This window comes from Lactuca virosa, chromosome 5 (genome assembly GCF_052849685.1).
Source record: "Lactuca virosa cultivar CGN04683 chromosome 5, Lactuca_virosa_CGN04683_v6, whole genome shotgun sequence".
NCBI classification, from domain to species: Eukaryota; Viridiplantae; Streptophyta; class Magnoliopsida; order Asterales; family Asteraceae; genus Lactuca; species Lactuca virosa.
The window spans coordinates 307,363,260-307,435,348 of record NC_136430.1 but is presented as its reverse complement, the minus strand read 5'-3'; the positions used below and the strand labels follow the sequence as shown (position 1 = coordinate 307,435,348).

The 72,089-nt window shown below is 40.9% G+C and overlaps 2 protein-coding genes and 1 pseudogene across 2 annotated transcripts; 2 read left to right on the top strand and 1 right to left on the bottom strand.

The window, feature by feature from the left end:
• Window positions 1–22,807: 22,807 nt before the first annotated feature.
• LOC145114985 (Leucine-rich repeat protein kinase family protein) lies at window positions 22,808–28,689 on the top strand. The gene is made up of 11 exons (XM_079051117.1): window positions 22,808–23,549; window positions 24,413–24,677; window positions 25,148–25,307; window positions 25,387–26,062; window positions 26,143–26,569; window positions 26,664–26,845; window positions 26,926–27,070; window positions 27,175–27,411; window positions 27,483–27,827; window positions 27,921–28,022; window positions 28,130–28,689. Exons 1-11 carry the CDS (start codon window positions 23,032–23,034, stop codon window positions 28,367–28,369), a joined length of 3,297 nt encoding a protein of 1,098 aa, XP_078907243.1. The 5' UTR covers window positions 22,808–23,031; the 3' UTR covers window positions 28,370–28,689.
• Window positions 28,690–32,137: 3,448 nt separating this feature from the next.
• On the top strand, window positions 32,138–36,053 carry LOC145115730 (PPR repeat protein). Its single transcript, XM_079052086.1, has 3 exons — window positions 32,138–35,306; window positions 35,422–35,549; window positions 35,837–36,053. The coding sequence occupies exon 1, from the start codon at window positions 32,196–32,198 to the stop codon at window positions 35,187–35,189; it is 2,994 nt and encodes a 997-aa protein (XP_078908212.1). The 5' UTR covers window positions 32,138–32,195; the 3' UTR covers window positions 35,190–35,306; window positions 35,422–35,549; window positions 35,837–36,053.
• A 302-nt stretch (window positions 36,054–36,355) lies between these two features.
• On the bottom strand, window positions 36,356–66,656 carry LOC145113040 (disease resistance protein RPV1-like; annotated as a pseudogene).
• Window positions 66,657–72,089: the final 5,433 nt, after the last annotated feature.

Here is a 72,089-nt window from a genome sequence, read left to right as displayed (position 1 = left end):
CCGATCCTGTTTATATATATATATATATATATATATATATATATATATATATATATATATATATATATATATATATATATATATATATATATATGAAACATCACAAATATACAGTCCAAAATTTTTGTTTTAAAATCATTAATAAAGGAAACATGAATACTAATCATCGTATAAAAACCATAAGTCGTGTAACTCAAAATAACATAACATCTGTTAATGTATCAAAATCATATCAAATATCAGAGTCTAAAAAATCCCAGGCTGAAAAACTATGGTGTGTGCCATGTAGTCATCCCGAGCTCTTCCCCTTGCTACCGGAAGTACCTGAAACCAAAACTGAAAACTGTAACCACGAAGCTTAGTGAGTCTCCCCAAACCACCACATACCATACACATAACATGCAACTAGGAGATACGGGCCCCACCCACTCTCATGGAGATTCGGGTCCCGCCCACACTCCGTTGTCTAGGAGATTCGGGCCCCGCCCACACTCCGTTGTCAAGGAGATTCGGGCCTCGCCCACACTCCGCTACAAACATGTATACAAGTATCACACAGACAACAAGTATATCTATTCCTATCAGACAGTCACATAACTATACTCAAATAATACTACGAGATTCGAGCCCCGCCTACACTCAGATATTGTGAGATTCGGGCCCCGCCCATACTCAGCTACTAACATATCACATATACGGGCCGACCTTGGTGCCTTAGACCCATTCCTACTGAAGGAAAACTCACCTCTCAAGCTGGCTGCTGAAAACTCAAGTGAGGAATCTCTGATGGCTACTCCAACGACTCCCTGACTATAAATCCACAAGGAACACTTAGTCAAAAACTGAAAATCCTTCTAAGGGTAAAATGACCGTTTTACCCCTGGTCAAAGCCAACGCTCTGGTTAAGGTCAAAGTCAAGGTCAACTCCCAGTCTGACCCAACTCGTCAAGTTACCTCCTAACTCGTTGAGTTCCTATGCTATTCAGACTCTTGATAAACCGAGTCAAGTCGTCGCGTCCCTTTTCAGGCTCGTCGAGTTCCACCTGGCACGGAATCGGGACAAATCGACTTAACTCGTCGAGTCCCCCTTCTGGACTCGCCGAGTCCCCTTGTCTGTTTGGATATCTTGATGGATTCAGTCTCTACACTTCAGATCCAATCTTAATACTTCACATAAACCCTAAAAATGTCCTTTTTAAGGGTAAAGTTTCCAACTTTACCCGTTAATACCTCTCCTTAATGGGTTTAGCTCAAACCCTAACTCCTTGGGACCTAAAGCTTGGTCCTTAAGCCATCCATGCACTAAACTAAAGCTTACAACCACGGATCTAACCTCTATCATTACTTGGACACGTAAAGCTCCCACCTTTCTCTTCATGCATTGCCTTTTTGGTCTAAAAAGGCCAAAATAAAACTCTATGGCTTGCATGGGGACTCTAATGGCATAAAGTTTGCACCTTTATGCCTTAACAACCCTTAGTGATCCCAGAACTGAAAGGACCCTTGCTTGGGACATCCAAATCCCAATGGTCAAGCTCTTTGAACCAAAACCCTCAAACGTGGAAGATAAGTAGATCTAATGAATAAAAGATCAAGTTATAGACTTGATTACCCGGAAAGAAAGGGAATGAAACGTTGCTTCTGGATCTACAATCTTCTATTGGAGTCCTCAAGCTTCTTCCTCCTCTTCAAGCTTCAAAACACACAAAAACACTATGTCATTTAGTTGAATACTCAATAATCAATAAATATTTTATATTTAAATGACAAGTTTATTTAGAATGACATTTAAACGAAAAGTGTTTGATGCAAACAAAAACAAACTACAAATTATACACCTCAAATACAAAATGATATTGTTTCTGCACCAAATAATCATTTTGATAAATCCATAAAAACCGAGTCGTAATGTCACGCCCTAAGCCGGCGGCGGAAACACCGGGCTGTGGGACGTTAGGATGTTGGATCACAGATAAAGATTATACATATAACATAAATGTCACCTCCATTTATCAATTATTCAATTACATAAGGACTTCAAATTGATTACATTGTGTTTTAGAAATTATGCTTCTCGGTAGACTGCTAGTCACTTCTTCGGTCATTGCTGTAGGATCTTTTATTTCCATTGGCGACATAAGAATACATGTGATTTTGAAAGGTCGACATAATGTTAGTGAGTTCACAGGTTTTTTATACTTACAAAAAAAAATACTTCGTAGTTTTTTGTTATGTCAGCGTTTATTGGATTTCTAGACTTGTGTTGGCGGTTTCGGGAATGCCAAACTATTTCCTCTTGGGGTTATCCTAGTAATGGTTTGGATGGTTTAACACCAATATTTGAGATCTGGATCTTTGTTTATGAATAGAAAATTTTATATTATGATTTCCCTATGTTTATCTTGATAGATTCTCTAGTATCCGATATGGTTTGTTTTCTTACAGTCGCCAGGGATATACTATCCTAGTATGCTTTTACGGTTTTTATTTTTACAAGTGCTACTTACTCCTTTCAAGGCGTCCCTTAAGGATTAGTAGTTCGAGTTTAACAATGTTAGAGTGAGTTCCTATAATCGAGCTATGACTGTTGTTGTCGTCCGCCCGATATATCGACGCTTCATCATACATTGCCGATGTTTAGAAAGTTATGTCTGATTTGACTTACCGTCATGTTGTAGCTAGAAACCACATGTAGATGTGTCAACTCCTTATAGATCTATACATATATTTCATGCTCAATTAAGATTTAACGATTATAGGTCTAGGAATTTACAACTAAAGGCTATTTAACTAGGTGATGAATCAGTCTCATCTAACACTTGTTCGTGGGGGCCTCCCCTGGTCGATCGTGTTGTTGTTCTTCGTTGTATTTATACAAGATACTTATTATATATTTATTATCTTATACATATATATAACTAAGTTAAAGTGTTTTACGTAGTCTGGGTATTTGGGCAGTGTAACCACTAGGTACTAAGCTTATCCAAAGGTTGACTATAGTAACGACTAAAGAAATGACGTTTCCTGGTAACTGGCCAGCGTAACAACTAGGTATGATGTTTTCTATCGGTATGAGTCAATATAAGAACTAGACATAATATTATCCTTAAAAGTTGGGTATAGTATCTACCGGCATAATATCATCCTAATGTTTTAAGCACAATCATATTACTAAGTTAATATAGTTAGAAATATTTAGGAAAACGATAGTTTATAACATGTATTCCCCCCTCCCCCCCCCCCCCCCCCCGAAAAGGTTTAAAAACAGTAAAGTTAGACCGTGAACTCACCCTTGATGTGTGAAACCACTGATGTAGGGTAGAATTCGGGAGTCCGAAACTTTGGAGGCGCTCAAAAATCGGTGACACAAAAATCGAAAGGGATTGGAATGTCGGAATTTGCTATTTATAGGGGATTTTGGGGTGCGCGCTGCACAAGTTACGCGTGAACCGCCCTGGGGGCAGACACATGTCCCCCTCCTATGGTGCCACGTCATCTGTATCCTGACGAATCGAGGTGTCAGAATGCACTCCGCGCGTTGCGCACGGGTGCTCGCGTGGGTGATTTTCAATTTTTGAAAATTCGTATCTCTCGCATGCAGACTCCATTTTCAACGTCTCTTATATATCCGTGTTGGTCTTGATGTATACTACAACTTTCCTTTTGGTCGTTTTGGCTAATTCTAACTTTTGGTTTTAGCTTATATTTTATAACTGTTATGATTTTATAAAAAATCATAACTCTCTTATGAGGGTTCTAATTTATGCGTTCTTTGTCTCTAAATTCTTACTTTAAGTAGTACTACATTTCTCCTCTTGGTGACTTCTGCTAAAATTCAACCCATCTCTTTGTAGTTTTTGACGTTGTAACTTTTAGTATGCTGTAGATTTTTATTTCTTATATAAATCATATCACTTTCGTATTAAGTTGTATTTTTACGAAGTTTATAGTTTTGGGCTTGCAGTAATGAGTACACTCTTAAAATGTTGACCTGCTCGTATGATGACATGAATTTTCATGCACTAAACTTTTTAGCCTAAATGTTGACGTGATTAAGGACAAAAATCGAATATATTTATTCCTACACCGAATGGTTACAGAGTGGTTCAATTACGTGTTGCTGACATCGTTAGATCCTAATGATGGTTGATGATGTATTTTTTGGGTTGTCATACATAAATTTTTAATAATCACGACTTTAATTTTGTGAATATCACTTTAAATTATACATATGTAATTTTTTTTGGGAACGACAGACTAATCCACTCTTAAATTATCACTTATATTTCTAACGAGACTCGAACCCATGACATCTCAACTAAGAGAGTCACATATGTAATTACCTATTATTTTGCTTAAACTTATTTATAATAATTAATTTCACAACAAATTCAAAAAGTACTACAAAAAGGTATATATTTTAACATTTTAAAAATGCAATTTTGGTCCAAAAAATTTTAAGTCTATACTATCATTCAAAAAGTCCAAAACTTTCATTATGTTTCAAGTTTGGTAGGTTTTGGAAGTATGTGAAATGTCCTTTTTGCACTTTTTATTTGGTTTTCTATTTTATTTTTATTTACTTTATTATTTATCCAATTAAAATAAAACAAAAAACAAAATATAAACCTACCCTAATACTAAGGGTGTAAAAAAATATCTGTATGCGAAAATCCTATCTAAATCATTGGAAATTTTGGATATCCGGATTTTTAAAAATCCAACATTTGGATTTTCGGTTTTTCGGATTTGGATACAAATACTCATTTTCTAAAATTTCGGATATTTTGGATATCCGATATCCGAAATTTTGAATTATATATATTTTTTTATATTTTATTTATTATTCCAAGGAAACTAAATGTCTTTATAAGATAAATTGGTTTACTTCTAACGTCGAATATATGATTTTTTTTTAAATGGATATCAATGTTCCGAAGAAGCAAACTTGTTCAGATACAAATATATTAAATATGTAGCATGTGTCAATATTAATAACTTGAAACACAAAAACATAGCTAAAGGAATACACAGGACTGCCAAGTGTGAATAAATGAGTTTGAATTTAAAAGCAAGATCACTTTACTATTAAAACTAAAATTATAGTTTATTTAGATTTTTAGATGTGGTTATGTTTTATTTATATGGATGTGAAGAATTAAATGTTTTTGTCTTTTTAGGACTACTGGATCAACGATAGTTTAATGTTTAATACGTGATGACTCAACGTTTTGTTTGTTTTGAATGTGTAATTGGTAGAGTTGAAATGTTATCTTATAAACAATCAACAAGTTAATACAAGTTAGAATTGGTAGTTCCGCCTCGTGTTTCCAGCACCACCAGTGAAGCGAGAGTGAAGCGAGAGTGAAGCGAGAGTGAAGCGAGAGTGAAGCGAGAACGACACTGGAAGGGTGAAACACGAAACGATGAAGTATGTTCGTCTCCAACGGGAAGGGTTTTGCGAGAACCACACTCAAAGGGTGAAGTTTGTGGCTCGAGAGAGATAGGGAGGGGATGGATAAAGTTGGGCGCGTTATTATATTTTTGTCATTCGTTTTAATTACTGATGACGCGCCTCCTAGCACAGGCCAGGAGTGGGATCCCCAGGTCGAAGGATCCTCCAGCTAGCCCAGCCAGGCCCGACCTGGATGCCTCAGCAAGGGCTCTAGCGCCCGGGGGTTCCCCAGGGCGGAACGCCCGCGCGAGAAGTTCAGTCTCGCCAAGAGCATCCCTGGACAAATACAACGGCTCCATGTGATAACGTCTATTTTATGCATATATTTATGACGTTTTCTTATTATTTTATACTATGTTTTTATATTATTCAGAACTAAAAGATACTTAATATACTTTGAAATGTTCAATTACAGTTAAAATGAGAACTGGAATGCAAAAGGAGGAGAAATGAGCTGAAAAGATGCAAAAAAGATATTGCTGGCAGATTGACCCCTCTTCACTGTTTCGGGTATATCTGATGACTCATAAGTCCGATTGCCGAGATTCAAAATGTTCTAAAAACTAGACGAAATTTCCTACGACTTATGTGAGAGGGGCTTTTTGCTAATTCGGGATTTATCTTATCCAAAATCGGCCTTGAAGATGAAGCATAAAAGCTAGACGAAAATTCCCTCCAAGTTACTTATTCCCTAAGCACCACTTGCCTTATTTTTATTTGCTTAATCCCTAAGCCAACATGAGTTTCCTTATTCCTATCCAACTCTAATATTCCATAATAATTCCATCTCCATTCAACTATAAATACCTCATATCATTCGCCCATTTTCATAATCTATGATATTCCACTTCGACTTGTGCGACAAGAAAACTTCATAACTGCCGTGTTGAGGGTCTAGAAGGCGGTCGGAAGGCCGTTAAGCTGACAGGAGCGGAGATCTAAAGGATTAGAGAGCGGATTCGTGTCGGTAATCATGCGGTTTGTTATCGTGACCATGTTTAGCATTCCACTGTGATACTATTATGTTTTTACTTTCTGATTTTGGTGTCAAAACCATTTGCTTTGAGTTTATGATTAGATGAAACCTTGATTATTGGATTAATTGATATATTTGATTGTTTTATTCATGTTTAATTTATCTTGTTAAGCTTGTTAAAAGATCCTTATGTGTTAATGACAATTATTTTCTGTTAATTATTAAGTATATTGAGTTGTATGAACATCTGCTTGATTGCTTGTCTCTTATGATTTTGATGACCATCAAGATTATATGCCTAGGAATAGCGAACGTGAAGCTAGGGTTAACTAGGAAATAAGTAAGTTAATGTGTGAGCCTTGTGTGACGAACCATTAACAAGAGGTTAATTGAACGACCAATTTAATTAACTATTATTACAAGTCTTGCTTGATACGAACTGAACACTAGGAAACCTGTTAGTTTAATCAACTGATCACTGCTTGAATTGACTTGTTTGCTAAAGGATTAGTAATAGTGAACATGAACCTAATCATTTTAGAAATCGGTGAACATGAATAAATAAATATGTGTGTGCAATTATCTATGATTTTAAGATATAATCTGTCCAAACCAAAGTACCTAAAGAGATTTGTCTTCCTGTCAGTTTATCGAGATTAGCTATTTAGTTGTTCGTTTGAGATGTAATAAACCATTTCTTTACTGCTTTTGTGTGTTTTGTGTAACCTATAATCAAACATTTTAAATTAATTCACTACCGTTCCCCTTGAGTTCGACACCCTTGCTTATCAAAGCTATACTATACTCGATCGGGTTCACTGCCTGTAAGGTGTGGTTTAGATGCGATAAAATAGGAATTATAAATAAAAAACTAGTGCATTAAAATACACATCACCATGCAACACCCAAAAATTCAAACCAATTTAAACTTTTTAAAAAACATTTCAAACCATTAAAAATCATTACAACTTTGTTTTCAAAATGTATAATATCAGAGTTTTCCCAGAAACATAGACAAAACATGAGGAGCTGTACGATCACGCCTTCGCCTTGCCGCGATCCCCTGATGTAACTGAAACAATAAACTGAAACTATAAGCCCGAGAGCTTAGTGAGTTCCCCCAAAATACCGATACACATACAATCCATATAAACATATTGACGACGCACAATTTATATGACTAAGTCCAGTCCGATGTCATTGGTCGCGTACCAATAACATCAGACTGGGGGGACTTGATGATATATGGTCCATCAGCCTGGCCTGGCGCGCTCCTTCCAGCCCTGCCTGGCGTTCCCTTGCCAGCCTTGCTGGGGACTCCCTTGCCAGCCTTGCTGGAGACTCTCCTGCCGGCCCTGCCTAGCGTTCCCTTGCCAGCCCTGCTGGGGACTCTCCTGCCAGCCCGGCCTGGCGCTCCCTTACCATCCTTTCCTGGTGCGCGCCCGCCAGCCTTGCCTGGTGCGCGCTCGCCAGCCCCGCCCGACGCCTTCAGGCGGCCTTGCCCAGCTCCTTGCTAATTGGGCCTGAATTGGGCTGACCCAAGGCCTGACCCAATTCCCTTTGACCTAATTGTCCACTATAAATAGAATAGTGCCTCCTCCATGAAAGGGGATTCCTTCCCAAGTGGTTTAGCCACCACTAAGACCTTTCCCCTAGATCTTCCCCATGGCTCAGCCACCACACTATACTCCGGCCGGGTGGTTCAGCCGCCACCCGCCGCCGTCAACCACCATACACCACTACTAGCACCAAGATGGTTCTCTCCAGCTATGGAGGACCATCTCAGATCTTCTAGCTGATCTAACTTGACCGTCGGAGTCCGCTCCCGGGGCTAAGTCCTTGGGGCGGCTCTAACGACTTTGCACTGTGATGTCCAGATCTCCGCCGCAACAGAAGACCAGAAGCATCGCTGGAGGTCGATGTCGCATCATTTGGCACCATCCCGGATTCGAGCAAGTAGCAAAAGCCTCAGTTGGCCTCCAGCTCGATTTTGACCAGATTTGTTCAGATCTGATGTGTTTTCCTCTAAGATTTGTTCAGATCTGTTCACTTCTACCCACCATTTGGTTCAGATCCATTTGGTTCTACCAAGATCTGTTCAGATTGATTTGGTTTCGCGAAGATCTTTCAGACCTGTTTAGTTTTTTGCTCAGGTCTTTAGATCTGTTGAGTTTTTTGCTCAGATCGTTCGATCTACCTTGTTTTTGCTCAGATATCGAAATATGCCTTGTTTTAGTTTATTTGAGCAATTCTCAAGTTAAAAGATTTTATCAGATCCATCTTTGTTGGATTATTCAGAAAGTTGGGGAGAAAAGAGACTTCTATGAGTTTTTCCCCATCTTTGTTCATATTTTCGAATTTATTCAGCAAGTTGAAGAACAAACAATATTTTACAAGTCTTTACCTCTTTTGCCTGCTCATTTTCAAGAAAATCGGTTTTGGTTCCTGATTTCTCATGTGCAACTTCATTCAAGTTGTTTATCTGATGCTTCCTCTAGAAGCTTAGAGATGGAAAACAAAAGATTTTCAGATCTGTTGAGCAAGCTAAAGAGTAAAGAAGGTTTAGTGAGGATAATACTTTGTTAGATCCATTTCGTGTTTAGTTTAGATCTATGGATCTACATGATTTTCTTCACTCAAATACTCCCCAAATATGCAAAAACTTTCTTAGATATGTTTTTTGTTTATATCTTGGGGGTTTGTTTCAGAAGAAAAGAAGTTTTATGAGTTGTCACTCATATTTTTCAGTTCATAAAATCAGGAGAAAACTCGAATTTTTACACCACTTTTTATATTTTTGGTGTTTTTTCTTTAGAAGTTTAGAGGAGAAAAACGATTTTTGTAAAGAACTTCAATTCCTGAAGCATTTATTTGTACATACAGCTGTGTAGCTTGTACATTTGACAAAACTCTTCAGAAAAAGAAAAGAGAGAAGAAGAGGTTCTTTATGGGTTCTATCCCACTTTCAGTTTATATGTTTCCAGAAAATCTCATTTAGTTCATGATTTTCTGTATATAAGTTTACTCAAATTATTTAAAAGCTTGAAGAAAGAAATAAGTTATGTATGAGTTTTCTCAAGTTGTTTGTATTTCCATCTGAATATGAGTTTTTACCATCCATTTCACTTTATATTAAAATTCATTTCAGTAATGATTTTTGGGGGTACAAGTGTGTTTAAATTGTAAACACAGCTGTAGTACTTGTACATTCCAAAGCCTATCAGCCCATATTTCTACCTTGAAAATTATATTTACCTTTAACTTAGTTAAAGGTCCATCCCATCAGTAAAAAAAAAAGGGTGGAGAGGAGTTCTACTAGAAGAACTGATATCTGTAAAAAAGAAAAAAATTCTTATGAGCTTTTCACCATCTTTCAGATGTCATATTATCAAAAGTTAACTTTAGTAATCAATCTAAATATACAAATTTCTTTAAGTTGTGCTGTAACTAGTGAAAGTTATTTTTACTTTATAGTTTTACCATTTTCATTAATGGTTATAATATAAAAAAAAGGTGTGTATACAGAGAAAATCACATTTACAGCTCACATTTATGACAAATCACTCAAATACATCAAAAAGGGTGTATGTCGTGTCTATCTACTGCCGACAGTAACAAAGAAGAGGGTAAAGGTGCACAGTGCACCAGACAAATGACAAGACAAATGACAACTGTCTATACAAAAACAAAGTTGGACCCCACCTGGTCCAATCCCTTATGTACAGAAAAAAAACAAAAGAGTCGGGACCCACCGGATTAACACATCTTCTCGGGCAGTCAAAGACTTCCCCGAATCCCGATTAGCAAACATCACCGGCAAAGCCCAGAGTAAGTAAGCTTAGCAGGAAATCGGAGACTCATTTACTATCTCCCCTCGAAACCGCCAGGGCTTCCGTGGAGCGTTCCCCGCGATCTGTTCCTGTAAAGCCTGCACTAGATCGTCGGACTCCAAAGACTAGCACCCTTGTAAAAACCAGCTCCAAGGGTGGTGGTGCCAAAGGGATCGAAATCGCAAGCTCAGCTCAATGCACCTCAAGATGATCTCAGCCAAAGCCACTGTTCTCCCAACCACCACTCGTTGGCCACCGGAAACAACAGCTGAAGCCCTCACAACAAATTAACGCAGCCAACAACCGCCGCTCTTAACCTACTGTTCCGATCTCCCTTACACACGACGCAAATGGAACCACAGCACCACCAATCGCCATCGTCATCGCCAAGAACTACCGCCACCGGACCCATCAGAATGAAACTCTGCCAGAGAAGCGTCGCTCTGACCTAGACCTAGCGCAGTCTGGTGTTCCGATCTTGTCTACACCGTCGATCTCTGAGGAGAATAACGAGAGATAGAGCCGCCACCATAGTCAGTTACAGGATCTCCAACGGACCATCTTCTCCGACCTCCCTCTACAGTCGACACAGTACGCTAGTCGTTGGTCCTTCTTCGTCGGAACACCCTTAGGAAGGATATTGAGAACGGGATGGGGGCGGCTGTAAAAAAAAAGGTCAAACACACTTGACACCATGGAATATTGAAACGGACGTTGAGACACAAAATAGAATTTGGGCCTACAGCTCCAAAACCCTAACATGCTGCTATAACAATCAATTTGGGCTTCTCACAAATTATAATTGGGCTACTGTTTCTCACTTTGGACTCATAAGCTACAAATGGGTTGAGTAATTTATTGACATTTTAATTAGGCTGTCTCAGCAAGCAGCAAATGGCCCAATTTTTCCTGCATAAGTAAAGTAACCTACTAGCCAATGCCCAAGTGTTGCGATCTCGTCCAATAAACCTGATTCTAGAAAATGCACGACAACTTGGACTACCCAACATGTTTCAAAAAAAAAATCAGCCATTTAAATACTCGTGCGCCGCAAGCTCCGCTCAACAGAACGCGTTGCGACTCGAACTCTCGCAACAACTTTTCAAAAAAAAAAAGGGGGGGGGGGAGGAGAAGAGTAGTATGCTACTGCTACTCGCGAAGCGCGACAGACAATCTGAATCAATTTATTATTTCAAGAAAAAATACTAACTATTTGATTGAGTTGTCTTTCCAGATAATCGTTCCAGCATCGCGACATTCGGAGTGCGCCAACAGCAAACTCGCGGAGCAAAGCTCGGCCTGTAAAATATTTACAGGAGACTTGCGAAGTGTGAACCGCTGACCAGTCACTCAAAGTTCCCATTTAGCGGGCATAGAAATATAACTCTCCACCCGGTGTTGGCTGCGGGTATCGCCCCCCTCACTGGGGTGCGCGCGCGACGCTCAGAGCGTCTATTTCTATTAACAACTTTCAGCTGTGACTGGAACGCGGGAATCATGGACCAAGTACGTTGTATCTATTTACAAACTTCGGAGCTCGGCAACGGTCTAAGAGACTGTATGGCGAGGTTACGGTTCTTAGCTACCCCGCCCCGACATTTTATCGACATCAGTGTCGCGTAACACTCTTTAGCGGCCTCGGTCTACATGATCGCAGCAACAGTTATGTTGCATCTCACCGACTGGCTCGCACTCCTCTCAATGAAGGAGGATTAAGTCAGCTCAAGCTGCATAGGCAATGTTTGGCTCATCGCGCAACCCCACGGATTTCGTGGGCGAGGTTCGGTCATTCTCTCTATTATTTAAATGCTTTGGTGCTTTATCTAGTTCGATCCGATTGTCAGCAACCCAATCGCATCAGACTAGGGGGACTTGACGACGCACAGTTTATATGACTAAGTCCAGTCTAATGTCATTGGTCGCGTACCAATAACATCAGACTGGGGGGGACTTGATGATATATGGTCCATCAGCCTGGCCTGGCGGGCTCCTGCCAGCCCTGCCTGGCGTTCCCTTGCCAGCCTTGCTGGGGACTCCCTTGCCAACCTTGCTGGGGACTCCCTTGCCAGCCTTGCTGGAGACTCTCCTGCCGGCCCTGCCTAGCGTTCCCTTGCCAGCCCTGCTGGGGACTCTCCTGCCGGCCCGGCCTGGCGCTCCCTTACCATCCTTTGTTGGTGCGCGCCCGCCAGCCTTGCCTGGTGCGCGCTATCCAGCCCCGCCCGACGCCTCCAGGCGGCCTTGCCCAGCTCCTTGCTAGTTGGGCCTGAATTGGGCTGGCCCAAGGCCTGACCCAATTCCCCTTGACCTAATTGTCCACTATAAATAGAATAGTGCCTCCTCCATGAAAGGGGACTCCTTCCCAAGTGGTTTAGCCACCACTAAGACCTTTCCTCTAGATCTTCCCCATGGCTCAGCCACCACACTATACTCCGGCCGGGTGGTTCAGCCGCCACCCGCCGCCGTCAGCCACCATACACCACTACTAGCACCAAGATGGTTCTCTCCAGCTATGGAGGACCATCTCAGATCTACCAGCTGATCTAACTTGATCGTCGGAGTCCGCTCCCGGGGCACAGTCCCTGGGACGGCTCTACGACTTTGCACTGTGATGTCCAGATCTCCGCCGCAGCAGAAGACCAGAAGACTCGCCGGAGGTCGATGTCGCATCACATATCATAACAAACTGAAAAACATGTAATGGGTCCCCAACTTTACAGACTGGATTACCCCTGAGCCCACAGTACGAGTCTCCCTTTAGCCCTAACTGGAATGCTCCCGAGCCCACAGTACGAGTCTCCCTTTAGCCCGTAGCTGGAATGCTCCTGAGCCCACAGTACGAGTCTCCCTTTAGCCTGTAACTGGAATGCTCCTAAGGTCTGTTGGCTACCGCACGGAGCAGTACAACCTCAACCCATCCCACATAACATATAACATACCACATAACCACTGAGCATGCAATAATCATATAACATCACAGGTAGTCCTACAGGTCTACCTAACTGGCATAACTACTAGCATGCAACACTAACTTATACTCAACATCTAACACTGCTAGGATAACATATCCAATGGGCCGGCCTTGGCGCCTTAGACCCCTTAGTATAGTGAGGATAACTCTCCTTGCAACTGTCGTCTGAAACTAGAAAGCTCAACTCCCGGATCACCAACACGAACTCCACCACCTATAGTTACCATAAAACCCTTTTTCATAAATCTCCAAATTACCAGAATACCCTCAGAAGTCAACTGGTCAACTCTTGGTCAAAGTCAAAGTCCACAGTCAAAGTCAACAGTCCATGTTGACTCGACTCGTCGAGTGTAGTTCACCGACTCGTCGAGTCCTTCCTGAACTCGAGAAGTCGTGAAATCCTTGATTGGCTCGTCGAGTTCCCCTTTAACTCGCCGAGTTCATACGTGTCCAAGAATTGGGAGAAACCCTAGCCGACTCGCCGAGTCTTCGAACGACTCGCCGAGTTCAGGGCAATCTTCAACGGACTCGCCGAGTTTGTTCATCAACTCGACGAGTTCATGACCATCTTCATATGACTCGCCGAGTTGACTATGCAACTCGCCGAGTCCTTGCAGACCTCTATCCATGCAGACACTTTTTAAGCCATGCCAAGGTTCTAAATTACACATCCAAGCTTCTAAGGCATGATTAACACGTAAAGTTGCAAACTTTACACACATGCAAGGCCCTAAAGGCTCTAAATGACCATTCTAAGCTTCTAATGGAGCTTTACTCCTTAGGAGAGTCTCATCCTTGCAAGAGCTGGAAACTTTATGGACTTAGGACTCAAAAGTGGTTCAGATCTGAAGTTTCAACTTCAGATCTAGCTCCCATACCAAAATCCCTTCATGAATAACTAAAGGAAGCCCTAGTTTCCACATATGAATGATTCTAGAAGAAAACGAGGTTAAGGTAACAGCTGGTTACCTCCAAAACGTGCCCAAACTGAAGTAGACTCTGGATCCACACAAAAATCTTGATGCTAGCCTCTTGATCTACAAATCTCCTTCACAAAAGTCACTTCCCAAAGCTCCAAAACACTCTCCAAGCTCTCACTCACGGAATTTAGGGTTTCTGGGTCTCAAGAGGGTGATAGAGGACAGTGGGAGGCGCTAATGGTCCAATATATAGGGTGCAAAACCCTGAAAATTAGGGTTTCCACTGCCAGCTCCTACTCGTCGAGTCCCTCATGCCGACTCGACGAGTCACTCATTAATTGACGTGTCCTGGCCCGCTGCTACTCGACGAGTCAAGCGCCAACTCGTCGAGTAGACCTTAGACATGAAGTCTAAATGGAAAAATTAATAATACCTGACGGTTGGGATGTTACAATTCTCCCCCACTTGACTTAGACTTCGTCCTCAAAGTCTGCTGTAGCAAAAAACTCTGGGTAATGCTCCCGTATCTCAGCCTCCGACTCCCATGTCCACTCGAATCCCCTCCGATGCTCCCATTGTATCTTTACCAACGGAACCTCCTTGTTGCGCAGGACTTTCACTTTCCTTTCCAAAATGGCAATCGGCCTCTCAATATAATTCAGGCGCTCATCAATCTGAATGTCATCCAGTGGCACCACCGCCTGCGGGTCCACAATGCACTTTCGCAACTGCGAAACGTGGAAAGTACTGTGGATCCGACTAAGCTCCTCCGACAGCTCTAGTCTGTAAGCCACCTTGCCAACCCTGGCAATGATCCTGAACGACCCAATATATCGGGGACCCAATTTTCCCTTCTTCCTGAAGCGGATCACGCCCTTCCAGGGCGAGACCTTCAGGAGTACCATGTCACCGACCTGAAACTCTAACTCGGATCGGCCTCGGTCAGCGTAACTCTTCTGCCGACTCTGAGCGGTCTGCAGCCGCTGTCTAACCTGTTGAATCTTCTCGGTTGTCTGCAAGACCACCTCCGTCCGACCCATCACCCTGTGACCAACCTCACCCCAACAGACCGGGGTGCGACATTTCCGCCCATACAACAGCTCGAATGGCGGGGCGCCAATGCTGGAATGATAGCTATTGTTGTAGGCGAACTCTGCAAGCGGTAGGTGGGAATCCCAGCTCCCACCGAAATCAATGACACACGCTCTCAACATATCCTCGAGGGTCTGAATGGTCCGCTCGCTCTGACCATCAGTCTGCGGATGGAATGTTGTGCTGAAGTGCAACCCTGTGCCCAGCTCCTCGTGAAACTTCTGCCAGAAGTGGGAGGTAAACCTGACATCCCGATCAGAGACAATAGAAACGGGAACCCCATGGCGAGACACGGTCTCGCGAACGTACACGTCGGCCAATTTCTCAGCCGATGAGGTCTCCCGTATGGCCAAGAAATGGGCACTCTTGGTCAATCGATCCACGATGACCCATATAGTATCAAACCCCTTCGCCGTCCTCGGCAACTTGGTAATAAAATCCATCGTGATCTGTTCCCATTTCCACATGGGAATCTCCAGGGGCTGCAGCTTGCCATGCGGCTTCTGATGCTCGGCCTTGACCATCCTACAGGTCAAGCACCTCTCGACGTACCAAGCGATTTCTTGCTTCATGCACGGCCACCAATAGCTCAAACTCAAATCTCGGTACATCTTGGTGGCCCCCGGGTGAATAGAAAAATGAGACTTATGAGCCTCCTCCATGACCATCTGCCTGACCCCACCAGACATCGGAACCCAGACCCGACCGCATCGGGTCAATAATCCCCGACTATCCTGCACAAACCGAGCATTCTCACCCTTGATCCTCTCTAGCTTCCAATTCTCCGATCGCATGCCCTCAACCTGGGCATCCCTGATCAAACTCACAAGCGGAGAGTCTACTGCTATCCTCATACATACCGCTGGGGCGGAAGACCCAGCTGACTTGCGACTCAGAGCATCCGCAACCACATTCGCTTTACCAGGGTGGTAAAGGATCTTGCAGTCGTAGTCCTTGACTACATCCAGCCACATGCGCTGCCTCATGTTCAGGTTTGGCTGATCCATGATATGTCTCAAGCTCTTGTGGTCCGTGTATATGGTGCAACGGACCCCGTAAAGGTAATGTCTCCATATCTTGAGGGCAAACACCACCTCCCCCAGCTCCAAGTCATGCGTAGGGTATCTTGTCTCATGCGGCTTCAATTGCCGCGTATATGTCTCAAGCTCTTGTGGTCCGCGTATATGTCTCAAGCTCTTGTGGTCTGTGTATATGGTGCAACGGACCCCGTAAAGGTAATGTCTCCATATCTTAAGGGCAAACACCACCGCCCCCAGCTCCAAGTCATGCGTAGGGTATCTTGTCTCATGCGGCTTCAATTGCCGCGACGCATAAGCTATCACTCGTCCTCTTTGTATGAGGACCGCCCCTAACCCTGTGATGGATGCATCACAGAACACCACAAAATCCTCAACTCCCTCCGGGAGTGTCAAGACTGGGGCCTCGCACAACCGCTGTCGGAGGGTCTCAAACGCCCTCTGCTGCTCAGGGCCCCACCGAAAATCCACCCCCTTCCTCGTCAGACGAGTGAGGGGTACCGCAATCTTGGAGAAGTCCTGTATGAATCTCTGGTAGTACCCTGCCAATCCCAAAAAGCTCATGATGTCTGAGGGAGATTTCGGAACCTCCCACTGCATAACCGCCTCGATTTTGGCTGGATCGACCAAAATCCCCTCTTGGTTAACGAGATGTCCGAGGAACTGAACCTCTCGTAGCCAAAACTCACACTTCGAGAACTTGGCGTACAGCCGTTCTCGTCTCAGAACTCCCAACAACTCCCGCAGATGCTCCTCATGATGCTCTCGGGTCTTGGAATACACCAAGATATCATCTATAAACACTATGACCGAGCGATCGAGCATCGGTCTGCAGACCCGATTCATTAGGTCCATGAACACTGCTGGCGCGTTGGTGAGCCCAAACGGCATCACCACGAACTCGTAATGTCCATAACGAGTTCGAAACGCGGTCTTCTCCACGTCCTCCTCTCTGACCCTGACCTGATGATACCCATACCTCAAGTCTATCTTGGAAAACCAAGATGCACCCTGCAACTGATCGAAGAGATCGTCTATCCTCGGGAGTGGGTAACGGTTCTTCACCGTTAACTTATTCAACTCCCGGTAGTCAATGCACATCCGGTGTGAACCGTCCTTCTTTCGGACAAAAAGAATCGGTGCTCCTCATGGAGAACTGCTCGGACGGATGAACTGATTGCCTAGCAGTTCCTGTAGCTGTGACGACAGCTCCTGCATCTCTGGCGGTGCCAATCGGTACGACGCTTTAGCGATAGGGGCCGCACCTGGCACCATGTCGATCCTGAACCCGACCTGTCTCTCCGGAGGTATCCCTGGCAACTCCTCCGGAAATACATCTGCAAACTCCCTGACCACCGATACATCGGAAACCGAAATCTGATCCTTGACCCGCGTATCTACCACATACGCTAGATAACCCGCACACCCGTGCTGAATGTACTGCCGAGCCCTGGCAGCTGAACAAAACCCTGATACCACTCTGGTGCCCTCGCCATATACAATCAGTTCTCCCCCACTTGGGGTTCGAACTACCACTCGCTGGCCCTCGCAATCAATCATAGCACCGAACCGACTGAGCCAATCCATGCCTACAATCACGCACACCTCCCCCATGGGGATCAGAATCAAATCTATCGGAAAAGGACACCCCGAAAATCTCCAAATCACACCCTCGATAAACTGAAGAAGCATAAACCCCGTGTTCTTTGGCGATAGACACTCGCAACAGACACTCTAACTCGCCTACTGGCACACTAAACTCCCTACTAAATGACTGAGACACGAAGGACCGACTCGCCCCCGAGTCAAATAAGACCAAAGCAGGCAAAGAGTTCACTAAAAACGTACCTAATCACAGGTACAACAGATAAGCATACAACAGATATAGAAAACGAGATAAAGGATAGAAACATACCAGCAACCACATCTGGTGCTGCCCTGGCCTCCTCTGCGGTCAACTGGAAAGCACGACCCTGAGCCTTCGGAGGCTCTGCCCTGACTGGTCTCCCATCCGTGATCCTCAAGGTAGTCGGCGCTGGAGCATGCGCCGGCTTGGCGGCTAGCAACGGACAGTTGGCCTTAATGTGGCCAACCTGATCGCAGTGATAACATAACCTCATACCCTGAATCGGGACTGCCTGGCGGCAGTCCTTCGCGTAATGCCCCGTCTTGCCACACCTGTGGCATCCACTATCAGCTCGACGCACACCAGAATGACCCTTGCCGCACTTCCCACAAGTGCGGCTCTGCTGACCCCCGGTCCTAGTATCAACGGTCTTAGACCGCTTCGGCGCCGGTTGAGACTATGTCGGGGCCTGCCGCTGCTCCCTCAACTGCAACTCAATCTCTAACTCACGCCGTCTGGCGGCCTCCTGCAACTCTAGAAGAGTATCACATCGCTGGGTAGACACAAACTGACGGATATCCGTCTTGAGCATGCTCAGATAACGGGTCATCTGAGCCTGCTCTGAAGCAAACTCTAGGCAAAACATCGCCCTCTCAGTGAACATACAGGTGATCTCCGTCACCGACTCCCCATCCTGTCTCAAACTCAGAAACTAATGTGCCAAACGTTCCCGCTCAACCCGCGGAATGTAACGGGCGCGGAACATGTCCCTGAACTGCTCCCAAGTAACATCAACTCTCTGATCATCAGTGTACGACCCAGTCGCAAGTCTCCACCAGTCCTTGGCCCCAGACCTAAGCAGGTTCAGAGCACACCTGACCTTCTGGTCAGCAGGACACGAGCAGGTGAAGAAACACCCCTCCACATCTGAAATCCATCTCATAGCCTTGATGGGATCCTGCGTCCCATTAAAAGTAGGGGGCTTCGTGTTATCGAAGTCCCTGTACTGGAAGCCCCTACCAACTCCTCCTCCTGCCGCTGATACAGCTGATGCAGCTGCTGCGGCAGCTGTCTCCGCAAGGGCTGCATAGCGCTCATCAAAGTACTCCACCATGGCGGTCTTAATCGACCCAAACATCTCTGGTAACTGTGCGTGGAACGCATCAGCAACCTTACCATGCAGGATCTCTCGGATCCTGGCATCCAACTCCTCTGTACCCATCTGCACCACTGGCTCAGGTGCTGTTGGCCCCTCCTGGCCTCTGTCCCCTGATCCTGATCCCGAACCGGATCCAACCACAAAGTGTTTCGTCATCACCATTCTGAAACATACCACAAGATATCAGATAATCCATATAAATAACTGGGAGCCAACTCCCTACAAACCCTAGGGATCGTGACTTACTTGACACGAGTATGGGTCCTGTGCTTTCAGTAGTACGGGCCCATACTACCTTCCACACCTACCCATATTTGTCTCAAGCATCACCACAATGCCCTAACTGAATACACAACATGGCGAGCGCTCAATCCTCACTCCTAGAGGAATGTTAAAGATCTCATAACTGGCCTCCCGGCCCCACACAACCCACCCATCCATGAAACTTCCACCAACCCTGCAGTACTAGTGTATGCTAGCCATACATGACACTGGACCCTATAGACTTTCGAATATCCAATCCTACCCTAAGCTCCCAATCAAACAAGAACAGAACATAAGGCCAAATCAAACATTCTCAGGCTATAAGATCTTAATTATGTATGACCGTGATGCATACACTAAGCAACTACAATAATGATGTCAATCTCATATAAAGGAAACCCTAGGCTAGCAGGCATCATGTGATTAGGCAATTCTATCATGCAATTCCTGAAGATCCTTAGCCTAGTACTAACATGCTAATCTACATATCTCATAATCAAATAACTTGTATGGTATTTTGGGGTCTACTTACTGGCTCCGACTAATCGTACACCCTGCATCCTCCTTTACTTATTTTGAAAACCTTTTTGAAAAATCATTTTGAAAATCCCTTCCTTGATTTGAGACTGGAGTTACACGCATGTTCCTCCAATTCACTCAAACCAAGGCTCTGATACCAACTTGCAACACCCAAAAATTCAAACCAATTTAAACTTTTTAAAAACATTTCAAACCATTAAAAATCATTACAACTTTGTTTTCAAAATGTATAATATCAGAGTTTTCCCAGAAACATAGACAAAACATGAGGAGCTGTACGATCACGCCTTCGCCATGCCGCGATCCCCTGATGTACCTGAAACAATAAGCCGAAACTGTAAGCCCGGGAGCTTAGTGAGTTCCCCCAAAATACCGATACACATACAGTCCATATAAACATATCATAACAAACTGAAAAACATGTAATGGGTCCCCAGTTTTACAGACTGGATTACCCCTGAGCCCACAGTACGAGTCTCCCTTTAGCCCGTAACTGGAATGCTCCCGAGCCCATAGTACGAGTCTCCCTTTAGCCCGTAACTGGAATGCTCCCGAGCCCACAGTACGAGTCTCCCTTTAGCCCGTAACTGGAATGCTCATAAGGTCTGTTGGCTATCGTACGGAGCAGTACAACCTCAACCCATCCCACATAACATATAACATACCATATAACCACTGAGCATGCAATAATCATATAACATCACAGGTAGTCCTACAGGTCTACCTAACTGGCATAACTACTAGCATGCAACACTAACTTATACTCAACATCTAACACTGCTAGGATAACATATCCAATGAGCCGGCCTTGGTGCCTTAGACCCCTTAGTATAGTGAGGATAACTCACCTTGCAACTGTCGTCTGAAACTAGAAAGTTCAACTCCTGGATCACCAACACGAACTCCACCACCTATAGTTACCATAAAACCCTTTTTCATAAATCTCCAAATTACCAGAATATCCTCAGAAGTCAACTGGTCAACTCTTGGTCAAAGTCAAAGTCCACAGTCAAAGTCAACAGTCCATGTTGACTCGACTCGTCGAGTGTAGTTCACCGACTCGTCGAGTCCTTCCTGAACTCGAGAAGTCGTGAAATCCTTGATTGGCTCGTCGAGTTCCCCTTTAACTCGCCGAGTTCATACGTGTCCAAGAATTGGGAGAAACCCTAGCCGACTCGCCGAGTCTTCGAACGACTCGCCGAGTTCAGGGCAATCTTCAACGGACTCGCCGAGTTTGTTCATCAACTCGACGAGTTCATGACCATCTTCATATGACTCGCCGAGTTGACTATGCAACTCGCCGAGTCCTTGCAGACCTCTATCCATGCAGACACTTTTTAAGCCATGCCAAGGTTCTAAATTACACATCCAAGCTTCTAAGGCATGATTAACACGTAAAGTTGCAAACTTTACACACATGCAAGGCCCTAAAGGCTCTAAATGACCATTCTAAGCTTCTAATGGAGCTTTACTCCTTAGGAGAGTCTCATCCTTGCAAGAGCTGGAAACTTTATGGACTTAGGACTCAAAAGTGGTTCAGATCTGAAGTTTCAACTTCAGATCTAGCTCCCATACCAAAATTCCTTCATGAATAACTAAAGGAAGCCCTAGTTTCCACATATGAATGATTCTAGAAGAAAAAGAGGTTAAGGTAACAGCTGGTTACCTCCAAAACGTGCCCAAACTGAAGTAGACTCTGGATCCACACAAAAATCTTGATGCTAGCCTCTTGATCTACAAATCTCCTTCACAAAAGTCACTTCCCAAAGCTCCAAAACACTCTCCAAGCTCTCACTCACGGAATTTAGGGTTTCTGGGTCTCAAGAGGGTGATAGAGGACAGTGGGAGGCGCTAATGGTCCAATATATAGGGTGCAAAACCCTGAAAATTAGGGTTTCCACTGCCAGCTCCTACTCGTCGAGTCCCTCATGCCGACTCGACGAGTCAAGCGCCAACTCGTCGAGCAGACCTTAGACATGAAATCTAAATGGAAAAATTAATAATACCTAACGGTTGGGATGTTACACTCCAGGCGACAAAGAGTATGCCCAGAACACTAACGCCTGAGCCAATTGTTGGCCCCGACATAGCAGGAGACACGATTAGCCAATCAGAGTAACGGATCCTACCGGGAGTGCAGTCCCTATTCCCCGTACGGAACAGCAAGGATCCCCAGTATAAAAGGGCCTCCGCCCTACCTTGAGAAGTAAGTAATATCTCTCAGTCCTCATCACTCTCAGTCATATATCTCCCATTGACTTGACCGTCAGAACGTCCTCTCGGGAAACGGCTGTCAACCTTCTTTGTTGTGACTTTGTAGAGCCTTCCGACGACAACAAACACTTTGAGAGCCGGTGGTTGGAGCCAAGTTCACATCGATTACTATAATAAAAAAAATAGAAAATGAAAATAATAGAGGAGAAATCTATCATTATAAAACATTTCAAATTCTCTAAATAAAAACTACAACAAAATAAGAAGTTTGGATTTATGGTGCTAAGCTAAATTTTTTTTCTTTTTTTTTTTTTGACTAAAGCTATCAATTTTCAACAAACCACTAGATTGTTTTTTGCAATTTTGTCTTTATATAATCACAAAATCTATAATGAAATCTAATTGATTTAACACATATGCGTATTTCCGTGTCGTTTCATTTGAGTTGGACGGTAGTTTCCTTTTAGGGTTTATACGAATTAGTTGCGACATCAGTTGTGAAATTACCAGAATACCCATTCTACAGTACATATACCCTCATCGTCTCTAGATTTTAGGGTTCTTGCTCTTCAAGCCGAAGCCCTAAAACCTTCTTTCTTCCTCTGTTCATCACCCCAAAGTTAGCCAATTTATATGTCGATATTGATTGACACAATGCATCATCCTAATTGATAATTCTTTAATCCATGTGTTTTCCAATTCGTACTCCAAACCCTATTAAAATCTCACGATGCAGATATTGAATTCAGACGAAACAGCAGTTGTTCCAACTGATGAACATGATTGCACCACCACCCCGACCGAAAACATCGAAGAAGAGTTGGATGAGAACTCGAATGTAGAATCCGCAATAGATGCTTCTGGAAAGACTTTGGATCTCCAGGTTTTGGATGAGAGTAGGATTAGTGACGGTGATAATTCTTCAATAGAGGGTTTATATGTGTACAAGAATACGTTCAATTTGATTCCTCGATCGGTAGGGGGTTTGGTTAGGTTAAAAACCCTTAAGTTCTTTGGGAATGAGATCAATTTGTTTCCTTCTGAATTTGGCAACTTGGTTAACCTCGAAAGATTGCAAGTGAAGATTTCTTTGCCGGGGTTGACTGGATTACCTCTACAAAAATTGAAGGCCTTGAAGGAGTTAGAGCTTAGTAAGGCGCCTTCCAGGCCTTCAGCTTTTCCGTTACTGGGAGACATAATGGGACTTGAACGCTTAACCAAGCTATCTGTCTGTCACTTTTCTATCAGGTATTTTTTTTAGTTCTTCTATTTCTTTTACAAATCTAATTTCTGTTAATTGCTATGTGAATAATGTGAGTCACATTGAAATTTAACGAATTTAATCATGGTACTGGCCTCTTCAATCTTTAATTTCTGAAATGACTACGACTCATAGTCAATACAGGATTGATTTCTCTGTTTACATCAGAATGACATTAGCCATTAGAGGAAAGAACTAGGATTTTAGGCGTGTTCCTGAAACATTAACTATTGCCTTACAACTGAAAAATAGGCCACATGTCCACAACGCCTTAATTGCTGTGCTCTTCACTTTACATTTGGTAATATCCAATTCTTTTCTCAATATCTTCTATTTGCCTCTTCTTTTCTCGTGTGACTAGAAAGTGGACATAACTTTATAAGGTCAAAACAGTTTTAACTAGCGACTTATCTCTAGTATTTTGGCTGTGAACCATGTTCTCATATTCTATGGTGGACAAGAAGACCTTTTTCTCTGGATATCGTGAACAGAGATTTCAATATGAATTGTAAGGATGTTTACTTGTTTACTTAGTTTATTCCATGGTTTGATTTGATATAAGCATCATTGCAAATGTCGTCTTGCCTTGATCATGCATGTTTATATGATTCCCTAATGAGGTGATGGACTGATGGTGCAATAACCACCCAGGCAACTGTTTTTTTGCTTAAAGAAACTTCAAAGCACATAAAATAAACAAAACTAAAAAAAAAAATCATAAAGGAGGGTTGTTTTTGGAGTAAAGATGTAAATAATTTAGGGTTACCTCTTCTCTAGTCTCTGTATATGCTGATAACCATATATTTAACTCAAAGTACTGATGAAATTTGGCCTCCTCCTTATTTTGCAGATATTTGCCACCAGAAATTGGCCGTCTTACTTGCTTGGAGTACCTAGATCTTTCACACAATAAAATGAGAATTTTACCCTCAGAAATCACTAATTTGAGTGCCCTCATAACATTGAAAGTTGCCAACAATAAATTGATCCAAGTACCTCCAGCCTTGTCCTCTCTCCAAAGATTAGAAAACTTGGACCTTTCAAACAACAGGTTGACATCCTTGGGGTCTCTTGAATTTGACATGATGCATAATCTTCGCAGACTAAACCTTCAGGTACTTACAATCAAGTTAATCCCTTTCCCAAGTAAATCTTGTCTTGAAACTAGTAGAAACTTTAAAAAATGAATGCCTGAATGTTTAAGATAGTCAATGAGCAATGGTATATGCTTCTATGTATAGGGTTATTTTGCACCTGAAGTACATTGACATGCTTTATGTGACTTGATCTTGACGAAGGTAATATATATTCTTTAATTGTAGTGCTAAATATGGAGAACTACCTTGATATATGCACAAAAAATCAACTCTCATTTGGTTGTATACTTGTATTTGTATACACCTATATGACTGCTTTATAATATTTTTTGGATGCGTTGGTTTTCTTGGGTATAATAAATACATCAAGAGGGGACTTTGTTATTATGCTATTCTTTTCTCTTCTTCTTTAGTCTTTACCTAATGAACGCATATCATTTGTATGTCATTCTAGCTTGACTGATGCTGTTATATGTCTTCTTTTCTAGTTCAATAAGCTTCCAAGTTTTTCTCAACTACCTTCATGGATAAGCTGTGATCTCGAGGGCAATGATGAGGACATGACCAATGGTGAATTCATCAATTCATCTGTAGAGATGGATGTATTGGAAAGTACTGTCACAGCCCTTGATGATGATTCCATAAATGGTAGTCTTTCTTCCTGTCACTTGTTTAAATATTTCATTATTTTCAGAGATGGATTCTAATGTGTGCTAATGTGATCCAGATTCTCCTGCTTCCATGTCAAGTCATTTAACTGGTTCTTCACCAAATAGATCTTTCCCAGCAAGAAAACCTAGGAAGGGGTGGAAAAGGCGTTACTATTTGCAACAGAGAGCTAGACAAGAGCGTTTAAACTGCAGTAGGAAGTGGAAAGGTGATGATTCTGTCCATGCTTCAACTCAAAACACAACCGAAAATTGTGAATCCTGCAATACTATTGTTGCATCTGAAGCCCTTCTAGAAGGTCCCTCAGTTAATGCTTCTGTTGATCTGGATAACAAAGAACTGCTTCCTGCGGATGGTGAAAGTGAGAAGGACCTTAGTTCAGAACAGGTTGAGGGCAAAGAGGTTGAAGATGATTGTAGCAAAGAAAAGGCTGAATTGGGTGCTCTTTCAGAGGAGAAGTTGGTGGTGGATAATTCATGTGGTAATAATGCCAATACACATACAAAAAGACATTCTGAAAGGGATCTTGATAACCCTAAACCAAGAAAGTCAAGAAGACCAACTGACATACACGTAAACCAGTCTTCTAAATATAGTACAATGTCATTTTGTAGCATTGAGGATTATCTCCCAGATGGGTTTTATGATGCAGGGCGAGATCGTCCTTTCTTGCCTCTCAGTAGCTATGAGAAAAGCTTGCATCTTGGCTCACGTGAAGTTATAGTCATGGACAGGTAGTTTTTGTAATCTTGATAATCAATTATTGTCTGTTGAAGGATAATGATATGTAAACTGAAGGTAAATGTTTTTTCAGGGAAAAGGATGAAGAGTTGGATGCTGTAACACTTTGTGCTCAATCATTGGTGTATCATTTAAATCAGATGTATGGTTCCACGAAAGATGAGGGAGACATTTATCTTGGTAAATTACAGATTGCTTCCTTGCTTGCTCTGTTTGTATCTGATCACTTTGGAGGGAGTGACAGAAGTACAATGGTTGATAGGGCACGCAAGTCTGTATCTGGATCAAACTATAACAAGCCTTTTGTCTGCACTTGTCCAACTGGGAACAACAACAATATTATGAAATCCACAAAACAAAATGTAAACTCAGCAGCAGATGACACTGCTCTCCTATGTGAAAAATCTCTTCAGTTGATAAAAGCAAGGAGAAATTCCATTGTTGTCCCTATTGGAACTCTACAATTTGGTGTTTGTCGACATAGGTCTTTGCTCATGAAGGTAGTTTAATAATCTATTTACTTGGGTCATGTCTCATTTACTTTCCGTGTATAAATAAATAATTTATTTGTTTTTCCATTTGCTTATAATTCAGTACCTTTGTGATCGAATGGAGCCTCAAGTACCATGTGAACTTGTGAGAGGGTATTTGGATTTTGCACCACATGCGTGGAATGTAATTGTGGTTAAGAGGGGTGATTCAGACATTCGGATGGTAGTGGATGCATGTCGTCCTCATGATATAAGAGAAGAGACAGATCCAGAATATTTCTACAGGTATAATATCTAGTTATACATACATGATGATGTGTAGTTATGTTGTATATATATTAAGTTGGTTGGTATTTTAATTTTAGGTATATTCCTCTGAATCGGATCAATGGTGATGCACACTGTTCTTTTCCATCTCTTTCTGCTGCATACGAAGACATCAAGGAAGGAGATTCAAGTTCAACAACCCTTATTGAATGCAACCTGGGATCAGTCGAGGCTGCTGCTAAGGTCTTGATAACTGTTATAATTGTTTATTTGTTGTAATAACTATGTATGAGTATGAGTATCACATTTCTTAATTGTTGTTTACATGATGTTGCAAATATTAACAGGTGCGCACTTTGAAAGTGAGTGGGAGCTCTGCAGAGGAAGTTAGGAATTTTGAATATAGCTGCCTAGGGGAAGTGAGACTTCTAAGTGTTTTGAAGCACCCTTGCATAGTAAAAATTTTAGGTCATCAGATATCTACCAAGTGGTTACCTTCACAATCAGAAGATGGAATACCAGAACATCATCGTATATTGCAGTCTGCCATTTTTATGGAGCATGTAAAAGGTGGATCTTTAAAGGTACTTGTCATACATTATCTTATCTTTGTTCTTTTTCTTTGTGCATTAATTTTCCTCTGAATAACAAACAGGGGTATGTAGAAAAGCTTGGAAGATCTGGTGAGAAGCATGTTCCTGTGAATTTGGCGATGCAAATTGCTAGAGATGTTGCCTGGGCGTTATCTGAAGTGCATTCGAAAGATATAATACATCGTGACTTGAAGAGTGAAAATATTTTGGTTGAGATGGATGAAAGTGAAACGTGTGCAGTTGTTAAGCTTTGTGATTTTGATAGAGCAGTTCCTTTACGTTCTTGGTTGCATACATGTTGCATTGGGCATATGGGGGTCCCTCCACCTGATGTCTGTGTTGGAACCCCTCGTTGGATGGCTCCTGAAGTTTATCGAACAATTCATGATCCTCGTTTATATGGACTGGTATGTATATGTATATGTATATGCTACTTTCCCTCTATACAAAGTAAATGAGAAAGAAACAACCCCTAATAAGTTAATTCTTGTGTGGTGTAGGAAGTAGATATATGGTCTTTCGGATGCCTACTTTTGGAGTTATTGACTTTGCATGTGCCTTACGTGGGGCTACCCGAGTCCAAAATTCATGACCTCCTTTTGGTATGTATATTATTTAAGGGTTAAATAGCAACACAAATAAATCAAACTACATTGCTATAAAAGTTTTCCAACTATGATCATGAATTGATAATAATTGGTTAAAACAGATGGGGAAACGGCCACAATTGACAGATGAACTAGAGGCCTTGGGTGCAGTGGAAGAAGAAGATGATGATAGTAAAGAGACAGAGTTGCAAACTGAAGAATACAAAGAAGAAAAAACCCTCAGATTTTTAATTGATATTTATCGGCAGTGTACTCAGGATGATCCTAATGATCGTCCAACAGCCATCAGACTTTACAAAATGCTGCTTGATTTCTCAAATTTGACTAGTCAGGAAGTATAGATAGAGTCTTATCTTATTAGTTAAGCTCTCAGTTGTATTTGTATTTTTTGTGGTTAAAGTTATATATATATATATACAGACTGACTGATTGTTGTTAATTGTTATTTCTTCCCCGGTTGTTAGAGCAGAGCCCAGGTGAAGTTGTTTATGAATTTTGTTTCTTTCTTTGTACGAATTTGTTTAGTGTTAGTGTAATCCCCCCCCTCAGTCTGAATGGCTAAAATGAACATATCCATGTTGCTTGCTATTATGTGTAAAAGACAGTTAAGTATGTTGCTATTATGGATTAAAGTAATTTCTATCGTACAAGTTTTAGGTTACATAGGCTTTGCATATTGCTATTATTGAAAAAAACTGTAATTATGTTGCTATTATTAATAAAATTTTTATTATATTGGAAAAAAAAAAGTAAAATACGATGTTTTGCCCGACAAAGATGTCATGATTGGGAGTCATTAATAAAAGCGAGTCCAAACAAATCATGTATGGGATAATAGGAAATCATTTGGGGGCATTAGTTACGCCTGCTCTATTGGATATAGCAAAGTATGTTTCTATTAGTTAAGTTGGATATAGCAAAGTATGTTTTGGATATACCTTCTATTTGTTGTCCTATTTGTGATGCTGGAATGGAGTCCAACAATCATCTTTTTTTCAAGTGCTCGGTCGCGTGCGAAGTTGGTTCTTGCTAAAATTCTGGTTTGGTAGGGTTTCCAGTCGTATTCTTTTGACTCTGTTGCTCATTGGGTGGATTGGATTGGAAAGCTTAAAATAAAAAAGCATGTTAAAGAAGTGCTTGAAGGGGTGTTCTTTGTCACTTGGTGATGCCTTTGGAAGTTTAGAAATATGTTTGTTTTTGGTACCGTTCAACCAAAAAAGAGTTATTTTCGATGACATTGTTTCCCTTTCTTTCCTTTGTTCTAATAGTGCTAAGTTTAAGATAGATTGAGGGTTATGGTTACAAAACCCTATGTTATCTTTTTTGTAATGTCGTTACGTTCTATAACATTTTGCAGTTCTAGTTTCTTGATTGTTCTTGTTTTTGGTTTTATATATTTGTTGTCGTTTAAAAAAAAGTTAAGTTGGATATACTAAATGTTTGGAGTATTACAATTCTATGGTTCATTATGCGTGTTATGCGAGGAATAAAAATTTAATCAAATGCCGTAGAAGGTTTCCCATCCAATATAGTAATAGTCGAATGTTATAGAATGTTTTCCATCCAATATAGTAACATTTTGATATGTATGCATGCCAATATGACAAAACACTAGGCATTAGATACACTTATTGTAAATCAACCATCGAATAATGGTTAATGTGAACGTAGTTGATCACAATAGATGCATGATTTGAGATGTCTTGCAGACCATACCAAACTGGGAACCACGTTGTAGAATCTTCTTTGCATACATATAATAAACGATTGATGCCACCGAGAATATAACGCTCTTTTGTAAAAAATTGAATGTATTACATTCATTTTATAATTGCACAAATGAGAATGATTCATTTATTCAATTATTTGATTTCACTACAATAAAACCGTAAATTACTGTCAGTTTTTGCTTTTTTGAATGATTCCTTCTTTGCTTTTTGAAGTGAAAGTAATTATTTGCCCACTTTAACTATTAAAAAAAACAGTCCTTGAATTTGATCGCCAATAATGTAACTATATAAGTATATATAAGGTATCTATTTTTTATGTTTTAAATTGTTATATCATGTTTTCATTAGACAAATTTACATGTTATCTCTTATTTAACTAACATTTTCAATAAATTTGTTTCAAGTTTTATGTTTTGATATTTTTGTTATGAATTTGATCTTTTAGTATTTTAACTTTTTTTTTCTAAATTTGTTTTTATAATACTTTTTGCTTTAATTTTCAAAAAATACTTTTGTTTTCTGAGTATGTTTTACATGTTACATATAAAATTAATTTTATATATATATTTTTTTACAAATCTAGGTTTTTATGAACATTACAATTAAAAAAATGTCTTTTAAGCCACTCGATTTATATAACATGTTCTTCAAGTGTATCTACATTCCATCCTCAAGGTTTTTTTTTTTTTTTTAACAAAAAATTATTACCGTAATATATATATATATATATATATATATATATATATATATATATATATATATATATATATATATATAAAGGTTTTATTTATTTATTTATAATGATAGTAGATAAGTAGATATACTTAGGTAAAATAAAAATAAAAATATTTGAGTGGTCATAATGGATCACATTATATACATGTCTCATGAGAGATGCGAAATAAAAATTTCTCTCGTATTATTATTATTAATTTTTTTTTAAGTTCAATATCATTTTTATAAATTTATAGAAATAATATACCTTCTTGGACATTCCGATCGCATAAATAGTTATGGAGGTAATCACAAAAAAAGATGATGTAGATAAGAAAAAAACCATATTTATTAAGTAATAACAAAATATTTTAAATAATAATAAAATAGTGGAAGATAGTTATAAACAAAAGACAAGAAAATATTTTTTAATTTATCTAATAGAAATAATTAATTTAAATATTTAGACTAATGTATATTAGACTAGGTATACTATACTAAAGCTACACATAATAGAGATGATTCCATGCGTGGAATGACCAATTCACACATGAACACCGTCTTATCCTTCTGTAATTGTGTTGTGGAGTGGGTGGCTTCACGGGCCTTCACAGTGGCTCTCTCTCTTCTTCTCTGGATCACCCCCTTGATGAATAACGTAAGCAATAACGTTTAAAGACAATGAGTCATAAGCAATGACGATCGAAAGCATTCATTGAAGAAATATCTGTCCTTGCGTTGTGAAAGGAATAATAATTATAAATAGTTGTTTGTCGTTTGTCGTTTAAGAATTATATGTCGTCAATAATTATAAATAGTTGTTTGTCGTTTAAGAATTTTATGTCGTCAATAATGTAAGAATAGTAATAGTGTAAGTGTCAATAATGTAAAATATATGTTTGTCGTGTTTTGCAATCATACGATTGCAATAATGTAAATCGGTTTGTATCAGACTCTTGAAGAGTCTATAAATAGGACATTGCCCATTATGAATAAAACAAAATTATTGTGTGTAAGACTTGAGTACTCTCAAAGCTTTCTCTGTTGAAATTTATATTTATGAATAACATAGTTCATATTTAATTTCGTATTATCAAATTATAAACGTAACATTCAGGTCAGACATTTTATCTATCATCATCTTTATTATTATCATTATTATTATCTTATTTCTTGATTGATTTCATATATTTATATACACGTGAACACCGCTCCCTTAGACTGTAATGGTGTTGGTGGAGGGGAGTTGTGATGAGGTGGTCATGCCTTCACGTGTATGCAGGACCGGTTCTGAGGAATTAAATATCTTCAAAGACACAGGATGAGTTAGAAAAAAGAGCCCCTTATTGTTATTATAAGTTTTTATTTTTAAATAAATATATATAATAAAAAAATTGGGCCCTGTGCAACTGCCCACTTTGTCCCTCCTCAACGCCCCCATGCTTCGTATGCATACTTGATAGCCTAATGTATATAACATCCTATACGATTTTCTGAAAATTCTTTTGAAAAACTATACACAACCAAGAAAGTGGGAACAAATTGGATTCCAGTTTTCCAATTTGGTAAATTTTGTAGAAAAACATGGTGTCACACCACAAAATATTTAAGTATTAGTTAAATGAAGTTAAGCTGTATTTTCTTTTTCTTTCCAAATATAATTTCTAGAAATTCGGCGTATCTCACCTACTAAAACGACACTCCTCGTCCTGAAAACTTCTCGATGGGGTCTTCGTTGCGGCATTTCATCAAACAGTTGCAGTGCGACAAGACCCTCCTTCGGCCTCTTCTCATATCCCTTACGTCCATTAGACCTCTCTCCTCGTCTTCACAAACAACAAAACCTGGAGGATTATATGCTTCGTTTTTCTGCACACTAATCCACCTATTACTCTCTCGCAACCGGCTCTCAAAAGCAGCAGATGCTTTCAGTGCCATGCGAAATTACAATTATGTTCCTGAAAGCTTACAATCTTGGAACCGCCTCCTTCGAGAATTCAACAACTCAGGGATGGTTTCTCAGGTATGGTTTGTTTATTCGGAGATGATCTCTTGTGGTGTTACTCCAAATGTTACAACTCGCAATATAGCACTTCATTCTGTATGTAAAGTGGGTAGAGTCGGATTAGCTTTAGATTTACTAAGAGATACTAGTTTTGGTGAATGTGATGTTGTTAGTTATAATACTGTGATATGGGGTTTTTGTAAATACGGGTTTGTTGACCAAGGATTTGGGTTATGTTCGGAGATGATTAAAAAGGGGTTTACTTTTGATGAATTTACTTGTAATATATTGGTCAAGGGTTTTATAGATACAGGTTTTTTGGGATATCTGGAATGGATTCTTGATCAGTTTGGTTATAAAGGAATTGGTTATGTGGATGTAGTTGGTTTCAATACTTTGATTCATGGGTATTCTAAAGCTGGCAATGTTAATGCTGCTCTTGAGATGTTGAGTAGGATGATGGAAGAAAAATCTTTCCCTAATGTTGTTACTTACAATACTTTGATTGACATGTTCTGCAAGATGATGGATATTCCTCAGGCTAAAAGTCTTTTTGATGAGCTTATGGTACCTCAAAACAATGGTGGGTCGGTTCTTGAGGAACTGAATATAAAGCCAAATGCTATCACATATACTTCACTTATCAATGGGTACTTAAAGCAGCAAGGACTTGAAGAAGCTCTTAATTTGTATGAGAAAATGGCCATGGATGGATTATCATATGATGTAGTCACTTACACTTCTCTTATATACGGCCTTTGTAAGCATGGGAGGATTGATGATGCTCAAGCACTTTTTAAGGAAATGCAACGGGTTGGTATATACCCTAATCATATAACATACTCTGTGTTTTTACATTCGTTCTTTAAGTCAAGGAATGCAGCAGTTCCCCTTGGTCTACAGAGTCAAATGGTGGTACGTGGAATTTCTTTTGATGTGGTTGTATTCACCATTATGATGGATGGGCTATTTAAAAGTGGAAGGCCTGATGAAGCTGAGATGATGTTTAAAAGTCTTTTAGCTTCTGGTTTAGTTCCAAATTGTGTCACTTATTCTGCATTGATTGACGGGCGTTGCAAGTCAGGAGATTTGGATAATGTGAAGTCTGCACTTCAAGAAATGGAGGGCAAAAATGTCTCGCCAAATGTCATTACATACACTGCTCTGATCAATGTTTTTTTAAAATTTGGAAAGCGTGAAGCAGTTCTTGAAATCTTGGAAAAAATGGTGGTTGAGAGAGTTATGCCAAATATTTTCACTTACTGTAGCCTAATTGATGGCTATTTTAAGGCTGGAGAAGAAGAAGTGGCTATCAGATTTTATGAGGAAATGAAATCGTGCGGATTAGAGGAAAACAACTTTGTACTTGATGCTTTTGTTAATAATTATAAAAGGAAAGGGAAAATGAATGAGGCTGGTTTATTTTTTCAGAATATGATATCAAAAGGACTATTTCCTGATTCTATTAATTATACATCATTAATGGATGGTTATTTTAAAGCTGGTGAAGAGTTAGCTGCTTGTAGAATGGTTGAAGAGATGACTGAGAAAGATGTGCAGTTTGATGCTGTTGCTTATAATGTTATAGCAAATGGGCTATTGGGATTGGGGAAATATGAAGTGGAATCTGTTTATAATGGAATAAAAGAACATGGGTTGTCACCAAATCTTGAAACATTTAACACAATCATTGCTGCCTATTGCAGGGTGGGTAAAATAGACAATGCTTTAAGTTTATGGAAAGAGATAAAGAGTGTAGGGTTAGTGCCCAATGAGATTACTTCAAATGTCATGGTGGGTGGACTCTGTGAAGCAGGAAAGATTGATGAAGCCATGGATTTGTTGAATGAAATGGCAAGTTTACGGATTTACCCTAGCTCCACTACTCACAGACTTATGCTCTATGCAGCTTCAAAAAGTAACAAAGGGGACGATATTTTGTTGATTCATGACCGTATTATAGCTTTGGGCCTTAAACCGAGCCAAAAAGTCTATAATGCCCTTATCACCACTTTATGCAGGCTAGGCATGACAAGAAAAGCAACATTAGCATTACAAGAAATGAAAAGCAGCGGCTTTTCTCCTGATATTGTTACGTACAATGTGTTAATTAATGGGTATTGTAAAAGCTCCCATTTAAAAAAGGCTGTTGATACATTTTTACATATGTTGGTTGAAGGAGTCTCTCCTAATATTTCAACTTACCATACCCTTCTTAGGGGTCTTTCAAAGGGTGGTCTTATGAAAGAGGCTTTGAAACTGGTTGATGACATGTTGGAAAGAGGTTTTGAGATTGATTCTGATGTGTATAACATTTTGGTTTCTGGGTATGGTAGGATTGGGAATAGGAGGGAAGCGATTAGGTTTTATTGTGAAATGATATCAAAAGGATTTGTCCCTCAAACTGGTACTTATAATGTGCTTATAAGTGAGTTTGCTAAAGTGGGAATGATGATTCAAGCAAGAGAGCTTATGAATGAGATGCAAGAGAAAATGGTTCCTCTTAATTCTTCAACTTATGACATATTGATAAGTGGGTGGTGTAAGTTAGCAAAGCGAGCTGAGCTGGAGAGCGCGTTGAGGAATTCATATGAGTATAAAGTAAAAATGTTGTTAAATGAGATGAATGAGAAAGGTTTTGAGCCATGTGAGAGTACCATTAGGTATATGACTTTGGTTTTTCAGAGACAAAGAAAGAAAAAAAAGAGTTGATTGTTGTAAGAACTCAAGATGTGAAGTTTTCAGTTGACAAAAAAAAAGAAGAAAAAGAGTTGAGTGCTGGATTGGAGTTGTATCCCCTAGGTGAAGATCCTAAAGATGTTGCTGAATGTATGTCTTTTTTTTCAACACAAACTTGATACATTACTTAAAATTGAAGCGCCATTATCTGTTGTTATGCATATATGGTTAACTTATTCCTTTTCAAAAATTTGTTTTTATGCAGACATTGTTAAAAGGGAAGGGTTCTTGCCTTGTGAGATTCCTGTTCAGAGAAGTCAGATGATGGATATAATCTTTTCTGTAAAGACTAAAGAGCCTGATCTTGATACTGGAATCCCGTTTAGAGCTGAGGTGATTACAGCCAATCCCCAATTTAATAAAATGATCCAAATGGCAATTAAGGAATACTTACATTTGTAAGATAGTTAAAGTGTTCACATTTTAGGTTAGGAAGTTGTTAGGGATAGGTTATTGTAAAGACCGAGGCTACGAAGATTGTGATTGCAACATTTTTAAATAAAATTAAAACCACTGGTTTGTGTATATTCTTTAGATTCTCTTTAATAGCTAGATACACTTTTTTATTTTTCTGACTTAGTACAAAAGAATGACTTCCTTCCTGTTATATTTTGTCTCAGGTATCTAAGCCAAAGCTTGAGATTCAAGTCTAGCAGCATCATTGGTGCCTACAATATAAAAAAAGGAGATGAGAAAATGACAAACCATTGTTGCCTCCAGTTTCTTGTTTTTTCTTGCTGTATGGATGCAGTGTTGTCTGGATAAATAATATTTGAGAAAATGACACTTCAGGATTACTTCCTCAGTTATTCAATACAATTCCAAAAACTTTATTCTCGTGTGAAACTTACCAATTATCTACATATTCTACACTAGAGTATCTCCTATGGTAGCATTCTATAAGGCTTTTTTTACTTTTTAAAAACATTTTCAAAAGATTTTTAGTCACAGGGGTTGGTGCACTTATTTTATTTTTGCCTCTTCATTGATGTTGTTTTTCAACCGGAAGTAATAAGAAGAAATGAAAGTAGGATGCTAAAGCAAACTAATTAACAAAAGTAGGCTACTATTTATTCCATTAATCATTTCCGTGCTAGTTACACTTAATAGTCATCAGTTATCGCTTTGGAACACACGTGTCATATCACCACAAACATAATTGGATATATCTTTATCCATTCTATCAGTCCACAAAATCTGATGAGATGCATCGACATGATGATCCTCCTCAACTTGTTCATCATCTTGATATAAAATTGATGTGCTTTTCCTGTAGTGATGCTTATAACAATTTCATCTCCCGGCTCCAACAAATTACCACACCTCCAAACGCTTAGCCATGCGATGTGCTCCATATACTTACGGATTTTTTTTATTCCTAGCCATGTTATATGTCAACCGAAGTTTCTTCATCTTATTATATACTTGAGTATTCATATAAGCATAATCATATCCTCTTAATCGAGAAAGCACGACACACATATTAAACCCAATTATTGTCCAACTATTTTGATGCCAAGGAACTCTAAATGAAATTTGTGGGCCTCGTTCTTTATACATAAAGCTGGAAGGGATTTATTTTTCTGGAACAAATGTGCTGAATATACCAAACTCATGTAACACCTGTGAATGACACAAACACCATTTGTAATTTAGCTTTGATTAATTCTCAACATTAGCCGATAAAACAAATATGCAAACAAGAGAAATAGAGAGATAGAAGAACTACCTGAAGACCCAACGCCATTCCTTCACAAGGATCTAATGTCAACCCCAGATATCGTATGATTTTTGTCTCAACTTTGTCTATTGATTGAACCATATAACGACCCTCCATGTCACACAATTTTGGGCAGTTGGGGCAGTACAGTACGATACTTGAATTCTGTCCAGGCTGTACTTTTTCCAAGGACTTATTGTTGCTGATATACAATACATTGATGGTTTTCGGGAGACCTATAACTGATTTGATTTTTGAGCAATCCCTAGCATGAAGCCTTGTAATTCTAGGTAGGGTTTGAATACATTTTGGTAAAGAAGTTACATTGTTGCCATCTATATTCAAAGACCAGAGCGAAACCAGACTACTCCAGTCATTTGGGAAACAATTGTCAAAGAGATTGCAATTTGAGACATCCATATCATCCAAAAAAGAAAATGATGAAACTGAATCCAAGCATTGAACCCATCCAAGAACATCAAGGTTTGGGCAACCAGACATTTGAAGTGATACAAGAGAGCTAGGTAAGCATGGGAAATCTCTTCAGCTTCTACAGTTGGTTAGATCTAACAAGACTAGTTCTTTAAGGTATGCAATCGATTCACCAACCTTGATTAAACTCAAACAACCTTTCAGGATCAAACTCTCCAGACCAGGGAGTCCATGGAAATCAGGGGTCTCAATTAGCTCAATGCAATAGCTAAGATTAAGGATTTTTAGGGATCCAATAAATTGTGACATGGGAAACCACAATTATATAATTAACAGCTAGCTTTCCATATAAACATGTTATTAAGTAACAATGTGATAGGCAACGGATTAAGATATACCTTGAAGTCATCCCAAACGCACTTTAATTTGCTGTAACTCATGTCAAGAACAACCAACTTCTCTAAAGAACTATCACCTGGTATAGCTTTTAGAGAAAATCCATGCCAACTCAGTAATCGTAATTTTTTTGGCAACTTATTGCATTTCCCATAAAATGTTACATGGTTTAGTTGAAGTAGCATTAGGTTCTTCATTTTTTCCAGCGCACCAATTTCGAAATTTGCCTTATTTCCATTTACTTTTTTGCCATGATCATATTCTTCAAAGCCACGCGTCTCTGGATTCATCGTTGCAGATGAAGTTGATTCAGCTTCCTCAATCTTTTGCATATTAAACATGAGTCCTTCTACTTTTTTTGTACCCTAAATGAGAAATTTAAAAACGGTTAACTATGGCTACTATAAATATAAATAAAGTGATTATATAGAAAAGGGCTTTCTAAACATACGGCATGGTCTTGCAACACATTGAAACAGTCGTCATGATGCCACAGTCTACTTCTTTTTCCAGGATCCTTTGGTGATTCCTAGCGAACAATTTCTCGTCCCATCTCCTTGATTAACTGATGCATCTTCACTCTCCCATATTCAACATACAATAGACATCTATCCGTTAGATTCTTGATCCCAACCACAGTGTCACAGACTGTATCTAGAATTTTCCGGAGTACTCGAGAAGCTGGTGGAGTATGCTAGTTTGAGCCGGAATATCCTAGAGCGTCTTAGAATTCTCTAGGACATCGAAGATTTATCTTGATCTTTATAGAACCATGTAAACATGTAAATATCTAGATAGATAGATTATTCTAGAATAGTCTTGTATAAAGAAATAGGTAGTAGCATCTAGAATATTCCAATGAGGAAGTGTAATGACCCTATAAATAGGGGTGTAGCCATTTGTTCCAAGATTATCGGAAGTTGCCTTGTATTCTCTTGAACTCGTATAATAGAAGCTCTCTTTCATTTGTAGTAATTCTCAATCCTTGTCTCTTGCTTTCCAAGTTGTTAGTACATCGTTAAGGAAGCGTAGTAAGCCTGACTTAGTAGGAGAAACACTAAGTGGCACACGGTGATCGAGTAGTCCCGTGACACGTGGTATCAGAGCCCAGAGTTCTTGCAAGCAAGAGATTGTAGCTATGGAAGGAGGAAGTGGTGAAGTAGCCAATGTGCCCCCGGTCGTCGAAGAGAAAGGAAGAAAGTCCAAGAAGAGGGACCAGTCAATAGAAGCCCTGGCAAGCTTCGAAAACAAGCTTACAAGGGAAGAGATTAACGTCGGTGAGATCCTTGAATGGAAGGATACCGTCGACCAGTCCATTGCTGATATTAACGACACGGGTGATGGAATAAAGGAGTCCATCAAGATCATCAAGGAAGAAGTCCTTGGATTGATCAACACCTTGCGAAATGAGTTGCGCGAGAAGATATGTACTTTGGAAGCTGAAGTAAATTTATGCAAGGCGACTATTGCTGGAGGAGCTATTGTGAAAGCTACACCACACACGGAAGCACCCAAACCGCTGAAGTATGGAGGTACGCGTGATCCTAAACAACTCGATGAATTGTTCTGGTCCCTAGAATGCTATTTCAACGATATCGGAGTAAAGGACGACAAGTCTAAGATAGACACGACCGTCCTTTACTTATGTGAAAATGCCGCTCTATGGTGGAGGCGGAAGCATGGGGACATTGAGAAAGGTCTTTACGTCATAGATACATGGGAAGAGTTTAAGAAGCAACTCAAAAAGCAATTCTGTCCTCACAATGCTGAAGACGTAGCCATGAAGAAACTTCGAGGACTCAAGCATGTCGGGTCAACTAAAGACTACGTGGCAGAATTCACCGCTTTGATGCTCGAACTACCTGACCTACAGGAAAAGGATAAGTTGTTTTACTTCCAAGACGGACTACAATCTTGGGCTTACAATGAGCTTAAAAGGAGGAACGTCCAATATGTTGACGAAGCAATAGCTGTGGTGGAAGACCTTATGGGCTTTCGAAGAGATGCTCCGGCCAGAAGGACAAGTGGGGGAGATAAACAACTCGATGAATTGTTCTGGTCCCTAGAATGCTATTCCAACGCTATCGGAGTAAAGGACGACAAGTCTAAGATAGACACGGCCGTCCTTTACTTATGTGAAAATGCCGCTCTATGGTGGAGGCGGAAGCATGGGGACATTGAGAAAGGTCTTTACGTCATAGATACATGGGAAGAGTTTAAGAAGCAACTCAAAAAGCAATTCCGTCCTCACAATGCTGAAGACGTAGCCATGAAGAAACTTCGAGGACTCAAGCATGTCGGGTCAATTAAAGACTACGTGGCAGAATTCACCGCTTTGATGCTCGAACTACCTGATTTATTGGAAAAGGATAAGCTGTTTTACTTCCAAGACGGACTACAATCTTGGGCTTACAATGAGCTTAAAAGGAGGAACGTCTAATATGTTGACGAAGCAATAGCTGTGGTGGAAGACCTTATGGGCTTTCGAAGAGATGCTCCCGCCAGAAGGACAAGTGGGGGAGATAAACAACTCGATGAATTGTTCTGGTCCCTAGAATGCTATTTCAACGCTATCGGAGTAAGGACGACAAGTCTAAGATAGACACGGCCGTCCTTTACTTATGTGAAAATGCCGCTCTATGGTGGAGGCGGAAGCATGGGGACATTGAGAAAGGTCTTTACGTCATAGATACATGGGAAGAGTTTAAGAAGCAACTCAAAAAGCAATTCTGTCCTCACAATGCTGAAGACGTAGCCATGAAGAAACTTCGAGGACTCAAGCATGCCAGGTCAATTAAAGACTACGTGGCAAAATTCACCGCTTTGATGCTCGAACTACCTAACCTACAGGAAAAGGATAAGCTGTTTTACTTCCAAGACGGACTACAATCTTGGGCTTGCAATGAGCTTAAAAAGAGGAACGTCCAATATGTTGACGAAGCAATAGCTGTGGTGGAAGACCTTATGGGCTTTCAAAGAGATGCTCCGGCCAGAAGGACAAGTGGGGGAGATAAACCCACACCACGATCACCACAAAGGGATGATAGGCCTGTTGCCAAACCCTCAACTTTCAAAGGAAAGGGGTTGAAACAGGACCCCGAAAGGAGGTGAAGTGTTATCTATGTGACGGACCCATCTAATCAGGGGCTGTCCAAAGAAGAAAAGCTTCAACGCCATGGTATTTGAAGATGAAAGTGAAGAAGCCCAGTTAAGCTCAATGCGACTCCTCAACTCTGTGGCTAAAGAAGAAACTGAGACGGAAAAGGAAAACAGAAAAAAGGGACGTGGTCTAGTGTTCGTCAATGCCAAGCTGAACGAAGAACATGTTAAAGCCCTGATTGACACAAGTGCGTCTCATAACTTCCTATCCGAAAATGAGGTCAAGAAGATTAATATTCAATATACGAAAGAGATCGGTTGGTTGAAAGCAGTAAACTCTCCGTCCGAACCTATCCTTGGGAGTTGCTCATGGAATTCCGATCGAGATTGGAGGATGGAAAGGCACAGTCGATTTAACAATAATGACCATGGATGATTATCGACTAGTGCTAGGAATGGAATTCCTAGACGAGGTACGCCCTTTCTCGTTTGAAGAACAAACCATGAGTATAACTAAGGGTTCGACAATACATATTATACCCATAGAAAGGAACAAGACAGAGTCGCGAACCCTATCAGCCATGCAACTTAATAAGGGACTCTGAAAAGGTGAAATGACTTTCTTGGTGACACTCAAAGAGAACGACCACACGTCCCAAACAGAAGTACCCACAGAGATAAAGAATGTGCTTGAAGAATTCAAAGATGTGATGCAGCCAGAGTTGCCAAAGAAGCTACCTCCTAGGCAAGAGGTAGATCATGAGATAGAATTGGAACCAGGAGCAAGACCACCAACCATGGGGCCTTATCGAATGGATCCCCTTGAGTTGGAAGAACTTAGGAAACAATTGAAAGAGCTACTAGACGCCGGATTCATAAGGCCTTCAAAGGCCCCGTTCGGAGCACCGGTGTTGTTCCAAAAGAAGTATGACAGTAGCTTGAGAATGTGTATCGACTACCGAGCATTAAACAAAGTAACGGTGAAAAACAAATACCCCATTCCTATAGTAGCAGATCTTTTCGACCGACTAGTAAAGGCACGATGGTTCTCGAAGCTAGATCTGAGATCCGGATATTGGCAAGTACGTATTGCAGTCGGCGATGAACCAAAGACGACATGCATAACTAGTACAGATCGTTCGAGTTCTTAGTCATGCCCTTTGGATTAACCAACGCACCTGCCACATTTTGCACCTTAATAAATAAGATCTTCCATCCCTTCTTGGATAAATTTGTTGTGGTGTATTTGGACGACATTGTGGTGTACTCTGAGTCGTTGGAAGAGCACATTGTGAAACGTCCCAAAAATATAGTCTGAAAATTTCGTTTTAAATTAGTAATAAAACCATATTCATCGAACGTCATATAAGAATCATAAACAATGTATCTCAAAATATCATAGCAACTGTCAAATATATCAGAGTATAAACATCCCAGGCTGAACAAATGGTGTGTGCACTGCAATCTTCTCGAGCTCCTCTTTTGAAAACTGAGTACCTGAAACCAAAACTGAAAACCGTAAGCACGAAGCTTAGTGAGCTCCCCAAACTACCACATACCATACAATAACACAAATAACACATATTGGGCCCCGCCCACTGTATCGGGCCCCGCCCGACATCGGACCGAAGTCCGGCATGATCTGGGCCCCGCCCACTGCATCGGGCCCCGCCCAACATCAGACCGAAGTCTGGAATAACTTGGGCCCCGCCCACTGCATCAGGCCCCGCCCGACATCAGACCGAAGTCCGGAATAACTTGGGCCCCGCCCACTGCATCGGGCCCCGCCCGAAATCAGACCGAAGTCCGGAATAACTTGGGCCCCGCCCACTGCATCGGGCCCCGCCCGGCATCGGACCGAAGTCCGGAATAAACTGAACATAACATAACATGAACATATAGCATAATCACATACTGTATCGGGCTTGCCCGACATCGGACCGAAGTCCGGATCATAATACACATATCACAACATGCATGAATCACGAAGACATCAAGCATACATACTACTGCATCGGGCCCCGCCCGACATCGGACCGAAGTCCGGAACTACTATCATCTAAACGGGCCGACATTGTGGCCGTAGACCCGTTTCTACTGGAAAGAAACTCACCTCACACTGCTGAAGTCCCGTAGACACAATCCCACACTGCTGAAGTCCCGCAGACTCAACCCTAGCTGCTGGATGACAGATTCCCGAACTGTCAATACCAAAATAACACCCAATTAATAATTGGGTTCTAACACATAACTATAAATACATACTTTGGATAATTACTACATTACCCCTAGCTTGGCTTACCCAAGCCCAAGGCCCAATCCATAGGCCCAAAGTCAACTAGGGATCAAAGCCCAACATATGGCCCAACTTTCCAAATTGGGCCCAAACCTCTACATGGACTTCTCTTAAGGCCCAATTGTTCAGTCCAGTCCAACATATCTCATTCTAAGGGCCCAATATCATACAGCCATCTAGGCCCAAACTATGGCCCATCTATGGCCCAATTTTCCAATATGGGCCCACACCCTCCTATGGACCTTACCCTAAAGCCCATTAAATTATTCTAGTCCATTTGCTTGTTCTTGGATGGACCAACACAAAGCCCAAGTGAAATTAGGGTTTCACATAAAATGATAACTAGGGTTAAGTGTTTCTTACTTAACCCATTAAGGACTTAATCCATTAAGTCCTTTACTTTACTAGATAAGTGATATGGAGTGATTTGGGCTTAATACACAATCCAATCTCAATAGCCCAAAGGTGGGTCCAATAAGTCCAAGGCCCAACTACTCACAATTAGGGTTTTCTAAACCCTAATTAGGGTTTTCACCCAAACATGGCCCAATAGGCCCAAAACTAATCCTTAAGCCCATTAGGGTTTTGCTAGGTCAATTAGGGTTTGCTTGAGGGGCACCACCCATTACCACCTCGGGTAGTGGCGGTCCATGGCGGCTCACGGCGGCGGCCACCACCTTACAGTGGTGGTTACTATTATTTTATTATTCATTTTGCTAATTACAATTACAATTTTTAATTCAAACATAAACACACACACACACACTAACTAACACACACACACACACAGCCACCCTAGCGGTGGCCGGCGGTGGCTCGTGGCGGCAACCACCACCTCACGGTGGTGGCGGTTGCCCTTTCTCAATTTTCCGGTCAAACAATCCCAATCATACATCACTGAAATAACACACACCCACCCCTATGCTCAGATAAGTAACACAACCACCACCTGGTGGTGCTTGGCGATGACAGAACCCCGGAGAGGCGGCAGCAGCGTCGCACATCAGTTGCTCGGAGTGGCGGCGGCCACTCGTCTATTGGGAAAACGATGGCAAAGGGTGGTCAGAACGACGCCAGAACAGTCGAGCCGTACTATGAGCAACGACATAAAAAGAAGAAGGAGGAGGATGGCGGAACAATGGCGACGCACACAGACTCGAAAACCACGCCGTCGACTGCCCTCGTACGGAGATAAAGTTGTTGCGCTCGGTGGCTCGGCTGGTCGGAAAAGCACGGCCAAATGGCGACTGGAAAACTCGCACCCGCCGGTGGGAGTTGCTTCCTCAAACCACGACAGTAGCACCGGCAGTCGAGCTTGTCATCGTCGGCAACGGAGGCGGCGGCTGGAACAGGGCTTCTACGGTGATGACGACATCGGCTAACCCGACTGATCGGAACGATGAACGAAGGGAGGGGCGGCTGACTCCACACATGGTGGCTGAACTCTCCCCTTAGGGTTAGGGTTCACATAAGGGTTATATACCCGGTGCCCCTCTAAACTCCTTTCCATAATGACATAATCGACCCCTCCTTCCCTCTTTTCTCTCAAAATGAGTCCATAATTACCCATTTAACCCTGGCTTTGGAAATCTCTTTCAATTTAAATCCAACATATTCCAAACAGCCCCTGACTTCAAGAATCTCTTCATAATAGGTCCTGAAATTACCATTCAGCCCCCTAAGCCTTCAAATCTTTTCAAATTAAGTCCCAATAATTACCACGGAGCCCTTGCCTTCATAACTATTTACGAAACTAACCCAAAACTTACATTTTAACCCCCACCTTCTATAATTATGACCTTTAACTCCTCAAAATTAACGCCTTGCTCAATTATTATTCATTTTAGGGCTTCTATACATTTATTTATTTATTTTATAAACGGGTTGTTACAACTCTCCCCCACTTAAATTAGATTTCGTCCTCGAAATCACTCATTATCATACCTTACACACTAACTACTCAAGTAACATGGTCACCATCCTGGGCGCACCCTAACCTTCTCAGGGTAGCTGTGACCAATCGTCACAAAGCCCTAACATCTGCAGGCGAACTAATCCCTCGCAACAAGTTCACGTCTACTTCCTCTGGACCCTGATGTCCCGAGATGCTCTGAATCCCTGACAGACCACTCATACTAGGTCATTATTGCCGAATTCGGTCCTCTTGTCTCTCAGCTGCCTACCCATCTCCTGATAACTCAAGGCTCCCACTAGAAAAACAGAATCACCACTCCATTATCCCTGTGATTCACTTATACTTGGCCAATGCTCAGCTATTTCCACTGTGAGTGACTTGTCACTATCCATTTCAACCAGCTATTCTATCCGCACTTGCAACCTAAACACAATTACTAACACTACCCAAACACTGAAACTGTACGAACACTGAACTGCCTGAAGCAGTATGTTGCCACATGGCTGCTTCCCCAAATCTATATCTAGTCCTTCCTGGTCTCAACTGATTCGCCAATCATCTAAAATACCGGTTTCCAGCCCGATTGCGGAGCCAAAGGACTCCCTACTTAGTCGCCTCACACGACTTCTGAACAAATTCCTTCTCTAGAACTAGCTGCCACTAGTTACCATGCCACTGAGGCTCTAATAACTTTCTGATCTAACTGATCGAGTCCATATGTCGAATCCTGACGTCACCAAACCCAAGGCTAAAAGTGACTGCTACATGACCATTGGTAGCCTTATGTCATAAATGACCTTAAGCAGTCCACTGCTTCTTTGCTCTCTTCTATGTAGTGGCGCTTCTACAGTCTTATCATTGGCTTAACCAAGTCTAATCCGTCTGGGAAACTCCGAAATCCAATGTGTGAATTTCCATATCCTCAGTGTTATACCCGAACTGGTGGGTACTATTGTCCTTCCCGCGTCCTAACGACGCTCTCACGCTATCTAATAACCTAGTGAATGCTACGGATACACCCGTAGACTTACAACACTTTATCATTATCTGCTGCTAGTGAATGCTACGGCTACTCCCGCAGACTTACAACACTCTAACACTATTTGGCTGCTAGTGAATGCTACGGCTACACCCGCAGACTTACAACACTCTAACACTATCTGGCTGCTAGTGAATGCTACGGCTACACCCGCAGACTTACTGATGGGTTTTGAGCATTCTAACACTTCCTAAGTGTACATGCAACCCTAATAACCTTGGATCTATGTTTGTCTAATTATCATGCAAAGTTGAATTCCAAGGTTATATTCCTATCTAGCATACATGGGGAACAAATTTTAATTTGCATGAAAGATAGAATAACTTACCTTGTTGTTGCTTATGATCCTTGAAACCTTGTGAGCCTAGCACCCCAAGTGTGATGCCTCAAATGCTTCACACAACACCAAATGCAAAGGAGTAAACTTTGAGAGAATCTTACACTTGCAAAATCGGCTCTAGCCCTCTTGTTTCTTAGTTTCGCCGATTTTGGTGGAGAACATGTTGCTTATATAGTGTGTCACATCTAGGGTTACACCATGTAAACCCTAATGTGGCATGACTCTTCATTTCCATGACCCATGGGTTTGTAACTCCCATGGAGCCTCCATGGAGCATCCTATGGGTGGAACCCAACTTGATTATCCATGGAGCCTCTTAGCCCACTATATAAGATATGGAAGATTTACATAATCTACCTATATATTTAATTAGTTATCTTTTGATCACTTAATTAATTCTAAATTAATTCTTGATCAAACTAATTAAATAATATTATTAATATATTAGAACTTATAATATATTAATAAACCATAAATGTTATTTCTCTCATTTTAGTTTATCCAATTGCATGGTGCCATGCAACCCAAATGGACCATGCCGGGTCGGGTCAAGTACATACCAGAAATAGTTATGGACTTATACACCTTATCCAACAGTCTCCCACTTGGATAAGTCTAATAACTATAACTGCAATACTTCAGGAACCGATCGGCAATTGTAGCTCTTTCAAGGTCTCTCGGAACTGAGAAGATGATGATACGCCATTTAAGATAAGTGATCATATAATCCTCTGTTCTAGATATCAGCCGGACAAATACATGGAACAATGTCTTACTTATTGTCCAGCAGTTTGTTTCCCGATTTCCGATTTGTTTGACAAAGAACTTAATTGAACACATCAACTTAGTTCTGACCGGGCCCGGTACATAGGTCAAAACAAAATCATCGAGGGGCCCAGATATCAGCTTCTAATCCAAGAAGGAACAGATAAACTTCGACTCATATGTTTGTTCTACCACTCATTGAATTATACACAAAAGCACGTTTTATAACATCGAGTTACCAATGCGTTAACGTACAATCAATGCATAACCAACTCATAAGTAACAAATCATATCTCTAGGTTTGAAGACTTATATGATATTACCGTCTCACGATCACTCGAGATAAATTCCATGAAGTGATTCCAGTGAGCGTGGGTTGAATCCAATGCTCAGAACTTATGAGCACTCATGAGTGTTGTAGCCATGTCCAACAACTTAGACCTCTGCAACCAATCATGACAGTCTTGATTCATACCTACTTCCGACATATGACCGACTGTGGAGGTTCGAATAATATGATATACCAAACATAATTATTCTGGAAGTCAAAACATGCAAAAGAAATATAGTAAACGATCGACAAGAGATAGCAACACTTTACTCATAAATAAAACATCTTTTATTCATCATCTAATGTCAATTACACTTTACAAATTTCAAGGTTATCTAACTACTAAATCTAATATCATCCTTCAGCCCTATGCTCCGAGCATGTTGGAGATGCTTAACCCGAGTCAGTCCCTTCGTGAGGGGATCTGCTGGATTCTCATCCGATGATACCCTCTTTGCCACGAGGAGTCATTCTTCTATTCGATGTCTGATGAAATGGTATTTTCTGTCGATGTGTCTGGATCTCCCGTGATCCCTTGGTTCATTGGCTAAGGCAACTGCACTTTCACTATCACAAAAAATTTCCATTGACTCTTTAATAGCTGGTACAACTCCAAGGTCTCCAATGAAGTTCTTCAGCCATATCGCCTCCTATGCTGCCTCGCTAGCTGCTATATACTCTGATTCGCAAGTTGAATCAGCCACTGTCTCTTGCTTGGAACTCTTCCAAGAAATTGCTTCTCCATTTAAGGTAAAGACCCAGCCTGACTGAGAGCGGAAATTATCCCTATCAGTCTGAAAGCTAGCATCACTATACCCTACAACTCTCAAGTCTTCACTCCCACCAAGGGTAAGGACCCAGTACTTAGTCCTCCGTAGGTACTTGAGGATATTCTTTACCGCAGTCCAGTATGCCTTGCCAGGGTTCCCCTGATACCTGCTAACCATGCTCAAAGAAAAGGCTACATCAGGTCGAGTACACGTCATAGCATACATGATCGATCCTACAGCCGAAGCATAAGGTATTCGACTCATTTCTTCTATCTCAGCCTCAGTACTAGGGCTTTGTGTCTTACTCAATCTGGCGTTACTCTGGATGGGTAACTCTCCTTTCTTGGAGTCCTGCATGCCGAATCTCTTCAGCACCTTATCCAAGTAGGTACTCTGACTAAGTCCAATTAGTCTTTTACTCCGGTCTCTCAAGATCCTTATCCCTAGAATATAGGCAGCTTCTCCTAGGTCCTTCATAGAGAAACACTTCCCAAGCCAAGACTTAACTTCCTGCATAGTTGGGATGTCATTTCCTATGAGTAGTATGTCATCCACATACAATACCAAAAAGCTAACTATACTCCCACTAGCCTTGACATATACACAAGATTCATCTTCACTCCTAGAAAAGCCAAATTCTTTGACTTTCTCATCAAAGCAAAGATTCCATCTGCGAGGTGCTTGCTTTAGCCCATAAATGGATTTCTCAAGCTTACACACTCTATTAGGGTACTCTGCGTTGACAAAACCCTCTGGCTGAATCATGTAAACATCCTCAGCCAACTTTCCATTAAGGAAAGCGGTTTTGACATCCATTTGCCATATTTCATAGTCATGAAATGCGGCTATGGCTAACAGAACCCTAATAGACTTAATCTTGGCCACTGGAGAAAAGGTCTCATCATAATCAACTCCCGGAGTTTGTGAGAAACCCTTTGCAACCAGTCGTGCCTTATAAGTGTGTACATTACCATCCATGTCGGTCTTCTTCTTGAAGATCCATTTGCACCCTACAGTCTTACGACCTGGTACATTCTCAACCAAGTTCCAAACTTGATTGTCATACATGGACTGTATCTCGCTGTCCATTGCCTCTTTCCACTTGGCTGACTCAGGGCCTGCCATGGCTTCCGCGTAACTGTTAGGTTCATCCAGACCTATCAGTGTCTCATCACTGATAAGTGTATCACCTTCCGTAGTAATATGGAATCCATAGTAATGCTCAGGTGCATTCCTAACCCTTGTGGAACGCCTCAGAGGTACAGACTTGTCAATTGGCTCAACAGGAGTTTCCTCCTAAAGTTGAGTGCTAGGGTTTGAAGTTCCTTCACCACTTGACTCTTGAATTTCTTCAAGGTCAACTTGCCTCCCACTGTCTCCATGGCTTATGAACTCTCTCTCTCTCGAAAGAAAGCCCTCCTAGCTATAAAGACCACATTCTCACTAGGTCTGTAGAAGAGGTAACCAAAGGATTTCTGTGGGTAGCCGATGAAAATACACCTCTCACTTCGAGGTTCGAGTTTATCATGAGTCTCGCGTCTCACGAAAGCCTCGCAACCCCAAATCTTAATGTGGTCTAGTTTGGGTACTTTACCAGTCCACATCTCATGAGGAGTTTTGGCAACTTTCTTTGTGGGAACTAGATTAAGGATATGGGCAGAAGTCTCTAAGGCATACCCCCAAAATGAGATTGGTAGCGAAGCTCGACTCATCATGGAACGAACCATATCCAACAAGGTTCGATTACGCCTCTCAGCTACACCATTCAACTGCGGTGTCCTGGGAGGTGTCAATTGTGAGACAATCCCACATTCCCTAAGATAGTCGAGGAACTCTGAACTAAGATACTCACCACCTCGATCGGATCGAAGCATCTTAATGTTCCTGCCCAATTGATTCTCGACTTCCTGTTTAAACTCTTTAAACCTCTCAAAAGTCTCTGACTTATGCTTGATTAAGTAGACATATCCATATCTACTGTAATCATCAGTAAAAGTCAAATAATAACGATTAGCATCCCTTGTGGCATGTTTGAAGGGCCCACACACATCCGTGTGTATAAGATCCAACAAACCTTCACCCCTCTTACAAGAACCTGTGAAGGGTGACTTTGTAATTTTTCCAAGTAAGCATGATTCGCAACTATCATCTGACTTTAGGTCAAATGACTCCAATACTCCATCCTTTTGGAGTTGGCCTATGCGTTTCTTGCTTATATGTCCAAGACGACAATGCCATAATGATGCTTTATCCAAGTTATTATCATTAACAGAATCAATACACAATACATTATTTCCTAAGTTATCAACCACAGATACAGTTTCATACATACCATCACAAGGTAATGCTTTAAAATAAAGAACATTATTAAAGAAAGCATTAATCGAACCAACTTCATTATCAAATGAAAAGGTGAAACCTTGTTTTTACAATGCATGAAAGGAAATAATATTTCTTGCCATTTCTGGCGAATAACAACATTTATTCAAATCTAAACTAAACCCACTACTTAGCGATAAAGTATAAACTCCAATCTTGGTGACAGGTAAAGCTTTCCTATTCCCCATGATTAAGTTTATTCTTCCATGCTCCACATTCTCACTTCTTCTTAGTCCCTGCAAATCAGAACAGATATGAATACCACAACCGGTATCAAGGACCCAAGAGTTAGAATGGGGTGAGTTATTAGATAAGATAGTGTAAATACCTGCATGGTTGGGTTTAACTTTCCCATCCTTCACATCTTGCTGGTACTTTGGGCAGTTCCGCTTCCAATGTGACTTTTCATGGCAATAGAAGCATTCAGCCTCTTTAGGGTCAGAAGAAGGAGTGACAAAACCTTTCTTGGTTCCACTTGAAGAAGAGCCATCAAGGGTCCTAGCCTTGGTACCCTTCAAAGAGCTCTTCCTCTTCTTCCCTCTACCTTTCCCGATTGCCAAAACCGGGGCAGAGTTTGGAGTAGGAGTGTTAACAACCGACTTACCCTTAAGACCTGTTTCTGCGGTCTTGAGGAGTCCCTGAAGTTTGCTGAGTGTGACCTCTTCCTTATTCATGTGATATGTCATGCGGAATTGATCATAGCACGATGGTAAGGAGTGCAAAATGATATCTATTGCAAGCTCCTCAGGGAAGTTCACATTAAGCTTTAGCAACCGATCCACATACCTTTGCATTTTCTGCATGTGGCTCGTGACGGATTCCCCGTCCTTCATCATGGTTGTTATGATAGAGCATATGATTTCATACCTCTCTTGTCGTGCACTTTGATGGTATCTTTCCATCAGATCTTGGTGCATTTCAAAAGGGTAGAAGTCCTCATAGGACTTTTGGAGTTCCGCTGTCATGGTGGCCAACATGATGCATGCCACTTTTGTAGCATCCCTTTCATGTGCCCGGAAGTCAGCGATCTCCTGGGGAGTTGCAGTGGTCTCATCAATCTCCTTAAGCTCCTTGTCAAGGACATATTCTTTGTCCTCGTAGCGGGTAATCATCCTGATGTTTCTGATCCATTCATTGAAGTTGGATCCATCAAAAGTGACTTTCCCACACAAGTTCATAAGGGTAAAGGAGCCATTAGGATTAGAGCCAGAAGCAGCATTGTTTGAAGACATCTGAAAGAAGAGAACAAGATTAGTTTAGATATTAAGAGAGTCCTTAATAAAACACCCAAATGTAATATTAAGGCTAGAATCCAATCACAATATATTATAACTTAGAAGAGGTATGCCGTAATCCAAGCTATAACATATTTGAAAGGTAGGTGAATGACGATTCACCAATTTCCACCATGAAAAACGAAATATAAATATTAGGTTTTTAATTGGTTCTTAGAAATTCCTAGATTCTTTTGAGATTCAATGAACTTTTCAAAGGCATGTTTCAATCTCGAGTGTGCCCTCCAAGTTTTGTGACTGGGATACCGAGGATCACAAAACGAGGTGTGAAGTAACCATGCAAATCACTTGGTACCCTCAAGGTTTATCACTCAATCGATGTGCCGGTAAACCACACACACTCCACCGATGCTATGGTAAACCTTAAGTCACCCTTTACCTACCTTGTTAAGTCCAAGTTAGTGTGCCGGTTAACCACACACGCTCCACCAACGACTTAAACAAAGTGTAAAGTGTAATTTCATGGATTAGCACCTTATTCACATTTTCCTAAAGTAACTAAGATTGAGAATTTAATAAAAGCATTTAGTTACTTTATAATATTCATCATACTTTTAATGAGAATTTATAAGTCCTTGTCTTACCCGTTCGGCTAACGACCCTCCACCGATCAAGGAAGCGGTGGGTGAGAGTGGACACCCATTAAGTTGCCATTTTATAGGCAACAACCTTATACCCCCCTTATAGACCGACTTCATGAATGAGGCGTACTTGTGGTAAGACGACTTGACGTTATACATATATATATTAGTAACTTATAATATTATAAAGTATAAGGGTTGAATTTTAACTTTTAAAATTCTAAGGGTTGGAACTAAAGTTTTAATCAAGACTTTACATGTTCCAAAACTTGAGGGAAAGTTTTGTAAACTTCCAAAACTTTTCATTTCTTATAACTTATGAATTAATTGAGTAATAAAAATGAAGACTCTTCATTTTTATAACTCTTGTGTTCTTTTAATGGCTTTAATAAAAGTGAGACTTTTGGTTTTCCATAACTTGAGGACAAGTTATGGACTCCATTAAAACACATTATGATCATGAATTAAACTACCATGAAGGTTACAAACAATTCCTATGATCATCTAATCTTCATAAGTTCAAGAACATGAATATGAACACTTTCAAGTAGGGGTGAGCGCGGTGCGGTTCGGTGCGGTTATTAGTCAAAAACTCACCACTAACCACAAATGCGGTTAATCCATTTTCAAAATCGCTTGGTGCGGTTATTTTTGCGGTGCGGTTAGGCGGTTATTTTTGCGGTGCGGTTTTGTTTTTTCTGTGTTGCGGTTATTAACCGCATGGATTTGGTGTGGTTATTTTGTGTGGTTTTAACCACAGTTTGGAGCTCAAACGACTTTAAGAGTTCAAACATATTACTTGTAATAATAAAAAAAACCATAAGGTATAAGACAATTAACTTATATCACAAGCAACTAATATCTTAAAAACGTCAAATCAATAGTAATTAACAATGAATATATTAAAATTGTCTAATTTCACCATATTTCAAAGTTAAACATCACAAAAAACCAACATTTTTATCTTCTAGTATTTTATCAATCGTTCATCCATGAAACTTGTCTTATTTTTAATATTTAATATATTAATAATTAATAAAAAAGTTGTATATAATATATGCGGTGCGGTGCGGTTTTTTTGCGGTTTTTTGAAAACTAATAACCGCACCGCACCGCAAACTTGCGGTTTTTGAAAAACAGAAAACCTCACCATCGGTTTTTATTATGGTTGCGGTTAATCGGTTGCGGTTTATGCGGTTTTTACGGTTAATTTTAGTTGCGGTGCGGTTTTTGCTCACCCCTACTTTCAAGAATCAAAAAATTACACTTAAAAAAAACTTGTAATTTTAATAATTGCCATTGTAAATGGATTAGCATAAACATTACACCATCTAAAACAAACTTTAAAACATCAAAACAGTTTAGGGTAATGTTTCTAGTCCATTTCCAGCAACAAATGTGCAAACTTTCATACGAGCAGAAAACAGAAAAACGATTTTTTTCAAGCTGTTTGCACACAAAAAACAACAAACAAACCTAGGCTCTGACACCACTGATGGGTTTTGAGCATTCTAACACTTCCTAAGTGTACATGCAACCCTAATAACCTTGGATCTATGTTTGTCTAATTATCATGCAAAGTTGAATTCCAAGGTTATATTCCTATCTAGCATACATGGGGAACAAATTTTAATTTGCATGAAAGATAGAATAACTTACCTTGTTGTTGCTTATGATCCTTGAAACCTTGTGAGCCTAGCACCCCAAGTGTGATGCCTCAAATGCTTCACACAACACCAAATGCAAAGGAGTAAACTTTGAGAGAATCTTACACTTGCAAAATCGGCTCTAGCCCTCTTGTTTCTTAGTTTCGCCGATTTTGGTGGAGAACATGTTGCTTATATAGTGTGTCACATCTAGGGTTACACCATGTAAACCCTAATGTGGCATGACTCTTCATTTCCATGACCCATGGGTTTGTAACTCCCATGGAGCCTCCATGGAGCATCCTATGGGTGGAACCCAACTTGATAATCCATGGAGCCTCTTAGCCCACTATATAAGATATGGAAGATTTACATAATCTACCCATATATTTAATTAGTTATCTTTTGATCACTTAATTAATTCTAAATTAATTCTTGATCAAACTAATTAAATAATATTATTAATGTATTAGAACTTATAATATATTAATAAACCATAAGTGTTATTTCTCTCATTTTAGTTTATCCAATTGCATGGTGCCATGCAACCCAAATGGACCATGTCGGGTCGGGTCAAGTACATACCAGAAATAGTTATGGACTTATACACACTTACAACACTCTAACTTTATCTATACTGGATCGAACACGCGCTTGTCCCGCACTCAGCTGAACTCATGTCCTGACTGGAATCCCCAACCGGATTCCCTAAGGTTTGCTAGCAAACATTCCGAGAACGCGATCTCATCATTGGCAAGTTTTTCCGAACTTCCATATCACACTCTCCTCGAACCATACAGCCGCTTGGGCTTTCTTCCTTCCTGACAAGGATGCGAAACTTATCCCATCTTCACAACCGCTCTTGCTTCGGAATCCTTGGGTGATTCTCCCCCACTTTGATTCAACTAACGTCTTACGGCACACAATACTGGAAGGATTCTCAATCCTTCTTACCATTCTATGCTCCATCTGCTGAAACCATGCTTAGCATTGCTAGTGTTTCAATACTAGCTAGCCCAAAAGATCACACCGCCTCCAAGAACCTAATTAAATCTCCGGTAATAACCCGCTAAACCCAGGAACCTCCGAATCTCAGTTGGAGACCTCAGAATCTCCCACTGCATCACGACCTCTATCTTGGCCGGATCGACTAGAATATCCTTCTGATTGACAAGGTGCCCAAGAAATTGCACCCCGCGTAACCAGAACTCACAATAGGAGATCCTGGCGAAAATTCTCTCCCACCTCAAAGTCTCTAGCACCTCCCTTAGGTGCTTCTCGTGCTGTTCCTCGGTCTTGGAATAAACCAAGATGACGTTGTACTTTCCCAATCCCATAATCTGGGGAATTGCTCTATCACTATTCGCTAATGCTTCTTGGTATGCAATTGGCATATGACATCTCTTAAAAAAATATAATTTAGACACAAACGGAGGTTAACTCAGGGTTACACTTACTCAACCCATGGAACGAAAGGCTCCCTTGTGCAGTTTCCCGCAAGTGCTGCACCAAATCTGGTCCTGCTGGTCTCTCGAAAGCTAATCTGAAATCTACGGTCTCCTCCCGAGACCCCTCACTATAAGCAACTGATCTGGTTCCCTCTTCCCAGTGTGCTCTAAGTCAATATCCCGCTCTCGCGCTCTAGAAGTCATATCACCCAGGGTCTCACACCCCGAGGTACTCCCGATCTACTTGCTATCATTCTGTGGTATGTTCTGATAACTTACCTTCTTCATTTCCTCATCTGTTGCAGACTGTGGTACCATATAAGCTCTTTCCCAAGACTTGGCGGTGACCTCTACCACAGTCTCAGTCGTCTAGTGGAGATCTAACAACTCTTGCGCCAACTGCTGCGCCTCAATCGCCTGGGCACACTCTGCCCAGAATCTGGTCTGGAAGTCATCCCATGACATAGCATCAACCACGTCATCACTCAACTCACTACTAACCTCTTCCTATCAATCTTGTGCTCTATCCCTCAGGAAACGGGAAGTAAGTTAGATCTTGTCTCCTTTCAAGACAACGTCTGGTACGAAAAGTATTGGTGACATCTGCCAACCATCTACTACTAACAACCATGACAATCTGAAGCCTCACAAACTCTGAATTCCCGAAACATCAACGTACATGTCTCTATCATGACTGCTATCTCAGTGCAAAATGCGCTCGGCCTCTCATCACAAATCTCTATAATGCCCTCCTTGATCACACTGAGGATCACAAGAGTCTGGTCAATGATACTGTGCGTAATTATCATATGGAATGAACTCCCTCATCTGATCATCAATCTACCCGGCTCCAGAGTCTGCGTCTGATCCCTCGTCGATACCAGAATTACCAGCTGGTCTACCACGTAGTGTCACTATACTCGGCAACATACCATCACTAACATCACAATACTCATCCAAACTCGAGGGACCTCACACATTACAAGTTCCCTGGTCTTATCTCAGCCTTCCTTGGTTCGAGTACGGATCCTCTGCTTTCAGTAGTACGGGCCCATACTACCTTCCACATCTATCCGTACTTTCCTCAAGTACTGCCTCGACTCCACCAAGTCACTACTACTGCTACTGATCTCTGCTACTCTCATCCTAGGCTTGCCCTAGGGAAATCTCTGACTCCACCCAAACCAGTCCTCAACTGCTGAAGGCCTCCTTGTAATGCCAATTAGCCATCACCTGAATACCATCACATGTGACGAGGCTCAGATAATCCTTCGAGTAACAGACTCGTCCCTACAACGGTTAGACTCAAACAAGAGCTGCGCAATAGGGCCAAATCCAACACTCTGAGATTATTCAACCCTGATCACATGTGACGTGACGTATTCACCTAACGGCTAACTCCCATCACTCAGAGTCCCACAAAGCACAAAGTCAGCAGCATTCAGACACGAGAAACTATTCGAGCAATTCTATCCTCGTGACAAGAAACTGTACTAGCATACAATGCTAAGCTCATACTTATCAGGCATAACCTAAACAGGCTATCCTACTACTGTCTACTCGATACTAGCATGCAATTCTCAAAAAGCTGGAACACATAAAGCAGGCACATAAGGCATCCTCCTAGATCCTTAGTCCTATTCTAGCATGCTGTTCTACTGAAACTGAAACTGATAATCATTACATAAACTTGTATGGGTAATTTGGAAGTACTTACTTGAGCTCGGCTGATTGCATGCACCACACCCTTTTCTCTTTTCAAAATTCTTTTCGCTTTTTCTAAAACTCTTTTCTTTATACTTTTTCTAAAATTGTTTTCTTTTCTCAAAATTCTTTTGTAACCATGGTTTTTCTCTTGAAAACTTTATACCACTTCCTTAGTTTGAGTTCAGACACACCCGATAGTGTGCCCGAATCCCTCAAACCAAGGCTATGATATCAACTTGAAACGTCCCAAAAATACAGTCTGGAAATTTCGTTTTAAATTAGTAATAAAACCATATTCATCGAACGTCATATAAGAATCATAAACAATGTATCTCAAAATATCATAGCAACTGTCAAATATATCAGAGTATAAACATCCCAGGCTGAACAAATGGTGTGTGCACTGCAATCTTCCCGAGCTCCTCTTTTGAAAACTGAGTACCTGAAACCAAAACTGAAAACCGTAAGCACGAAGCTTAGTGAGCTCCCCCAAACTACCACATACCATACAATAACACAAATAACACATAATGGGCCCCGCCCACTGTATCGGGCCCCGCCCGGCATCGGACCGAAGTCCGGCATGATCTGGGCCCCACCCACTGCATCGGGCCCCGCCCGGCATCAGACCGAAGTCCGGAATAACTTGGGCCCCGCCCACTGCATCGGGCCCCGCCCGGGATCAGACCGAAGTCCGGAATAACTTGGGCCCCGCCCACTGCATCGGTCCCCGCCCGACATCAGACCGAAGTCCGAAATAACTTGGGCCCCGCCCACTGCATCGGGCCCCGCCCGGCATCGGACCGAAGTCCGGAATAAACTGAACATAACATAACATGAACATATAGCATAATCACATACTGTATCGGGCTTGCCCGACATCGGACCGAAGTCCGGATCATAATACACATATCACAACATGCATGAATCACGAAGACATCAAGCATACATACTACTGCATCGGGCCCCGCCCGGCATCGGACCGAAGTCCGGAACTACTATCATCTAAACGGGCCGACATTGTGGCCGTAGACCCGTTTCTACTGGAAAGAAACTCACCTCACACTGCTGAAGTCCCGTAGACACAATCCCACACTGCTGAAGTCCCGCAGACTCAACCCTAGCTGCTGGATGACAGATTCCCGAACTGTCAATACCAAAATAACACCCAATTAATAATTGGGTTCTAACACATAACTATAAATACATACTTTGGATAATTACTACATTACCCCTAGCTTGGCTTACCCAAGCCCAAGGCCCAATCCATAGTCCCAAAGTCAACTAGGGATCAAAGCCCAACATATGGCCCAACTTTCCAAATTTGGCCCAAACCTCTACATGGACTTTCCTTAAGGCCCAATTGTTCAGTCCAGTCCAACATATCTCATTCTAAGGGCCCAATATCATACAACCATCTAGGCCCAAACTATGGCCCATCTATGGCCCAATTTTCCAAATTGGGCCCACACCCTCCTATGGACCTTACCCTAAAGCCCATTAAATTATTCTAGTCCATTTGCTTGTTCTTGGATGGCCCAACACAAAGCCTAAGTGAAATTAGGGTTTCACATAAAATGATAACTAGGGTTAAGTGTTTCTTACTTAACCCATTAAGGACTTAATCCATTAAGTCCTTTACTTTACTAGATAAGTGATATGGAGTGATTTGGGCTTAATACACAATCCAATCTCAATAGCCCAAAGGTGGGTCCAATAAGCCCAAGGCCCAACTACTCACAATTAGGGTTTTCTAAACCCTAATTAGGGTTTTCACCCAAACATGGCCCAATAAGCCTAAAACTAATCCTTAAGCTTATTAGGGTTTTGCTAGGTCAATTAGGGTTTGCTTGAGGGGCACCACCCATTACCACCTCGGGTAGTGGCGGTCCATGGCGGCTCACGGCGGCGGCCACCACCTTACGGTGGTGGTTACTATTATTTTATTATTCATTTTGCTAATTACATTTACAGTTTTTAATTCAAACATAAACACACACACACACACTAACTAACACACACACACACACACAACCACCCTAGCGGTGGCCGGCGGTGGCTCGTGGTGGCGGTGGCCCTTTCTCAATTTTCCGGTCAAACAATCCCAATCATACATCACTGAAATAACACACACCCACCCCTATGCTCGGAAAAGTAACACAAGCACCACCTGGTGGTGCTTGGCGATGGCAGAACCCCGGAGAGGCGGCAGCAGCGTCGCACATTAGTTGCTCGGAGTGGCGGCGGCCGCTCGTCTGTTGGGAAAACGATGGCGAAGAGTGGTCAGAACGACGCCAGAACAGTCGAGTCGTACTATGAGCAACGACAGAAAAAGAAGAAGGAGGAGGATGGCGGAACAATGGCGACGCACACAGACCCGAAAACCACGCCGTCGACTGCCCTCGTCCGGAGATAAAGTTGTTGCGCTCGGTGGCTCGGCTGGTCGGAAAAGCGCGACCAAATGGCGACTGGAAAACTCGCACCCGGCGGTGGGAGTTGCTTCCTCAAACCACGACAGTAGCACCGGCAGTCGAGCTTGTCATCGTCGGCAACGGAGGCGGCAGCTGGACCAGGGCTTCTACGGTGATGACGACGTCGGCTAACCCGACTGATCGGAACGATGAACGAAGGGAGGGGCCGGCTGACTCCACACATGGCGGCTGAACTCTCCCCTTAGGGTTAGGGTTCACATAAGGGTTATATACCCGGTGCCCCTCTAAACTCCTTTCCATAATGACATAATCGACCCCTCCTTCCCTCTTTTCTCTCAAAATAAGTCCATAATTACCGATTTAACCCTGGCTTTGGAAATCTATTTCAATTTAAATCCAACATATTCCAAACAGCCCCTGACTTCAAGAATCTCTTCATAATAGGTCCTGAAATTACCATTCAGCCCCCTAAGCCTTCAAATCTTTTCAAATTAAGTCCCAATAATTACCACGGAGCCCTTGCCTTCATAACTATTTACGAAACTAACCCAAAACTTACATTTTAACCCCCACCTTCTATAATTATGACCTTTAACTCCTCAAAATTAACGCCTTGCTCAATTATTATTCATTTTAGGGCTTCTATACATTTATTTATTTATTTTATAAACAGGGTGTTACACATTGATCATTTACGCTCAGTCTTCCAAGTACTCAAGGAAAACCAACTATATGTTAAGATGGAGAAGTGCTCCTTTGCCCAACCTGAAGTATCATTTCTATGGCATAGGATTGTTGACGGAAAGATCCATTTGGATGAAAGCAAAGTAGCCATCATTGAGTGGGAGCCGCCTAATAATGTATCCGAGTTACGATCATTCTTGGGCCTAATAAACTACTATCACAAATTCGTCTCAAGGTACTCGGCTAGAGCTACACCACTAACTGACCTTCTCAAAAAGAAAGGGATATGGGAATGGACCGAGAAATGTCAAAGAGCATTTGATGACTTAAAAAATGCAGTCACGAAAGAACCTGTCTTGAAGCTTCCAGATTACTCCAAACCCTTCTTAGTACAAACGGACGCGTCAGTGCGAACCAGCGAGATTAGGCCAGACTGAGAGTGTGAATCACTTGCTCGAGATTTACCTAAGGCACTTTGTGAGTGCGAACCAGCGAGATTGGGCCAAGTTGATAGATGTGACTCAATTTTCTTATAACTTACAACTAAGCGAGGCTACATGAAGGAGTCCCTTTGAACTCGCTACGGGTCAACAACCGTTGACACCAAACGAACTAACTAAAAGCTACAAAGGATCAAGCCCTCCCGCATATAAGTTCGCAAAAGGGTGGAATGAAGAAATCAACATAGCAAAGTCTTACTTGAATAAGGCAGCTAAACGAATGAAGAAATGGGCGGATGAAAAAAGGCAGCCAAGAGAGTTCATTGTAGTGGACGAAGTAATGGTAAAGCTTCCCCAAAGAATGTTCAAGTCTACCTTGACTCAAAGATACGAAGGGCCTTACAAGATTGTTGAAAAGGTCAAGACACGGTCATACAAACTCGAGTTACCATCCAACTTGAAGATCCACCTCGTATTCCGCGTAAGTCTCCTCAAACAATACAATCGAGACAAGGAGGACCCATTTAGAAGTGAATCACATCGTGCCCCAGTCGCCAATGTCGTCTCATATGATAAGGAGGTGGAGGAAATCTTAGCTGAGAGAGTGGTTCGAAAAAGAGGAACACCCAATTGGACAGAATATTACGTGCGATGGAAAGGACCCCCGAGAGCGAATCTAGCTGGGAGCGGGAACAAGATTTATGGCAGTTTCGTGACAAGATCGACGCTTATCGAACTAAAGCTTGACGAGGACGTCAAGGACTTTGGTAGGGGAGGGTGTCACGGACTGTATTTAGAATTTTTCGGAGTACTCGAGAAGCTGGTGGAGTATGCTAGTTTGAGCCAGAATATCCTAGAGCATCCTAGAATTCTCTAGGACATCGAAGATTTATCTTGATCTTTATAGAACCATGTAAACATGTATACATCTAGATAGATTATTATAGAATAGTCTTGTATAAAGAAATAGGTAGTAACATCTAGAATATTCCGATGAGGACGTGTAATGACCCTATAAATAGGGGTGTAGCCATTTGTTCCAATATCCTCGGAAGTTGCCTTGTATTCTCTTGAACTCGTATAATAGAAGCTCTATTTCATTTGTAGTAATTCTCAATCCTTGGCTCTTTCTTTCAAAGTTGTTAGTACATTGTTAAGGAAGCATAGTAAGCCTGACTTAGTAGAAGAAACACTAAGTGGCACACGGTGATCGAGTAGTCCCGTGACAACATGGTATACATCACATTGGGCCAATATCTTGACAATGTAGTATTTTTCCTCACCCTCAAAGAAACAAGCAACATGCAAGAATAAATCTTTATCCTTATCATCTTCTAAAGTTTCATAGCTTATTTGTATAACTTTCTGAATCTCATGATTAGGAATTGCTTCCAGTTTGCACATCTTATTTTCCCATACATCATTTGTATTTCCACGTAAGGAAGAACCCAATACTTTAAGAGCCAAAGGAAGACCCATGTAGTGGTGGACTAATCGTTCCGAATGGACAATATGGGGTTCTATAGGTTGATTTTGATGAAAGGCATACAAACTAAAGAGCTCGATGGCATCAACTGTAGATAATGTTCTAACAGACTTGACCTTAACCTTAAGATAATCTTTTAAAGCAGTCAACAACCACTTGTGCCTAGTTGTTATGATCACTTTACTTCAAGGGGCGAACCTTTTAGGTCCTAGTAACACATCCAACTGTTTTAATGTTGCAACATCATCAAGGATTATAAGCACCACGTTGTTGCATAAGGCATCTGTAACCTTAATTGTTCCTTAATTGTTTTCCTAATGCCTCCCATACTATCAATCAGAAGGATGGCTGCATTCGGTGATGGATCTTGTAACCATGATTTAATCTCAACAACATCGTCCTTTATTCCCACTAGTTTGTCCTCAATGTATAGGTCCTTGTATTCCAGCTTCTTTCTTATAACATTCACAATCTCAATTATGAATCTGACCTCATACCTAGAAATATCAAGTTAAAGCAATCTGAGTCTCTATCTATGTATATTTTGTTACAAACATTTTTAACTACATACATTTTAAGAGAAACATAAAAATGCATCTATCTTTGTATCCTGCAATCCTATAAACCATAATATCAATGGTATCGTCTTTTTCAAACAATACAATCTTCAGAAACCAATGTCCTCAATGTATACGAGGGGTCCAGGGGTAACGACCCTGGGTACATGGTTCCAAGGAGCAATGCCCTTGCGGAGTCCAAGGGACAGAGCCCTTGACGGTGGTTTCGCTGACCGGTCAGCGGACGGGTCAAGGGGCAGCGACTCGAAATCTAAACGAATTTCTATATTAGGAAAGAGTCCAGACATGTCTTTTCCCACCAAAACAAGTGGTGACATCATTATGATGTAAGATTAGATTATGTTATAACCATCTTTCTAACTACTTTTTTTGGCACCAAAATGAATGTAACCACCATTTAACTTCTTTTCTCTCTTATAAATGAATGTAACCACCATATAACTTCTTTTCTCTCTTATAACCTCCTTTCTAACCACCATTTAACTTCTTAAATGTTCCAAAAAAGGGTTGAATTTTTCCATACTCGAAATTTATCATCAGATTCTCTATATCTCATGAAAACGCAAAACAACAAAGTACATTTTGTTTTTCAGATTTAGAAGTCATTCTTGGATTATCATCCCAAATTTGATTTCGTAATACCCAGGGTATATGGTCAAAATCACATATTTTGGAAAGTGATTGCAATCACAATTCTAGAATTATCCAAGTCTATATTGGTATATAGACATTCTTAGACCAAAAATCTAACACAGATTTCTTGAATCAGTTTGTCAGTTTGTTTATATAAAGCTAGTAACTGTAAGCCAATAGTATAGACACACACAAGGGATAAATTATAGAAAACAAAGGAGAGAGATTACAGAAACAGAGGACTAGAGGAGACAGGTTAAGAGACTTGAGGGGAAGAATGCGTACCTAGGGGTGTAAGTGAACCGAGCTACTTGTGAGCTACTCGGGATCGACTCGTTAAAACCTCGACTCAAGATCGAATTAAACGAGCCTGAGCCGAGCTCAAGCCTAAATATGAGGCTCGTTTATTAAACGAGCTCGAGCCGAGCTTCAATTAGTGGGCTCGCGAGCCTAAACGAGCTTAAACGAGCATATATATATATATATATATATATACACACACATATATATATACATATGTATATATACATACATACATACATATATATATATATATATATATATATATATACACACACACACATACATACATACATACATAGAGGCTCGTTTAGGCTCGATTAGGCTCGCGAGCCCACTAAATTGTTCACGAGCCGAGCTCGAGCTTCATTTTAAGGCTCGAATCGAGCTCGAGCTTCCTCAAAATTAAACGAGCCGAGCTCGAGCTTGGTCAGGCTCGAGCTCGGCTCGGCTTGTTTACACCCCTATGCGTACCGATCTGTAGAAACCATTCCGGTGAAGGTTGCAGCTTTTCTAAGAGAATCATGCCATGCCCCCACCTTCCCCAACCATTCTCTCTTCTTGTGAAAGTCTGTTTCCGCCTTGATTATATCTTCATACCCATCAAATGCCTTTTTAAAGCTCCCTCTTTGATTTCGAACATGAGATGGGTCCACCTTATGGAACACAGGTACAACTTCATGATTAGAGGATGAAGTCTTTTGTTCTTCAATGATCATCAAAACCTCATCCAGACACCACTTGGAGGATGCATAACTTTCTGAGAAGACGATGAGTGAAATTGTAGACTTGTGGATGGCTTTCTTTAGCTCTGGTTTCAGCAATTTTCCTCTATCCATCGCATCATCATCCATGAATGTTCCAATTCTTGCCTGCTTCATGGCTGTATAAAGATGATCTGTAAAATTCTTACGCGTGTCTTCACCTCTAAAACTTAGATAAACATCATAACTATAAAAAGTTTGAGGAGTAGCAATGGAAAAGATAAATGATAATTATGTCTGGAATGGGAAAAAGTAGATATTAAATCAACTCGAAGGTTTGAGGTGAGGTCTACCACCTCCAAATATACAAAAATGTTGCAGGTAGTATATAATGTTTTGTTTTGTTTTTTTTTTTTTTGTAGAAGTGAAACTATAAAAAAAGAGTTTTCACTTAGTTTTTTTTCTCATTTCTTTGGAAGTGTACTTTTGAATAATCAAAGTATATTCTTTTAAAAAGGGTTAAAATATATTATTAATGTAAAAAACACATGCTTTTGATTTTTTTAGTAAATTATACGAATGGTCCCTATGGTTTGGGATAATTTGCACATTTGGTCCCTAACTTATTTTTTAACTCGGAAGGTCCCTACTGTTTATTTTTGTTGCGTGCTTGGTCCCTGTCTTACCTAAAAAGATAATTTTTCCCTTGATTTTTTAATTTATTTAAATAAACACACCCCCAACCCCACTTCCACCTCACCTTACCTTACGTTACCTACCCCACATTATTTAAATAAATTAAAAAATCAAAAGAAAAATAGTCTTTTTAGGTAAGATAGGGACCAAGCGCGCAACAAAAACAAACTGTAGGGTCCTTCCGAGTTAAAAAAATAAGTTAGAGACCAAATTACAAATTACCCCCAACCATAGGGACTATTCGTGTTATTTACTTTTGTTTTTTTGGTGGGACGGCTGTCTGACACTGCCGGGGAAATTTTCATCAGTTTAAGTTATATTTTTGTTATAACTAAAAAAGACTGCCCCCCTGACCCACACCTAGCCGGCCAACTCCGCCATCTATCGTCTTTTTCTCTTGTATGTTTCAGGATTGCCCTAATGGTGATCTTGATGTTGATTCCCTAAAATTAAAATCGGTATACTCCATAATTCTCAACAGGGTACCACTATTCATGCATTGAGTACAAGTGATAATCTGATTGAATGCAATGCAGGTGACGACTGACGATGGTGATTTAAGAAGTTCCCGCTGGCAGTGTTTGTGTCACGTGAGGCAGTAGAAAGGACGCATTGCCAGATAGGGCGGTAGACGTGCCTAAATGAGTATGCATATCCCGACCAGGAAATATGGGGCCTGGATGCCCATATATTTCGACCCGAGAGGTTTATTAATGGTGTAACAAAAGCATGCAAAACAGCAAAAGCCTCAATTTGGGGTTAGATGCTGCTGTGAATTTACTTCTTTCAACTCCTCTAGAGAGCTCCTTCTTCTACTACCCAAATGCTTTGCCTGATGTTGCTCTTCCTCTGCTATCTCAAGATCTCTAAATGATCTTGCAGTAAAGGTAACTAGTACACTAGTACATAAATGATTTGTTGATGCGGTTAAAATAGTTATTTGAGGTGGTTATTGAACCTCACTAACAAATATCGCATCAAAAAATACCCTAATTTAATAGTGCGGTTATAAAACCGCCTCAAAAAATAGTCAAAACTGCACCAAAAAACAGTAGAGGAAAAATACAAACCGCACCATAAAATGATGAAAACCGCCCCATAAAATGCAAACAACATAAAAAAAACCATCCCACCGGAAACCACCCTTAAACCACCATCATCTCTACCGCGTGTTTGTTGCCGAGAACACAAGATTCACCAAGCCACACCATTTTTATCGCCATTAACCACCGTCGAGCATCTCTACATTGACTTCCTTTACAACCGAGCATAAACCACCACCAGTTGACACCATCGCCATCTGCCCCACCTTTGCCGGAAACCACCATTACACCCACGAAGAACACCCAACATTCCCGGTTACCATCGTTTTTTCCACCTTAAACAAACCAAACCTAAATCAGTAAAAAAAGAAGAAGAACAAAAATTAGTTTATCTGCATACCTGCCATCTCCACCATTAACCACCGTCAACATCGACCACAAATGTCGTGCCTTTACTGAGAACCATCGAAGCACCACCATCTCCTACATATTTCCGATCAACCAACTTATTTCACCTTAAACAAATCAAACGTTAATCAGAAAAGGAAAATAAGGAAGAAGAAAAGAGATATGCTTATTGTGTTGTCTGTAAAAGGGGGAAAAACACATGCAGGGCACACATACTTTTAGAGGGAAATGAAAATATAGAAGGAAAACGAAAATATAGGAGGGAAATGAAAAATTCGAAGGATCAACCAACTTGTAGCTTGCTTGAACATGAAAATTTTGAACGAAATTTGGAGGGATCTCGTGAAGAATGAAAAATCTGAATGAAATTTTTAGAGGAAAGATTAATGGTGCGGTTGAATGTTTTTTAGTGCGAATTATTTTTTGGTGCGGTTCAATGTTTTTTAGTGCGAATTATTTTTTGAGGCGGTTTTAATTTGTTTTTTGGGGGCGGTTTTCGAAATTATTTTTTGGTGCGGTTTTGGGAAACCGCCTCAAAAAATGCTTTAATGGTGCGATTTTGGTGCACATTTAGTCCCTAACTTATTTTTTAACTCGGAAGGTCCCTACTGTTTATTTTTGTTGCGTGCTTGGTCCCTGTCTTACCTAAAAAGATAATTTTTCCTTTGATTTTTTAATTTATTTAAATAAACAAACCCCCAACCCCACTTACACCTCACATTACCTTACGTTACCTACCCCACATTATTTAAATAAATTAAAAAATCAAGAGAAAAATAGTCTTTTTAGGTAAGATAGGGACCAAGCGCGCAACAAAAACAAACTGTAGGGTCCTTCCGAGTTAAAAAAATAAGTTAGAGACCAAAATACAAATTACCCCAAACCATAGGACCATTAGTGTTATTTATTTTTGGTGGGACGGCATACTGCCCGGGGAAATTTTCATTTTATATATTTGTTATAACCCCTGACCCCACCTAACCGGCCAACCCCACCATCTCGTCTTCTTCTCTGTATGTTTCAGGCTTGCCCTAATGGTGATCTTGATGTTGATTCCCTAAAATTGAAATCGGTATACTCCATAATTCTCAACAGGGTACCACTATTCATGCATTGAGTACAAGTGATAATCTGATTGAATGCAATGCAGGTGACGACTGACGATGGTGATTTAAGAAGTTCCCGCTGGCAGTGTTTGTGTCACGTGAGGCAGTAGAAAGGACGCATCGCCAGATAGGGCGGTGGACGTGCCTAAAGGAGTATGCATATCCCGACCCGGAAATATGGGGTCTGGATGCCCATATATTTCGACCCGAGAGGTTTATTAATGGTGTAACAAAAGCATGCAAAACAGCAAAAGCCTCAATTTGGGGTTAGATGCTGCTGTGAATTTACTTCTTTCAACTCCTCTAGAGAGCTCCTTCTTCTACTACCCAAATGCTTTGCCTGATGTTGCTCTTCCTCTGCTATCTCAAGATCTCTAAATGATCTCGCAGTAAAGGTAACTAGTAACATAACATCATCTTTCCAATTTTTATTTCATTTTAATCTGGTTCATCACTGTGTTCTTTTCTTTTTAGGTGGTTGCAGCAAATATGGCGAGGGCTGACAGATCATTATCAAGAAGCTTGTTCACAGGTGCTCTCATGTCTACCTACTCACATTTACATTCATTTCCTGCTTATTTTATATACCATCCTACTTTTAAAATTTTACCCAAATACCAATCAAAATGGTGTTAATGTTAATGGTTCATTTCTTGCTGTATATACATTGTTGTTTTATTTCTTTTTTTATATTGAAAAAACCGTATTTGAATGGCTTTTTATTTGTTTTTCTTCATGAATTGAAGGTATAGTTCCGTGACTTTTTGTCAATTGACCATCTTTTATGGTGGCATGGTGAATGTGTATGATTATAAGTGTATTTGATTGAATTTGTTATAGATGGAGATAGGTGGGATGAAATTTTTCTTGTGATGGAGCTACAAGCTATGGCACGACCTGAAGATAAAACTGAGAGATTGATATGGATGTGGTAATCCAAATATTTTTATTTATTTATTTATTTTTACTTTTTTGCTTTTGTTTATATGGGTTAAATGCAAAAATAGCAACCTACGTACTTCCGTTGATTTGTTTCTTACAGCCTCCTACTTTTATCTCATCTAAATAAATGTTTAATTTCATAACATATTAACATGACATCTCAAAACAGTGTTAGCCGTTAAAAGTTTTAGATTTTTTTTTCATGTGTGAACCTCTATTCAAATAATGAATGAAAGTCCGAGGTATTTGATATAGATGTGATATTTCCACTTATGTTTTTAATTATAAAGGTGAAGAAAGGAATGAATTTTCTCTTGTATATTGCTATGAACCGGTACAGATATTTATACACAGTGTAATAAATAAATAACCCTAACCCATGAAGTTAGGCACGTGATAACCAGTGCCATATGACTAGGACAACTAAGATTGATTCTAACGACTCTTTCTAAATACTAAAAACACACATGTGACTATTTATTATTACCCCCGACAAGCTCAAGTGCACGAAGGACTTGAAGCTTGTTTCGAAGACTTGTAATGCGATCTTTGCCTAGAGCTTTAGTGAAGATATCAACCAACTGATCAATGGAAAGGACTTGACAGAGGCGCATCTGGTCAAATTCAACTTGTTCTCAAACAAAGTGAAAATCCAGTGCAATGTGTTTCGATCGTGTATTGATAACCAAATTTTTGCATAAGAAAGTTGCGCCAACGTTGTCACACAGTAACAAGGGAGGCTTTGGTAGATGTATATGTAGATCACGAAATAGTTGTTGGATCCATAAAAGTTTAGCTGTGGTGTAGGCGAGAGCTTTATATTCCGCTTGAGTACTTGGGCGAGCAACCACTCGTTGTTTGCGAGATGTCCAACTAATGAGATTATGACCATGAAATATAGCAAATCCATATTGTGATATGGTGTCGTTATGTCAGACATCTATCCTGAATCGGAGTAGGCGAGTAGACATTCCTGTTGTTGTGGTTTGAAGTGAAGACAATGAGTTGAAGTGCCATTGAGGTAATGTAAAATTCGATTCACAGCTTGTGAGTGGAGAGTGGTGGAAGAATGCATGAACTGGCACACATGATTGACCGTGAATGCAACGTCAGGTCTTGTAATGGTTGCATAGTGAAGTGAACCAACACTTTGATGATATAGCTTTGGATCATGAAACATATCACCACCTAGGACAAGGCGAGTGGTTGGACAGCTGGGGTAGTAATAGGTTTCGAGTCTAGCATTTTACTCTTGATTAGTATGTCTTTAATGTATTTCTGCTGAGAGAGCGTGAGACCGGTTGTTGTTTTTGTTATTTAGACACTAAGGAAGTAATTTAGAGTGCTAAGATCCTTGAGAGAAAATGAATTGTGCAAGTTGTTGATGATGGTTTGGATAAATGTAGGATTTGTACCTGTTATGATTAAATCATCGACATAAACAAGTATATAAACAGTGGCTGCAAAAGATGTGTGAACAAATAACGATGTATCCGATTGACAAACACGAAACCCATGGGTAACCAGGTGATGTTTTAGTTGATTGAACCATGCTCTAGGAGCTTGCTTAAGGTCATAGAGTACCTTGAGTTTGCACACAGCTTAGGGGCGAGATGCATCTTCAAAGCCACGAGGTTGTTCCATATAAACTTCTTCAGTTAAAATACCATTTAGGAAGGCATTGTTTATGTCCGGTTGGCTTATGGTCCAGCCGTGGGAGAGTGCGACATAAATAACCAGGCGAATAGTGGTAGGTTTGATGACTGGACTAAAGGTTTCAAAGAAGTCAATACCTTCTTCTTAACTGAACCCTTTCGCAGCGAGACGAGCTTTATACCCTTTAATTGTGCCATCTGAGTGACGTTTGAAACTGAAAATCCACTTACATCCAAAAATGTTAGCATTAGGAGGACAAGTCACGAGGGACCGCATCTTATTTCACGTTAAAGCATCAAATTCACACTTTAATGCATTTAACCAAAAAGAATTTTGAAGAGCTTGTGGAATAGTGTGGGGCTCAGATGTGGGAGGGTGGAGGTGGATGTAAGGAAAGTTTTAGGTTTGAGAGAGTTTGTGCAAGCACGGGTGACCATTTGGTGTTGTGTATGTGCAACGGGACGAAAGAAACTAGGGGCGTTTTGTTTAGCTTGAGAGCTGAAGGTTGGACGTTGATGAGAGGGACAGGGAGACATGGTAGAAGGAGGTGAAGTTGAGGTGAGTGAAGATTGAGGAGAGACAGAAGTGGGTGAAGGTTGAGGAGAGATAGGATGGGTTGACAAGGAAGTAGCATTTAACCGAGAAGAGTAGTGGTGGTTGGTTCAAATATCTTGGGAGTAAAGGAAGAAGGAAGTAAGTTGAGAGTGGACGCAAAGGGGAAGACAAATTCATTGAAAATGACATGTCTGGAGATATATATACGGGGACGTAAGAAGGGATAACAAAGGCAACATAAGGTACATATAAAGGCATAGTCAGGTTCTTTGTGGTATAATTTGGAGTAAGGAGAAGCAAATTCTAGTATTGGGGTAATTGTGCGATTGTGAAGATAGGTGGCTTATTTGAAGGCATACTCCCAATATGTGTGAGGGGGGGGGGGGATGATTGAGCAAAAATGGATAACCTTTTTCAATAATTACTCGATTGCGGCGTTCAACATGTTTGTTCTGTTCCGATGTGCAGGGGCATGAAATACGATGGTTGATGCCACAAGATTGAAGGTAGGTGGAAATCGAGCGAACTTCCCCACCCCAATCGAATTGAAAATTATGAATGTGACAACCAAATTGTGTTTTTATCACAGTTCGAAAGGCGATAACAGTTTGTAAAAATTTGGTTACATGTTGTAGAGATTAGATAATTTTATAAGGTTAGGTTTAACTTTATTGCGTAGCTCTTGTTTGAGTCTAACCATTGTAGTGTGAGACATTGCAGTCAAAGAATTATCCAGTGTCTATTGCATGTAATTATATTCGTGTGGTAGTTAGCGGGTGTTAGTGGGAGCTTCTTCTACAACATGTTAGCATTAACAGATGTGTGGTTTAGTGGGATTGTGGAATGTGGAATTTAGGGTGTCACCTAGGGGAATCGGGATGACTATTGAGGAAAGTACGGATAGGTGTGGAAGGAAGTATTGGGCCCGTACTACTGGAAGCACATGATCCGTACTCGAGTCAAGGGAGTCACGAGGATACTAAGGGACCCGCATGGTGTGAGATTCTTCGAGTGTTTTCTGATGGTTTGTATGGTGGTCACTCGAGGTGGT

Coding starts and splice junctions, on each gene's coding strand:
- LOC145114985 (XM_079051117.1), top strand. CDS start 23,032: ATGCAGATATTGAATTCAGACGAAACAGCAGTTGTTCCAACTGATGAA. Junction 26,063..26,142: donor GAAGTTATAGTCATGGACAG/GTAGTTTTTGTA, acceptor ATGTTTTTTCAG/GGAAAAGGATGAAGAGTTGG. Junction 27,412..27,482: donor TAAAAGGTGGATCTTTAAAG/GTACTTGTCATA, acceptor AATAACAAACAG/GGGTATGTAGAAAAGCTTGG.
- LOC145115730 (XM_079052086.1), top strand. CDS start 32,196: ATGGGGTCTTCGTTGCGGCATTTCATCAAACAGTTGCAGTGCGACAAG.